At 49.4% G+C, this 68,744-nt stretch overlaps 5 protein-coding genes across 5 annotated transcripts in view; 2 read left to right on the top strand and 3 right to left on the bottom strand.

Annotated features, from left to right (window-relative positions):
- The window catches only part of Hmgcl (3-hydroxy-3-methylglutaryl-CoA lyase), a 15,941-nt gene extending 6,621 nt beyond the window's left edge, over positions 1-9,320 (top strand). The window contains exons 4-9 of the mRNA XM_032896203.1: positions 526-621; positions 2,377-2,525; positions 5,547-5,610; positions 6,642-6,830; positions 7,385-7,510; positions 8,762-9,320. Of these exons, the coding sequence (XP_032752094.1) occupies positions 526-621; positions 2,377-2,525; positions 5,547-5,610; positions 6,642-6,830; positions 7,385-7,510; positions 8,762-8,863 (726 nt within the window). The 3' untranslated portion in view covers positions 8,864-9,320. The remainder of the gene's footprint in view (positions 1-525; positions 622-2,376; positions 2,526-5,546; positions 5,611-6,641; positions 6,831-7,384; positions 7,511-8,761) is intronic.
- Positions 9,321-12,641: 3,321 nt separating this feature from the next.
- Gale (UDP-galactose-4-epimerase) lies at positions 12,642-15,903 on the top strand. Its single transcript, XM_032896192.1, has 11 exons — positions 12,642-12,711; positions 12,953-13,078; positions 13,179-13,294; positions 13,753-13,866; positions 14,119-14,295; positions 14,539-14,652; positions 14,740-14,806; positions 14,894-14,979; positions 15,073-15,150; positions 15,292-15,406; positions 15,508-15,903. Exons 2-11 carry the CDS (start codon positions 12,958-12,960, stop codon positions 15,564-15,566), a joined length of 1,047 nt encoding a protein of 348 aa, XP_032752083.1. The 5' UTR covers positions 12,642-12,711; positions 12,953-12,957; the 3' UTR covers positions 15,567-15,903.
- A 32-nt stretch (positions 15,904-15,935) lies between these two features.
- On the bottom strand, positions 15,936-20,283 carry Lypla2 (lysophospholipase 2). The gene is made up of 10 exons (XM_032896183.1): positions 20,175-20,283; positions 18,579-18,684; positions 18,328-18,359; positions 18,174-18,239; positions 17,688-17,735; positions 17,534-17,604; positions 17,336-17,409; positions 17,125-17,226; positions 16,843-17,016; positions 15,936-16,766 (listed from the first exon to the last, which is right to left on the bottom strand). Exons 2-10 carry the CDS (start codon positions 18,654-18,656, stop codon positions 16,716-16,718), a joined length of 696 nt encoding a protein of 231 aa, XP_032752074.1. The 5' UTR covers positions 18,657-18,684; positions 20,175-20,283; the 3' UTR covers positions 15,936-16,715.
- A 2,910-nt stretch (positions 20,284-23,193) lies between these two features.
- Pithd1 (PITH domain containing 1) lies at positions 23,194-33,622 on the bottom strand. Its single transcript, XM_032896173.1, has 6 exons — positions 33,324-33,622; positions 32,771-32,814; positions 32,341-32,418; positions 26,078-26,182; positions 25,049-25,157; positions 23,194-24,092 (listed from the first exon to the last, which is right to left on the bottom strand). The coding sequence occupies exons 1-6, from the start codon at positions 33,519-33,521 to the stop codon at positions 23,991-23,993; spliced, it is 636 nt and encodes a 211-aa protein (XP_032752064.1). The 5' UTR covers positions 33,522-33,622; the 3' UTR covers positions 23,194-23,990.
- A 13,219-nt stretch (positions 33,623-46,841) lies between these two features.
- On the bottom strand, positions 46,842-63,653 carry Eloa (elongin A). Its single transcript, XM_032896162.1, has 11 exons — positions 63,494-63,653; positions 57,265-57,321; positions 55,737-55,843; positions 53,231-54,410; positions 52,659-52,773; positions 52,042-52,197; positions 51,842-51,939; positions 51,156-51,336; positions 50,427-50,538; positions 49,628-49,806; positions 46,842-49,099 (listed from the first exon to the last, which is right to left on the bottom strand). Exons 1-11 carry the CDS (start codon positions 63,566-63,568, stop codon positions 49,038-49,040), a joined length of 2,322 nt encoding a protein of 773 aa, XP_032752053.1. The 5' UTR covers positions 63,569-63,653; the 3' UTR covers positions 46,842-49,037.
- Between the last annotated feature and the right edge of the window lie 5,091 nt (positions 63,654-68,744).

The raw sequence follows: 68,744 nt of genomic DNA, 5'->3' as shown, positions 1-68,744 counted from the left end.
GGCTTGAGGGGTCTCAGGTGAATCTCAGCACTGTGTAGCGTGAGAAGAACTCCACCTGGGAGCCAGGGGCTCTGATCCAGTCTGGGCTCTACCCTGGCTTACTGGAGCCCTTGCTAAGTAAGGCCTCTGCCCTCTCCAGTCAGAGGTGGCCTCTGCGGTCTCCCCTAGCTCCAAGACTATAGGACCCCCATCATCTGCAGCCTCTGTGTTTGTAAAGGGAGAGGGAGAATTGCTGCTTCATAGTTAGGGGCAAGCATCCCAGGATAGCACCAGACAATGCAGAGGGAGTGTTGCCCAGGGCCCCGCACGAGAAGGTTCTTGATAAGTGGCTGCTGCCGCTTGTGACTGCAGGAATCTCAGAGTCAGTACTTGGCAGTACTCGCACAGGAGCTGCCAAGATCACGCTGTCCAGGGTGCCTCCCGACCTCTCCCTGGTCAGGCAGAGAAGGAAAGTATTGGTGACAACAGATTAAGTGGTGAGGAGGTTTTCTCTACCACTGAGCCCTTGACTTCTTTGGCTCCCAGATGGCTGACCACTCTGACGTCTTGAAGGGCATTCAGAAGTTTCCCGGCATCAACTACCCGGTCCTGACACCAAACATGAAAGGCTTTGAGGAAGCGGTAAGAGGTTGACTTGTAAGTCCCCTTGAGGGAGACTGATGGTTATCAGTCCTTGCCTTGCCCTGCAATGTCCCTCTGAATAGCTCGCCTCGGGTGCAGAGGAGTAGCATCAGACTGGGGCTGGGGGGGTGGGGAAAGGACGGGAAATCCAGCCCTGTCACTCATTGCTCTGTTGTCTGGATGAATTCCTTAACCTCACTCACTCTGCCTATGAACCAGGAATGACAATATCACATACCACTGAGTCGATGCTCCCATAATCAGTGCTTAGTAAGAGTTAAGAGACATGGGCCTGCTAAAACCACTAAGGCCTGGGATCGCCCACCCCCCCTTTTTTTTTTTTTTAGTTTTTACTATAAGTATACTATGTAGTGTTTTACGCCACGTGTGCATGCAGTATCTGCAGAGACCACAAGAGGGCGACAGCCTTGGAACTGGAATTGCACACAGTAGTTAGCAGCCATGTGTATGCTGGAGAGCAAACCCAGATCCTGTGCCAGAGCAGAGAGCGCCCCTAACTGCTGAGCCGTCTCTACCGCCCATGCCGCCCTCTTCTTTAGGGAGAGATCACAGCCCTCCGCATGGGCGCTTCTGCAGAGGTGGCTAAACTCTTGTGATTTCCGAAATAGCGTCTGGCGAGGCCGATGGTGTGATTTATCATAAATTTATTTCAAGTGTGACTCCTGCCCTGCCCCCCTCCGCCCCACCAGGTTGACAGTGGCAGTGGTGGATTTCCCTCGAGGACATGAGATGGATGGGTTTTCTGGTATCTGCAGGAGCTAGGGATCAAATGGAGATCCTCACGCACGAGGGAAATGCTCCCGCCCTGAGCTGCTCTCCAGCCCTGTTTTTGTTTTGTTTTCTTTTTGGTGGTGTTTTCCAGACAGGGTTTCTCTGTGTAGCCCTGGCTGTCCTAGAACTCCCTCTGTAAACCAGGCTGGTCTGGAACTCACAGAGATCCTCCTGCCTGTGCCTCCTGAGTGTGGGGATTAGAGGCGTGCGTCACCACCAGCCCGGCAATTTTGTTTTCTGATTGAGGCGTAAGCATTTCCTGGGCTGCTTGAGAAAGAACCGCAAACTATCTCAGATTTGCTCTGCTGCCTCACGTTCTGGAGATGAGGAGTGTTGGCTGTGTCTGAGGCCTCCCCAGAGCCCATCTCACATATCCTGTAGTAGCTCAGGATGAACGGTTGGTCTTGATATTGCTGGGTTTTTACATGCCTCACCCCAGGGCCTGCCTACACCCGCACGCGGCCTTCCACAGCTCAGCGCTTCAGGCAGCCATCTTTGAAGGACACCAGTCATTCTGGGTTAGGGTTACCCTGCTCCAGTGTGGTCTCACTTTATCCAGTTACGTTTGCAGTGACCCTGCCCCACAAGTATATAACATGTTCTGGGGTTGAGACATCCATGTATTTGCTCATTGTTATTTATTTACTTGTGTGACTTGATTCTCTCCTACCACGTGGGTCCTAGGGAATTGAACTCATGTCATCAGGCTTGTCAGCATATAACTTTTACCTGCTGAGCCATCTTGCCTGCCCCAACATATTTCCTAAAGTGTGTGTGTATGTGTGAGTGTATGTGTGTGTGTGTGTGAATGTGTGTGTGTATGTGTGTGTGTATGTGTGCGTGCGTGTGTATGTTCACCCTATAACAGTCACATACCATAAAACTTGCCGCAAAGAAAGTTTTTTGCCACTGTCCAGTTTCTCCAGGAGCAAAGTGCTAAAGGTATTCGCTGGGTCTTGGCAGGTAGCTGCGGGTGCCAAGGAAGTGAGCATCTTTGGGGCTGCGTCCGAGCTTTTCACCCGGAAGAATGTGAACTGCTCTATAGAGGAGAGTTTCCAGCGCTTTGATGGGATCATGCAGGCCGCGAGGGCTGCCAGCATCTCCGTGAGAGGGTGAGTCAGGCCTCGTGCGACTCCTTTCTCAGCGCCCTTGGAGAGTGGGGCCGATCCTCCCCCTCAGGATCCTGCCGGGTGCCCCCAGTTCTGCTCCTGGGAACCTTTCTCCAAGCGCACGTGGTCAGGTTAGCCAGGGTTTCTCTCAGACGTGAATTGTTGACTGACATCCAACTGTTTTGCTGTAATATTATAAAAAAATATAATGCTATTTTTATCCCCACTAGGCCCAGCACTGCGATGCCCCAAGATATCTGCTAGATATCTTGCCTGAAACACACATCCCAACTCCGTGGCAACCCCTCTGTCACCACACACTCTCCCAAACTCAGTTCTCCACACGAAAGACCACACAACACAATAACCTCAGATCCAATTGATAAGATATAATTGTGGGGTTGGGGATTTGGCTCAGTGGTAGAGCACTTGCCTAGGAAGCGCAAGGTCCTGGGTTCGATCCCCAGCCCCGAAAAAAAGAAAAGAAAAAAGAAAAAAAGATATAATTGCCCCAGAACATTCATAACAACCTGTAAAGGTTCAGAGAGAATTTTTCGGAGCTGGGGACCGAACCCAGGGCCTTGCGCTTGCTAGGCAAGCGCTCTCCTACTGAGCTAAATCCCCAACCCCTCAGAGAGAAATCTTTTTTTTTTTTTTTTTTTATATTAACTTGAATATTTCATATATATATTTCGAGTGTTATTCCCTTTCCCGGTTTCCGGGCAAACATCCCTTCCCTCCCCTTCCTTATGGGTGTTCCTCCCCACCCTCTCCCCATTGCCGCCCTCCCCGACAGTCTAGTTCACTGGGGTTCAGTCTTAGCAGGACCCAGGGCTTCCCCTTCCACTGGTGCTCTTGCTAGGCTATTCATTGCTACCTATGAGGTTGGAGCCCAGGGTCAGTCCATGTATAGTCTTTAGGTAGTGGCTTAGTCCCTGGAAGCTCTGGTTGCTTGGCACAGAGAGAAATCTTAACGTCAGCTTCCATGTTGTCCCGCAGCTACCCTGCTAGTCATCTCCTGTCTCCTCCTCTTCCCTCAAACTTTTCTCCCGCCCATCCTTCCTTCTCGTCCAATGACAGGCCTCGTTCTATCCTGTACCGGCCCTCACCTGTGTTTTACAAATTAAATAGGGAGAAGGTTCTGGTGAAGTCACCTGAGTCCTGAGTACCTGACTAGGCAGCTGTCCTTGAGGCAGTGGAATTAGCATCAACATACAGATAACTCCAGGGCAAAGTACCGCACCGCTGACCCTGCCTTCAGTGCTGGAATGGTGTTTGCCACCGTGCCCAGCCCTGCAATTTGATTCTTACAGTGCAGGGAGGCCAGGCCTGGTGGCACAGGAATTGGTCGCTCATGGCTTTACACATGTCCCAAAACAACCATACGGACAGATAAACAACCGAATACAGTGCTGGGATGGAACTTTGTAACATGTGAGTCCCCTACCATCAAGCTATGTCCACGCTGAGGGACCGCTTTTACTGTGAGTTTCAGGGCCCTCTGTGCAGCACCCCAGCCCTCTGCAGCGCTCTCTCCCGCTGCCTCGTGCCCCAGGGCCTTGGTACTCACTCTCCACAGACACAAGGCTTCCTCTCTGCTCTGCTTCTCTTCTCAGCTCCCACAGGGTCCTCCTTGGACATCAGCAGGAGACAGCGCCCTCCTTGGGGGCCAAAGTCTTCTGATGCCCGGAAGCCCTTAGCTGTCTAACTCCTCAGCCGCCCTCACTGGCTGTGCTCTGGCCTCGGGAAGGCCCATTTCCCACAGTCCCTGGGTGCAGTGCTCTCCCTTCACAGGATGACACAGAGACCTCATGAGCAGGTGGAAGATGGGGAAGCTTCTTCTCCTAGAACTCACAGAGATCCACCTGCCTCTGCATTTCCCTCCCAGGTGCTGGCACTAAAGGCTTGCACCACCACACCTGGCTCCATTTTTTTTTTTTTTTTTTTTTTCTTTTTTTTTGAGCTGGGGACCCAACCCAGGGCCTTGCGCTTCCTAGGCAAGCGCTCTACCACTGAGCTAAATCCCCAACCCCTAGTCGGGTGCTCTAACCTCTGAGCCATCTCTCCAGCCCAGGAACTCATTTTTTAACTGAGGCTGGCAATCCTCCTGCCTCCACCTCTCAAGTGCTAGGATTACAAGCTTGAGCTGCCACCCTCAGTGTGACAAAAGATGTCCCCAGTGCCAGCAGGTTGTGAGAGCCCACTCTGCATCCCAGAGTCCTCAGCACAGCCCACAAAACTGTCACAGTCAGCCCTGGGCTCCCCTCCTGTCTCATGTCATACTTCCTTGCCCCCTACTGTCCCCATGCCTCAGATCGTCTGTCCTTTTGCTCTGGCCTTGACTAAACACGCCTTCCTAACATCTTCCCCTCTGAACTCCAACGCGCGTGCCCTCAGGGAGGTCTGCCTGGGCGCTAACCCTTGCCCCTCGCTGCCTCTGCCTCCTCTGCTTCCTCCACAGCTCATCTCTTTCTGGAATCTTCTCCCCTCTAATGTGGCTGTGGTGGTATTTACCATCTTCCTGACTTGAACGAGCCCCTGGAGGCTGGGGCCCGTTCACGGGTCCTCTCACTGCTCCGTGCCCAGTGCCTGGCCCATCCTCCTCATGTCAGTGAATGTCAGCTGAGTAAATGAGTGGGCGAGGCACCAGGCCCTCGAGCCCATCCGCTCTTGTACTACCCTGTGTGTTCACGCTGGCCCACCTCCCCCAGCACACGAGGCTACGGGTCCAGACACTCAGGTCTAATGGAGTTCCTTGTTCCTCTTGTGAATTCTCAGCCACCTTCAACCCTGCTCGGGAACTGTGGCCTCTTAGCCCGCCGTTCCCTGCAGGTTCTCTCTGCTTCTGCCCAGAAGTAGGGCAAAGAGCTTTCCCCCACTCGGAGCTGACCTTTCACCGGCATGGGCCTCCTGCTAAGCCTCTTGTTTACTGCGGGCTCACCAGGGATGTGTGTCAGACGGTCACCAGCCGTGCTCTTGGCAGAGGAGCTGGGGCACTGACCCGTTCCTCCCCCTTTTCCACAGGTATGTCTCCTGTGCCCTCGGATGTCCCTACGAGGGGAAGGTCTCCCCGGCTAAAGTTGCTGAGGTGTGTGTGGTGGGGCCAGGGCTCGTGAGGGTTGACTTCCTTGCCCACCTGCACGCGCAGGTGCAGCTCACCCCTTTCCAGAAGAACACACACACACTCGTAGTCTGAGCGCACAGCCCACCCGCCCCACACGCCACCTCCTTGGCAGGTCTCTCTACCCCACCTGAAAGCCCCAGTCCAGCTTCCAGTCTCATCAGCTAAGGCATGATCTCCAGTGTGGTGTTCCCCAGGAACCCCCCAGCTTCCTTGGAGTAGGTAAGAGAGCACACACATCCTCATGACGAGTAACCATGGGAACTGAGTGTGAGTTTCTGTTTCTCCCCAATACCATGTGGCATTCAGTCAGAGGAATGGCCCCAGGCTGCTGTGTGCTCAGAGGCTGCTGTGCCCTGGTCTGTGCACCCCACCCTCATGGCCCATCACCACTTTCGAGAAGCAGAAATTGAAGCTCACAGAAGTTGTCCCCTCCCAACCCCCGCCAAACAGGTAGCCAGTGAGCCAGCAAAGTGCAGACTTGAACGTGGTCCCAGGGGCCTGACATCGCTGTCACCTGATAGGGACATGGGCAGGTTGAGGGTGGTACACCACTGTGTCATTTATCGGTATGGTCATCACTTCCGTTCACAGGGAGCCGTCAGCAGTTTAGGCTTTGCAAGTGACTCAGCCAATTGCCAGTGAGCTTCCAAAAGGTTTCATGGTTCCTGTGCTTCCCTAAGTATCAACCTGGCATCTTAGACCCACAGGCCAAGGTCCTCCAGAGGAAGGGCTTCTCCTGGTTCCAGTCAGCACAGTGGACCAAGGAATGGGGTGTGGGTGGGGCTGCTGGAGCGGCTCTCTGGTTCTGGGGCGCAGTCTCCCAGCCGCTGGGTAACGCTGGTCCTTTCCACTGGAATTGTTGGGAGCTAGAGCCCAGCAGGAACACCACACCTCTGATGGGGAGGTGAACCGCCTGGGCCCAGTCCCTGCTTCTGAGCCCCAGTGCCACATGCTGGTGGCTCTGGGGTCCTCTAAGTATCTGTTCACTTTTCCAGGTCGCCAAGAAGTTGTACTCAATGGGCTGCTATGAGATCTCCCTTGGGGACACCATTGGCGTAGGCACGCCAGGACTCATGAAAGACATGCTGACTGCCGTCCTGCATGAAGTGCCTGTGGCCGCATTGGCTGTCCACTGCCATGACACCTATGGTCAAGCTCTGGCCAACACGTTGGTGGCCCTGCAGGTAATGAAAGCCGTGTGCCCCATTCTCCCAGAGGGTACGAGGCGGTGCAGTTTCACTGTATTTGTTGATAAAGTCCTGAGGCGGATGTCTGTGAGGCCACAGATGGCTTCCCACAGAATGTAACTGAGACTTGGGCCTGGTTCTTTCCTTCATACCACGTGAGGCCTGGGGATTAAACTCAGGTTGTCGGGTTTGGGGGCAAGCACACCTTTACCCACCCTCAGATCCATCTTGCTGGCCCATTACAAATCCTTCTGAGAATTCTCCACCCTCCCAAAACACCTAGTGTCTACCACTCTGGATCTGAGGAGCTAGACTGGTGGCCTGGAGGGGCCTCTCTGAGGAGAGCCCCAAAGGGTGAAATGGAGCCAGGAACCAACCATGCAGGGATAGGGGGAAGGTCCTCTAGCAGAGGGAGCAGTGTGACAGAGGAGAGAAGCTCCATCATGGCCTCAGTGGATTCCTCCTGTCATCAGGCAGGAGGTTCGTGAGGAGCAGCTCCATGGGCTCCAGGCCCTGGTAGGAGCCACGGTTCACTGTCTTTATGTTTCCAGATGGGAGTGAGCGTTGTGGACTCCTCTGTGGCAGGACTCGGAGGCTGTCCCTATGCAAAGGGGGCATCGGGAAACTTGGCTACCGAGGACCTGGTCTACATGCTGACTGGCTTAGGGATTCACACGGTAAGCCAGCCTGCCGCCTGGTGGTGACATCCCGAACTAACCAGGCTTGCCTGGAGCCCGAGGACAGATGGAACGGGCCTGCTTAGGGTTGGCAGAGTTAAGCAGGGATTGTGGAAGCTTTCTATTTCTGAGAGTTTATCTAGGAGAGTTGAAAGCGGGTGACCGAGGGGTTGGGGATTTAGCTCAGTGGTAGAGCACTTGCCTAGGAAGCGCAAGGCCCTGGGTTCGGTCCCCAGCTCCGAAAAAAAAAAACAAAAAAAAAAAAAAAAAAAAAAAAGAAAGCGGGTGACTGGGACTACGAGCCCTTGTGGGGTTTGAGGTCCTGACAGAGCAGCCTGAAGTGTGTGTGTGTTAATAACCAGTAGACAAGGGGCTGAGGAAGCAACGTGGCAGAAGAGATGTTGGTCTGGTTGAATAAGATCATGAGCACAGGAAACCAAGAACCCAGAGTGACAGCCACACTTCAGTTCTAGGAGGCCGCCCAGAAAGTGTCTATGGAAGGGGCCCTAAGAGGGGCAGCTTTGTGACCTGCAGTGAGTCACTTCATGGACAGTTTTCTCTAGGAAATGAGGACACACTGTGAAGTTAGCCATACAGGGCTCCACCGGACTCTGTGGGACTTTGGTGGTGGCACAGAGGTCACACTGAATCTCTGCTTTGAGATCTGATGCTTGAAAACCCAGATCTCTTCCTCACAGGCAGCTCGGCCTCCAAGTATTTCATCTCTCTAAACCCGGGCAAAACCAGTGAGTTTGCCCACCACTGTTACAGGATTAAGAAAATGCATGGCCAGAAGCGTAGGCCAGTAGTGAGACCCTGGGCCAATCTATGGCATCAGAGGAAGCCATGTAGCGTGCTTGATCCTCGTTACCAGCAGATGGGAGTCACTGTTACAGACAGTGGAGTTGGGGTGAGGGAGTGGTCTAGTAGGAGAGCCCTTGTCTAGTCCTAGCCATTGTCTGGGGACAGTCTCAGCACAGGGAAAAAGAGACCTAAAAGCAAACAAATGATCCTCACAGTTCCTGCAGGGCAAGCCCTGTGCTGAACCCTGAACATGGAGATGGGACAACACCAATAAGGTCCCACGAATGGCCTGCTGGTGCCAGCTGGAGACAGCCTCAGACAGTGGTCACCACTGTTGCAGGAGGAGCCTGCTTACTTCCCTTTTCGATGTCACAGCTGTCTAGTCTGTTCGCCTGGGTGCTGAGGGCATGCCCTGACTTACTTTATCCTCTAACTTACTTCTTCAAGGGTGTGAACTTCCAGAAGCTCCTGGAAGCCGGGGACTTCATCTGTCAAGCCCTGAACAGAAAAACCAGTTCCAAAGTGGCACAGGCCACCTGCAAACTCTGAGCCCCTTGTTCACCTGAACCGGAACTGTGGGAGTTGGGTGTACACAATGATTCCTGGATGGGGAAATGGAATGAAGGCAAATGAACCGGCCTCACAGAGGTCCCTCTCCTACATAGAAGGGCTAGAGCTGCCAGCACAGCCGGACCAGCTCCCCAGAGCTGCGTGCCTAAGCTCTTGCTTGGGCTGGCCCTGGGTGAGTCCGCTAGCCAACAGAGCTGACGTCCATGTGCCACGACCGCGGGTCCCGTGTTCTACCTCTGAGGACAGCAGCGCCTTTGCTGAAATGGTAGGATCGATCTGCTGCGGTGGCCAACTGCCAACTCCAGCATCTCTGGGAAATCTCTGTACGTGATTCTTGAAAACAGCTTATGTAATTAAAGGTTTAATTTTCTAATATCCAACCATGCAAACGTGTGTTTGTTTATGAGTGGAAGAATAAAATCAATCTGAGGGAAGAGTGAAGGCTTTGGCTGGTTCATCTCTGGATTTCTTCCATCTCCACACCTGAGCCCCCAGACCAGTGACTGGAGATCAGAGCTGTGCGTCTGTTCCTGAGACCAGCATGGTGGCTGGCCAGGACACCCAAGGAGCTGCTTCTGAGACTGTGTCTGTCCCCAGAGCAGTAAGACAGCTCTTATTGGTCTGTTACTATCTAAGGAAGCTAGACTGGCTGGCCAGTGAGCCATCGTCTCTGCTTCCAGAGTGCTAAGATAACAAACTTAGACAATGGTCAGCTTGAAATCATTTTTATTTTTTGAGGGTTTCTCTGGGTAGCCCTGGCTGTCCTGGAACTCTGAAATCCAGGCTGCCCTCGAACTCAGAGATCTGCCTGCCTCCGGCTCCTGAGTGCTGGGATTAAAGGCGTGTGCCAAGCTGGCTTTAAAAATTAAGACATTTCAGGTTGGGGATTTAGCTCAGTGGTAGAGCGCTTGCCTAGCAAGCGCAAGGCCCTGGGTTCGGTCCTCAGCTCCGAGAGAAAAAAAAAACTCCCTTTGCAGGGAGACATTTAAAAATTAAGACATTTTTAATTATGTATACGCATGGATATGTATACATGTCTGTGTGTGCATATGCAAATACAGGGGATGAGGGGTCCAGAAGAGGGTGTGGGACCACCTGGTGCTGTCCACAGCTGAGAGTCATGCAGGCTCGGTGCTGAGAACAGTGCTCAGGTCCTTAGCAAAAGGAGCACCAGCACCAGATCTTAACTGTTCAGCCTTCTCCCCCACTTAAAACAAATTATATGCTGGAGGTGGGGAAGGTGGGGAGTGGGGAGGACATCACTCGCCTTTAATCCCAGCACTCAGGAAGCAGAAGGCAGGTGGATTCCTGAGTTCAAGGACAGACTGGTCTACAGGAGTTCCAGAACAGCCAGGGCTATACAGACAGACAGACACACACACACACATACACATACCACCCCCATCCCTACACCACCCCCCCACCCCCCCCCCCCCCCACCCCCGTCTCAAAAAATCAAAGCTCAGGGGTTGGGGATTTAGCTCAGCGGTAGAGCGCTTGCCTAGCGAGCGCAAGGCCCTGGGTTCGGTCCCCAGCTCCGAAAAAACAAACAAACAAACAAACAAACAAAAAATCAAAGCTCAACCAAACCAAAGTGTGTGGATGTGGGAGAAAATCCCCTGGAGCCACATTTACAGGGGGTTGTGAAGAGCAATAGTAAGTGACCTTAACTGATGGGCTAGCTGTCTTCCAGCCTCATCTTTCATTATTTATCTGTGGCTGGTCTCGAACCCACTATGTAGAGCAGATTGACCTTGCAACTCACTGAAATCCGTCTGCTTCTGCTTCTCAAGTGCTGGGATTGAAGGCCTGTGCTACCAGGAAAGATTACTTTTTATTTACATATTTGTGAGAGAATGGCAGGTATGTAAGGTATGTACCTTGAAGGTCAGAAGCGGGCATAGAGTCCCATGAAATGATAGGCAGTATGTGGGTGCTGGAAACAAGACTCGGGTCCTCTGCAGGAGAAAGGGCTCTGGGCCATCTTTCAGCCCCGCTTTGCATTTTAAACCGAGACCAAACTGTCTTGACAGTGGCGGGTGCGCACACACACCTTTGGGGGAGGGAGGTGGCGGCTCAGCGATGGGCATAGCAATCGCTACCGTGAATTTAAAGATTCCTTCCCCATCCTGGTTTGTTCCCAGGTGGACTTGGATCCAGGTCGCAGCCCGGGCCAGCTATGCCTTCCAATTAGAGCAGCCCGACAAAGGGTTTGACACGTATGGGGAAACAGTGGCCCAAAGTGGAGAGACGCAGCTGTCAGGGCTGGGGACTAGAAAGACCCCAGTCTTGACCGGGTTTCTCCTCCGCAGCCCGCCGGTCACCGGATGGGGTCCGTCCCCCTCATTTCCGCCCTCAATGGAAACGCACTCTGCAATCGCCTAAAGCCTGTGCAAGCCATTTGTCCCTCCAGGGCCGCCGTACAGTGGGCAACCGAGTACACACGTTTCCTGGAGGGCGTGAAGGGGGCGGGGTCAGGCTGGGCTGTCAGGTCTTAAAGGGGCCGCTGCGCTGGTCGCGGGAGGCGGTGCCTGGAGTCTGCGCTGGATCCTCTGCAGGTTCGACTGGTAGAATGAAGGGCTTAGTGAGATCGGAAGGGCCAGTGGTTGGTGGGGAGCGAGGGAGTTCCAAGAGGGTCGGTTCGTGTTCGGAACAGGGCCAGACTCACCCCTTCTGCTCGTGTTTTCCGTAGCCATAGTGGGGGCCACCCAACCCATTCATTCGGGGCCCCGCTTCCCGAGTCCCAGCTCAGAACCGAAGTCCAGAGCTAAGCTCCGCCTCGCCCGTGCTGTTGAAAGTCAGCACCCGCTCTCCTCCCTTGTACAGACCACGAAAACTGTGGAGGGGACTGCTGACCAAGGTCACCCCCTAGTCGGGAGCGGAGCGACCTCAGAGCAGCCTTTCTGCCTCCAGGGCCCCCTCAGCGACCGCTTCACCGCGTCCTCGAGCAATGCGGGAACTGTAGAGACCGGGGATCTCACTCAGGCGGTTCTTACTGCTGTGTGACCCCAGACCAGTGACTGCATTCAGGCTCTGACCCTAGTACCTAGCTAGCTAGTACCTGCCTCATCCAGATGTTGGGAAAATAACGCACAAGTGCGGGGTAGTGATTCCTGGACGCACTGGATGCAGTGCCGTGAGTTGCAGCAGAATAACCCCAGCAGAAACTTGAGGCAGCTTGGAGAAAGACGGCAGCGAGCCAGGACGTGAGAATGAAAGGCCTCAGTGTGTGGATTTCCTTCCTGTCCGCCCAGCAGTTTGCTTAGGGTGGGGATGCACACCTGGCAGTGGAGTGCGAGGCCAAATCCACGTCGACACCGGCTCACTCCGTGCTGCCCTAGTTGGGCGGGATCTGTTGCTCCAAGCCAGGAGTGACCCAGCAGAGCCAAAGCTGAGCTATTGGCTGCCCCAGGATGGGGTGAAGCCCTACCCACTCCAGGGCTGTTGGTACTGCAGCCTCAGAACTAGGCACAGCCTTCTTGGCTAAGGACCCCACCCTTGAAGCAGTTTGGTGTTTTTTACTGCTTCCTCCCAACTGACCGTTCTCGGGACGGTTGTTGGAGACTAGGTATTAGTCATCAAACCCAGGGACCTTTTTCTCCTGGGAAAAGACCTCGGTTTACAGGGACAGGCCCCTTGGTTGAATCCTAGCCTCCCATCCTGAAGCCACGTTCTTCTGTCTGAGACTGCCCATTCTCCAGACTTGGAGGCAGGAAGTTCTTCAAAACTCCCTATGTCAACAGGAACTAGACAAGATGGTGTGTCTGACTCCTACGTATACAAGTGGCAGACCTTTAAATCGCTTAGTTGGGACTTCCTAATACATGGTGTGTGTATAATAATTAGTTCTAGAGATGAAAACTGTGGCCTGGAGAGGGTTCGAAACGTCGGCCCCTACGGCCAGAAACTGATAGTTATCTAGTTAGACCCAGGACTCATTCTGGAGCCTCTCCTTCAACTAGGGCCACCACTGAATCCTCGGAGATGAAGTGAAGGGTCCAGCATCTAGCTGGAGTGAGGCCCTGACCGACAGCCTCAGCCACCTCTGAAATTCTGTCTTCTACGCAGGCGCCATGGAGGAGAAGGTGCTCGTCACGGGCGGGGCTGGCTACATCGGCAGCCACACAGTGTTGGAGCTGCTGGAGGCGGGCTACTCGCCTGTGGTCATCGACAACTTCCACAATTCCATTCGTGGTGAGTGGAGCTGGATGGGGATGAGTGAGCGGTGGTTTCTGGAGGGGTTGGATACAGGACCCACTTTTCTAATGTTGAACGCTTCCGCGTGCCCCACCAGGAGAAGACTCCATGCCTGAGAGCCTGCGCCGGGTCCAAGAGCTGACAGGCCGCTCTGTGGAGTTTGAGGAAATGGACATCTTGGACCAGGCAGCCCTACAGCACCTCTTTAAGAAGGTAAGTGCTGGGCTGGAGCAGCGGTTAAGAGCACTGACCCCTTCCAGAGGTCCTGAGTTCAATTCCCAGCAGTCACGTGGTGGCTCACAACCATCTGGAATGGGATCTGCTGCCCTCTTCTGGTGTCTGAAGACAGCTAAAATGTACTCATGAACATTAAATAAATAAATAAATCTAAAAAAAAAAAAAAAAAAGGGGGTTGGGGATTTAGCTCAGTGGTAGAGCGCTTGCCTAGCAAACGCAAGGCCCTGGATTCCATCCCCATTAAAAAAAAAAAAAAAAAAAAAAAAAAAAAAAGGTAGATACTAGCTAGAAATTTAGAGCACACCTTTAAACCCAGCACTTGGGAAGCAGGGGTAGCAGATCTTTGTGAGTTTGGGGCAAATGCTGCTTAGCCGGTAGAAGCAGCATCGCCAAGTCCCGCACAGCATCCCCCGACCGTGGCTTTACCCCTGCAGCACAACTTTAAGGCTGTCATCCACTTTGCTGGGCTCAAGGCCGTGGGCGAGTCAGTGCAGAAGCCTCTAGATTACTACAGAGTTAACCTAACAGGGACCATCCAGCTCCTGGAGGTAAGGGGAAGGGGACACAGACCCCAGCTGGGCCCCAGGCTGTCTGGCATGCTGGCCACAGTAAGGGCCTGCGTGGGAGAGTCAGAGAGGACCCAAGCTGTACTATCTCGGACACATGCCTTTCTTTACCCGCCAGCCTGTTTCTCTCTCTGTAACTGATGCCCTTCGCCTCAGCTCCACCCTCCTCGGGTGGGGTAACAAGTGGGACTTCCCCGTGAGGCACAGGCCACTGACCCTCCCCTCCACGGCCAGATCATGAGGGCCCATGGGGTGAAGAGTCTGGTCTTCAGCAGCTCAGCCACCGTGTATGGGAACCCCCAGTACCTGCCTCTGGACGAGGCCCACCCCACCGGGGGTTGTACCAACCCCTACGGCAAGTCCAAGTTCTTCATTGAAGAGATGATCCAGGACCTGTGCCGGGCAGACACGGTGAGGACCCCTCGCCCCACTCTTCGCTCTGTTCACTGCCCCCCTTGAGGCCAGGATTGGGATCTCAGGCACTCTCGGGACAAGGACACAAAGGCTGCCCAAGGTCTCAGCAGCTGGCACGCAGGCGCCATCCCTTGCTCATTGGTAGAGAACACAGGCCAGACACAGGGAGGTAGACGGCCGTGGGTGGAGTTGGGACTCACTCTGTGAGCCCGGCTCCACCATCGGACCTGTACCACGCAGGCCTGGAACGCTGTGCTGCTTCGGTACTTCAACCCCATAGGCGCCCACGCCTCTGGCCGCATCGGCGAAGATCCTCAGGGTATCCCCAACAACCTCATGCCCTATGTCTCCCAGGTAGCGGGGCAACCCGGGGTGGGGGTGGGGGTGTCTCAGTTTACCATCGATGCCAGGCCTTGGAAGTTGACCTGACCTCTGCCCTAGGTGGCAATCGGGCGACGAGAGGCCCTGAATGTCTTTGGTGATGACTACGCTACGGAGGATGGGACAGGTGAGCCTAGGAGTCGGGGTAAGGAGGGAAATGGGAATGGGAGGGGGGTGGGGGGACAAACTTCCCATGTGAGCACTTCCTCTGCAGGTGTGAGGGATTACATTCATGTGGTGGATCTGGCCAAGGGCCATATAGCAGCCTTGAAGAAGCTGAAGGAGCAGTGTGGTTGCCGGGTAGGGAATCCAGGGAGGAAACGGTTGGAATCCAGGGTGAAGGGAGCGCACAGGGTGAAGGAGACTCCGTTCAACACCCGTTCTCTTGGGCAGATCTACAACCTGGGCACGGGCACAGGCTACTCAGTCCTGCAGATGGTCCAAGCCATGGAGAAGGCCTCAGGGAAGAAGGTAGGCCCCACCCACGCAGTAGGTACCCCAGTACAGCCGTCTCCTCCTGCCACCTTGCACGTCAGTGCCTAGGACACAGCTCGTCTGTAGTTCCTGGGGCCCAGGGCCTGGTCAGCTGAGTGTGCACTACCTCCCTTGCAGATCCCGTACAAGGTGGTGGCACGGCGGGAAGGCGATGTGGCGGCCTGCTATGCCAACCCCAGCCTGGCCCATGAGGAGCTGGGCTGGACAGCAGCCTTGGGGCTGGACAGGATGTGTGAGTGTCTGCCGAACCCAGCAGAGGGCGTGCGGGACTGGGTGTAAGGGCGACTGGTCAGGCTGTCCTCAGGCAAGCTCTGACCATCCATGTCTGCACAGGTGAAGATCTGTGGCGCTGGCAGAAGCAGAACCCTTCAGGCTTTGGGGCGCAGGCCTGAGGCTCTCCTTACCACGGACCAGAAAAGAGCAGCTACCTGCTTTGCAGCCGCCACAGGACCCTACACCCTCATGCGCTGAGGCCACCCTACCTCAAAGGCCAGCTGTCTCTCAGCCCTCCCGGCAGGAGACCTCTGGTTCTACTGACCAGAAAGGAGTCTGGGTCCTTCCAGCGTATTTTCCCCAGAGTCCAGCAGCTCATGTGATCCCCAGAGCCTTGTGGAGGCCAGGGGGTCTGGGACCAAAGCCTCCCTCAGGCACTAACTTATACAGCTAAGATTGAGCTTTCCAAAGTATTTAAAATAAAAATGTCTTCTTACCAAGAGGCGGATTCTCACAGATAGTTAACTCTGTACTACACAAGGCGGCCCTGAGAGTTGAAGCAATTTCTTTAATTTTATCGGAATCCAGGACAAAACAAGAAAAACACCCAAAACCACATGAAGACAGAAGACGAGACACAACTCCTCCCCCACCACCTCCCTGGCCCTAAGGGGGGACATAGTGGGGAGTGAGACAGCAGGGAGTTGGGGGCCCTTGAACCTCAATCCAGCCCTGCAGGCTCCAGGCCTGCAAGGAAGGGCCATGGGGAGGCAGGGCCCAGCCCCTCTGTGGGGAGGGGCTGAGGGGAGGCCCCTGAGGGACTCTACCTCCTCACTGACCAGCCTGCCCAGCAGCAGGCAGCCTACAGCAGCAAGGGCCCCGGGGCCGTGGACACATTCGTGACAGAAGCAGCTGCAGTGAGGCAGGAGAGACGATTATCCGGGCAGAATCACGGGGGAGGGGGCCCCTGAGGGCCCCATGGGCCAAACCCTGAGGTCACAGGAGGGGGCCCAAAGCGGGGCTAGTGGGTGAGGTCCTGAGTGAGCGGGTCAGCAGCTGGGCCCCTTTCTCCCGCTGCCTTCAGCCCCTCCAATACTGCTGCTGGGGCCCGCCTCTGGGGAAGTGGGGTAAGAGAGCAGCCCACCCCTGCTGCTGACTTCCAGATGACCGAGGCCAGCAGGAAGGCCTGGCCAGCCTCGGCGACCTGCCCCAGAGGCCTGTGGGAAGAGGATAGGGTAGGAAGAGAAGGGACAGGGGCTCGACCGGCTCAGATCCTTGCTTGCTGGGTCCCCTGTGAGCTGGGGACCACGACGGGAGCCAGCAGCTAGTTAGACCGGAGGCAGAAGTTTCTCCAGAAATTCCTTTACAGCTGCCATCTCCTGGGATGGGGGGAGATTGTGAGGTTCCATGATGGAAGGAGGAGGGGGTGCACAGGAGTAGGCTATCTCCACTGACCTGAGGACAGGAGCTGTGCATGACACCTGGGTATGTCTTAAACTGGACCCTGGCAGGTGTGACAACTGTCCGGAGCTTCTCAGCTGTCAGGGCCCCAAACCGAACAGGTACCATGGGGTCCAGCTCGCCGTGGCATTGAAGGATGGCCAGGTCCTTGGCACTGCCATTGGCTGCCTGTGGGCCAGACAGAATTGCCAGGACAGGGTCGGTGCCACATGCAGCATGGTGCCCAAGCCACAGGGACCCTCGGGAGAGAGAGGAGGGCCCTGGGAGGATACTCACTTGGGGGAAGTTCCGGTGCAGAGGCAGCCAGCAGCTCAAAGCCACGATGCCGGCCAGAGGGTGGGGGCAGGTAAGTGCTGTATAGAGGGACAGGGCCCCACCCTGGGAGAAGAGACTGACAGGTCAGGAAAGACAGACACACACACACACACACACACACACACACACACACACACACACACACACCCCCCTCCCCTCACCGGCTCCTCACCTGCGAAAAGCCACCCAGGACGATTCGGTTGGCAGGAATCCCGTTCTTCATCTCGTGTTCAATCAAAGCCTTGACTGGGGGGGAGGGTATGACCGGGTGAAGGAGACTGCTGGAGGCTTGAAGGGGGCAGGTGGGCACTGCCCGGTGCTTTGGGAAGGGGGAAGGGGAGGGAACGCAGTGGGAGAGCTGGGGCCTTACTGTTCTCTGCGGCCTTCTTGATGCCGGCTTCATCCTCTGGGGCATCTGGACTCAGCCCCATCAGGTCAAACCTGGGCAAGCAGAGGCAGTAGCTGTTGGAAGCTCTCGGTAGCCTCTGCAGTTGCCCAAGTTTCCATCTCATCCCCAAACTCACCAGGAGGGCATTACCATCTTCATGTTGAGTGTCACAGGAATCCTGGGCCTGGGGAGGGAAGGTGGAAAGGTCAGGAGAGATAAGGCAGCATCAGTAGAGCCAGGGAATGGGCAGATCTGCCCTTGGGAGCCCCTCCCAGCAGGCAGGCCCTGTGTTTCAAGTGTTGCCAGGCAACCTGCCACGTGGGGCTGGAGGCTGTGTTTGGGGCATCAGCGGTAAGGATGGAGAAGCAGAGACCAAGGCCCAGCTCCGGGGTCCAGCTCCGGGTGAGTACTTGGGGAAGCAAGGCTCCTTTTAGGCCATCTTGGGTCTAGGAAGCCTTAGGGGTAAAAAGCGGAACTGGAGCCCATTCCTAGGGCTCCTAGAGCTAAGACTGACATGGCCCGACTGCTCTAAGCCCAAGCCCCAGGAGGCAGATGATGAAGAGAACAGGCCTAGGACTAGAGGACACCCCCGACACTCCTCTCCAGCTGGGGTGACACTCACGCATGGGGACAGATGTACTTGACATGAGGAAGCCGGATGGTGGAGAGGGCGTCAGCCCAGCTGTGCCTGTGGGAAGGAAGAAGAGTCGATGGTGTAGGACAATGGCCCTCCAGCCCTACCCGATGGAGGAACACCCGCCCCTCATCTCACTCACCCTGTGTCTCCAAGTCCATGTAAAAAAATAACCTGGGGGAAAAAGTCAGAAGTGGGACGGGAAGGTCCCCCTTTAGACCTCCAACTCCAGCTCACCCACCCCCCATCCCCTCAGACTTGGGGGAAGCCGGGGAGTAGGGGGAGGGAGCGCCAAGAGATTATTAACCCCTCCTAGCTTCAGGCTATGCCGTTCTCAGACAGCCACCTCCATGTTTCCCACACTGCCCACAGCACCACTTGCGGGGCCCTTACCGCGGCCGTTTCCCGCTCAGCTCCGGACACGGTGGCTGCGTCGGTGAGCAGGGGCACAGACATGTTGTTACCACACATACACTGCAGGGCTTCCTGCAGGCTGGGCCTGCACAAGAGAAGGTGGGAGGTCAAAAGCAAAGTCAGACGAGTGACGCCTCCTGGACTAAGAAGCCCGCCCAGGCCATCGGCCTCACGAAATACCAGGGGTTCGATTCTGAGCAGGGGGGAAACAAAGGCAGAAAGGAATCTCAGGCAGAGGGGTAGAAAGTTAGCCCCAGGGAACTGGAGATGGCTCAGCAGTTAAGAGCACTGGCTGCTCTTCCGGACGACCTAGGTTCAATTCCCTGTCAATGGCAGCTCACAACTGTCTGTAACTCCTGTTCCAGGGGATCTGACACCCTCATAAAGACATAAATGCAGACACAATGTGCATAAAACATAAATTTTAAGAAAAAAAGAAAGAAAGAAAGTAAGTAAGTTGACTCCATCCCAAGACTGAGAAGCAGGGCAGTCATCCTCTGGGTCTAGAACCGACCCAACCTCAAAGCCAAAGGCTGGCACAGGGTTTAGGGGTTGGAAATGTAAAGGGTGAGGGTTAAGGGAAGGCAGGACGTTTCCTTCAGCCTGCCCCCTGTAAGTCTAACTGAATCCTTCCAAGGTCCCAGAAATCCCTTTCCTGGACCCCCTCTTTCCTAAGTCCTGCCCCTAAAGAGAGATGGAGGAAAACCGCTAAAAACAGGCTTTCAGTCCCACTCACATTCCATCTTCTCCTTCCTTCTCTCCTCCCTCCTATCCAACCCCTATCCGGTCTTCACAGCAGCCTGGTTCAGTAAGAAATTCCCAGGGCCTCTGGAAGCCACCCATGTCCCACGAGAGCCTAATAACTCCTTTCTGCCATCCTCCACCACAGCCTGGTGCTCCAGGCTTTCCCACCTCCACAGGGCTACCTGCTGTTGCTGCTGTCACTGACTCCAAATGGGTCCCCAAATGAACAGGTGTTGGGACTCCCAACACAAAAGAATATCAAGCTGCCTGGCCCCTCCCCATCCTTAGCAGCCTCCAAACTCCGGAAGCTTCCGCTACCTGCCTCTGAAGTGTCTTAAGGGCGCCCCGCCCTCCCTCAGCTCTGACCCCGACTGCCCCTCCTCACCGTAGGATGATCACACAGCCTCTTTCCACACCTCTGACTCTGGGGTTCCCCTCCCCACAGGGAATGCTCCTGACACCCTAAGCTAGGATACCCTTCCTGCTAGGCTCTGGGGACTCCCACCTCCACCCGGATCCCACTCTCCAAAGGATGATGACCCGTCGTCTCCCTTTCTCCACAGTGGGAACTTGGGTTCTGATCCAGGGTCATTACATCCCTACAGTGGCATTTGCTGCCCTGCCCCACGGCTCGCACCTGCCCACAAAGGGGCACTGACCCTGGGAAGCCTCCGCCCCACAATGGGGTCTCCCACAGCCCAGCGCGCGGCCGCTCTCCCGCCACGCGCGCAGCCCCTGGCCCGGCCGTCCCAGGACTGGACAGCGCCCTCCAGCCACTCCCCGCGGCCGCCCCCGGACCCTCACAGCCTCGCTGCGCGATCGCCTGGGTACCTCACTCCCAGGAGCTTCCGAGACCGTTCGGGCGATTCTCCCCTTTCTCCCGCACAGACACACACTCTTCCCCCTCGGCCGCCCCCGCCGGAACTTCCGTTCGAGTCCCGGGAACCCAGCCATCCTGCTGCCGGAAGTAGCCCGGCCAACAGTACGGAACCCGGAAGCGAGTCCAGCTTTCCAGGGTAGAAGCTGCCATGTTGCCCACAGTGGGACCACTCCCTGTGATGCGACGCTGCCACCTACAGCGTCTGGACATGGCACGGGATTTCCCATATGTCCTACCAGCCAAGTCCTCCTGGTGGACCTCCGTCCTGGAGGAGAGGCATTGCTCAGTATTCTTAAGCATAAAGTTGGCCGTCTTCCCACACCCATGGGGCAGGGCACACTTCCAGGTGTGGTCTTGGATGGTCACCACTGTCTTGTTTTATTACATTTTACTGCTTATGTCTCCAGTCCGCAGTATCTATCGTGTGCATATGTAGAAAAATGGTTACTTTAGTGGAACACTGTGTCTTCAGAGTTTGGCTTCCCTCACAAAACTGGTGAATGCTTTTAGCTTCACGCCTCCTGTTGTACTTTAGCTCTTTCTCCTTGTTCATCTTTCTCCTTGTTCGCCCTCCATAATGTTTTTCAATTTGATCTCAGTTTCACGGGATCTTGGATGGCATTATACACCCTGACCTGAAGACCTGAGATCACCCCGTCTTCCACTCTTATCTTTAAAGATGAGGAAACTAAGGCTTGGGGAAAGGAAGTAAATAAATAGCAACCTCAAGATTACACTGTAATCTGCCTTTCCTGACCGGCTTCCTCAGCTATAAAATGATAATAACCACCTGCTATTTCATAACTTTGCAGTTAGGCTCCAGTGAGGCCACGTAAACTTGCTTTGAACACTGTAAAATCACAGTGTGAGGCATTAACCACTTGAAGAAGGACCCTGGGAAAGTATGTAGGCCGTATCAGGATACTGGTACACTGGCAGGGTTGGCTTGACACTGTCCTTGACAAGTGATGCCTTGCAGGTTGCACAAAATGCCACCAGCTGGAGCTAAGAACAAAAGGGCTTCATCTGGTCACCACTGAGTCACACTGGTAAAGTGGAAATTGGGCTTGGAGTCCAGGCTGAGAGACTAGCTGAACTGAAGGATTGAATTGGAGAGAACCTTTAGGGATCCGAAAACAGGAAATGAGTCACAGGGGTCCCTCAGCTGCGGAGGACTCATTCTTCCAGCTTAACCTACACTAATTTTTTGTTTTGCTTTTCCCCTGAGAACTCAAAGCAACATAAGCTTAGACCATCAACAGAAACACTTCCCTCCAGACAGAGAAGCAGCTTATTCTTGTATTCAGGTCATGGGGATGATGCTTAAAATATGGGGATCAAGGGACCACGGCAAGCCAAAGACCCAGAAGCGGTGTCACAAAAGAAGGGATAAAACGAGAAGAAAGCAACACGGCAAACCCGTTTCCCGCAGGATCCTGCTGGATTGGTCTGCGGATGAAACAACAGCTACTCCTGTATTCCCTTCATGAGCCACAGTGGCACTTTGGCAAGAGAAGTGTCAAGTCTCCAGGCTCGGTTCCAGGAGCTACCTGTGAGCATCTATTAGTGGAACAAACAGGCTAATTTCTTGATGTATTGGGTGCTTCCTATGAATGCTATGCGTTCCTGTGCTGATCACGTCAGAGAGCAAACCCAAGACACCAGTCCTCAGACCTTGCTCTGTAGACCAGCCTGGCCTTCAGCTTACAGAGATGTTGTACCTGCCTCTGCCTCTCAAGGTCTGGGAACACAGGCATGAACCACCATGCCCCACACTTTGTTACTGAGGCAGTCTCTGGTTTGCTGTGGCATTGTGTACTCCAGCCAAGCTGGCCCAAGTGCTTCGAGAGGAATGCCCTGTCTCTGCCTAGCTCACTGGGATTATAGACATGGCCTGTGGCTTTTCAACTGGACTCTGGGAATCCCAACTCCGACTGTCAGGTTTGAGCAGCAAACACTTTTACCCACAGAGCCATCTCCACAGCTATTTGGAGGCTAACTTTACTTTTCCTCTTAATCCAAAAACCTTAAATGGCCTTTATCTTGATGCTAGGAACCCACCCCAGGCCATGAACATGCTAGACAGGTACTGTCCCAGGGAGCTACACCCTGACACTAGCCTTTCTAGAATTTTCCTGAAAACAGGTTGGAGAGAGTCTGAGTGCACGTTCTATTTATTTCAGAACTTTGATTCCCAACAAGGCTTAAAAGCCAAAGACCATTTTTCAAGATCGGGAGAAAGTGGGCAACATCCTCCTGACAAGGATGAGTGTTCTTCAGAGAATTCTCCAGATTCAGCATTCGCTCCCTTATCAACTCTTCCTACTTTCTGAAAAAAGTGGGGTCCCGGATGCTTTCAGCCACTGGAAGTCTTGCCAAGTGCACTCTGTTCACCATGAAGCAACTGCTCTCAGTATGTCTTCGCCCGCCCTTACTTCTCGTGGTGCCTCCAGAACCTCTCCCGTGTTTAAGATTATTGTTATGTGTATGGTTGTTTCACCTGCAAGTGAGGTCCGGGTACCATGTGAGTGAAATGTCGACGGAGGCCAGGAGAGAGCATCTGATCCCCTGGAGCTAGAGTTAACAGTAGGTACTGAGCCGCCATGCAGGTTGAGAGGCCAACTCGGGTCCTCTGGAAGAGCAGTGAACGCTCTTAACTAACAAGCCATCCGTCCAGCCCACAGCCTCCTTTGTTTCTACATGGCATTCCCTAAGTTACTCCCCCTCATGAGAAATGAACTTCGATCTCTAACCCCAGCATCCTTTTCACACAATGCAGAGGTAGTGATGTTTCTACCACATTGTCCAGAATTAGGCCGGATCCTTCCCGGAGGAACTGGTATATAGTGTTTATTGAATTGTAACGTTCCTGATCTACCCAAGAAAATAAGATTCAAGCCCAATTCAGTTCCTGGTGAGACGGAAGTCTCACAGTACTACCGAGAGCACCGAAGGCAAGACAAACAGACGTTAGTCTCTAAGGATTTATTAGGAAGCTCATTAGTCACACAGTGAATGAAAGCCATGAACAGAAGAAGCAGGGTCTTCAGACTCCAGCACTGGGTTTACAACACGAGTAGAAGCAGGGAAACGCCAAGGAGGTCCCCAGGGGAATCTTTACCAGGTCTCAATCTTACCCCACACAGGTCGCCCACACAGAGAAAGGACTCCATGTGCTCCCAACTATTTGGCTAGACAGTGTGAAAGGCCTTCCCCAAGTGTCACCTACAGGAGATTCCTTCCTTTCCAACCAGGCCTGGGACACTTGTGTGTGATATGACACCAGCTGGGCACCCGGACACAAATGCTAAGCAATGACAGGAGGAGCAGCAAGCAGGGACGTGTGTTTCTCGTTGGAGACCCTCCTGATGGCTAATTCAAACACAAAACTCGGGTTTCGGAAGGTTTCCTACAGCTGAGGAAGCTTCCTTTTTTAAAAAGGACAAACCACACAAGAAATCTGCCACAAGTGAGAAGACACCTGGGATCCGTGGCCAGACTAGGAAAGTGAGCATTATTCATGACTGTCAGATGCCACCCAGCCTAAGACCCAGATCTACAGTGCCTTAGAGAGGCTGTCCCTTGGCACCCGCACCGCTCCCAGTGGTGAGGCGGTTCCACAGGCCAGGTTCCTGCAGCAGCCCCGAGACAAAGCCTGACCACGGCTGCGGCAGGCAAATCCAACTCTCGCTGGAGCAGCCTCTGTCCTCCCCAGCAGGTGGCCGCACATCTTCACTAACGCGCATCTGAGGGAGCCCCGGTGGCCCTTAAGAAATGAAATGTGTCTGTGGGGTGACCTGATGCACCCGGTGGTCTGCTGGGTTGGCCGACGCTTCATAGTTGCAGATGGTCACCTCATGCCGGCGAAGCTACAAGGAAAGGTAGAGCTGAGGTCAGTGACCACTGAAGAACACACACACCGCAGCAGTCCTTCGTCAGGTCCTCTCGTGTCCTGTCTGAAGCTCCCTCTGCCTTTAGTCCTGAGAAGCCAGCAAAGACCACCATCCACTCTCAAGGATTCCCAGCAGCTGAGAAATCCAGGTGAGAACAGGAACTTGTCTAAGAGCATCTGCTGGTGCCCAGAACCAGAGGCTGTCAGGAACGTGTGACGGGTGCAACCCATGGCCTCCTGTGTGCTAAGCAAGAGAGCCCTGTAGCAAAATACACACACATACACACATATAACCGTCCACACACACATACACACATATAACCGTCTACACACAGAACACACATAAACCGTCTACACACACAACACACATATAACCGTCTACACACACATACACACATATAACCGTCCACACACACATATACACATATAACCGTCTACACACACATATACATATATAACCGTCCACACACACATATACACATATATCCATCTATACACATATACACATATATCCATCTACACACATATACACATATATCCGTCTACACACACAACACACATATAACCGTCTACACACACATATACACATATAATTGTCTACACACACAACACACATATAACCGTCTATACACACATATACAGGAAACACATGAATAATAAAGAGAAGAAGACTTATAGCCTATCCACTGAAGAACGCTTTGATGACATCTAAAGAAGCCAGGCACTGAGGAAGCAGAGGCCGTGGACCGAGAGACCCGGGCAAGACTGGTCTACAGAATGAGTGCTAGGCCACCTGCGGCCATAAAATGACAGCCTGTCATAAAACAAACAAAACCAAAGGGACAAGAACAGACAGAGCAGCCAGTCCCTCACTTGTTCCTGCCCTTGGCCTGTCTGCGCCATGGTAGAGACACACGTTTACCAATCTCTTACCTCAGTCCACTCTCCCCTCAGGCCAATATAAAAGATCTTCGTGGTGTCCGCTCCAAAGTTTTTTGAAATATGAATGGAAAGATGATAGACATTGGAAAACCGAGAAATTCTAGAGGATGGAAGAGAAGACACAGGTTACCACATGGGATGCATCTCGCAATCAGCGAGGACAACAGTTCAGTCCCAACTCCCAGGCAAGTATACACCTGACCCTTCCTTGCCCGTTTCCTTCAGAGCGGCAACTAACCAGGTAAACATGTACTAAGCACCTGTCGGACCTTGTCTGAGGCAGGAAGGACAGAGAGACGAATAAGCCACATGCCTGGAATGTGGCATATGCCATCACTATAACAGAAGGCAGAGGCAGGGGAATTACAAGTTTAATGTCAGTCTGGTCTACAAGTGAATTCTAGCCCAGCCAGGAATACAGAGCAAGACTGTCTGGGAAAAAAAGAAAGAAAGAAGGCAGACAGACAAGCAGGCTGGAGATGGCTCACTGGCTGCTCTCCCAGAGGTCCGGAGTTCAATTCCAGCAACCACATGGTGGCTCGCAACCATCTGCAAAGGGATCCAGTGTCCTCACATACATAAATAAATCTTAAAAAAAAAAAAAAGAAGGGACTGGGTGGACGCAGGTGACGGAGTCTGTCATAAGCCTACTTTGCAGAGGAATTCTGCAAACACCTTTCTCAATGGCTGGCTGCTCACCCAGGACAGCCCAATACTTCCAAGTCAACGAGTTTATGATGTGCATTGATCTCTGCCAAGAGCAGCCACGCCAAGGATCAAGCTTTCTCTGCCGTTTTAACTCGTTTCCAGTGCTCAGAGAGCAGGACACTGGCCAAAACACAGAGGCAAGCTCCCACGCTGTGCGCTCCCTGCAAGTGAAGAAAAGCCACGTGCAGGCAGCGTGCACTCTGGGGAGCCAGATGCGGGAGGACCAAGCTCAAGACTGGCTGGGCTATAGACCAAGGCCCTGTCTCCAGAATGAATGAAGGAAAGGCACACGGAGGACATGTCCATGCTTACTTTGTAGCATACTCTAATTCTCCTGTGATATCTCGGTTCAGACTAAAGGTCTGGTCTGGCTCCCTTTCTGTATCATCAAATGACATCTGTGGAATGTTCTTGTACCTGAGGGGAGAAAAAAGAAGAAGAAATGTCAAGGAATATGCATTATTAGATTTTTCAGGGTTTTAAAACTCCCCGCTGATGGTTCAACTAGTCTAAGTTCCATCAAAAGATCAAAGTTAGGGCAGAATGGCACTCTGCTGGCATTTACATATAATCATCCTTAGGCCAACTACAAAGCAGAATTCGGCCTCTCGAGGGACGAGGGAGACCAAAGCAGGAGGAACCCTTGGGCAGAGTTCATTCGGGGTACCAGGAAACAGAGCAAGATCCCAAATCCCACCTTGAAAAAAGGGAGAGAAGATTGGGAGGGAGAATCAAGAAAAAAGCTAGGAACTGCAGCCCAATCCAGCAAATCTTCAAGTGGTTTGGGATCCTGGGTCACGAGCAGGGACTGGGCAGAGAAGAATGAACTCAGCGCATTCAGCCCACACCGAGACGTGCAGCACTAAAGCAGCTTTACTGGTGGAAAATGCGTACCTCGGCAAAACGCCTCAGACAGTTAAGAGAAAGATCAGGCAGCTCACGCTCAAGCGGGCTCTGTATCCTATTTTATTTCTTTCCCTTTTTTCTTCTCTTTTCTTTTCTTTTTTGGACACAGGGTCTCTCCATTATGTAGCCTTGGTTGTCCTAGAACTTGCTAGGTAGACCAGGCTGGCCCTGAACGCAGAGATCCATCTGCCTCTGCCTTCAAAGGCTGGAAGCACAGGCCTGTGCCACCGTGCCCAGCAGTATTTCTTAAAATACTACAGTTGGGGGTTTCCATTTCAAAAGGGCACACAGAAGACCACAAACTCATAAAAGGCTCTGGAAAGTTAAGATAAAACTGCGAGTAAAGAAAATATTTTTGGGGTTGGGGATTTAGCTCAGTGGTAGAGCGCTTGCCTAGGAAGCGCAAGGCCCGGGGTTCGGTCCCCAGCTCCAAAAAAAAGAACCAAAAAAAAAAAAAAAAAAAAAAAGAAAATATTTTTTAAAAACCCATCGACAGCACCAACAGCTAACACGGTCTGCAGCACCTGGCGCCACGTCACTCCGGGGTTTTAGTAACACACCCACAAAGGAAGGGAGATGTGTGTCATCTGAGGAGAGTGTTTGCTTCAAAGTGTGTCTGCAGACTATCCACCCGCAGCAGGTAATGACGGAGAGCACTCACGCGGCGTTATGAGTTATGAGGCAGGGCAGCGCTGTAGTTAAAGCCCATGCTCGATTTACAGACGGACAGGAAGTGCACGCAAGCCACTCCCACAGGGGTAAACAATGTCCAAAGCATGTAGGGACCTCAGCTGAAGCACAAAGGAGCACACAGACTGATTAGAGGATCTGGAAACTTCTCAGAAGACAGGCTAGCTGACTGTGACAACACATTCCTGCAATCCTAGCACAGAGGCAGGGCCAGGAAGAGCCGAGGCCAAGGTCGGTGTGGGTGATGCCTGTCTCAGAACCCCGTAAGGAAACTACGAGAAGCCAACAGGAATATGAAAAACGTTCAGTCACTAACCAAGAAGATGCAGACCTAAACTATGGCCACCTTTCATCTTACCCTCTCAGAATAGTTACTGCCAAAAAGACAACAGCAAACAAACAAAAACCAACCAAACAGGAAATAGAACTACCATACGAGCGAACAATTCCCTTACTGGGTAAATACCCCAAGGAAGGAAACCAATCTGGGAGAGACATCTGCACGCCTACTGCCATCTGCTGCTGACCATGGCGCTAGTCACCATGTCCAACAGACTCAACCTCAGTCCTATCAACAGATGAATGGATAGAGACCGTGACCTGAGCACGCTATGGGACCTATTCAGTACAAAAGGATAAAACCCGTCCCTGATGCAATGTAGACAAGCTTAGAGGACACGGCCTTAAGTGAAATACGCTAAACAGAGCGCACTGCTGCACACTCTCACACACTAAACACAGCGCACTGCTGCACACGCTCTCACACACCAAACACAGCGCACTGCTGCACACTCTCACACACTAAACACAGCGCACTGCTGCACGCTCTCACACACCAAACACAGCGCACTGCTGCACACGCTCTCACACACCAAACACAGCACAGCGCACTGCTGCACACTCACACTAAACACAGCACACTGCTGCACACTCACACTAAACACAGCACACTGCTGCACACTCACATTAAACACAGCGCACTGCTGCACACTCACACTAAACACAGCACTGCTGCACACTCACACTAAACACAGCGCACTGCTGCACACTCACACTAAACACAGCACACTGCTGCACACTCACACTAAACACAGCGCACTGCTGCACACTCACACTAAACACAGCGCACTGCTGCACGCTCACACTAAACACAGCGCACTGCTGCACACTCACACTAAACACAGCACACTGCTGCACACTCACACTAAACACAGCGCACTGCTGCACGCTCTCTCACACTAAACACAGCGCACTGCTGCACGCTCTCTCACACTAAACACAGCACAGCGCACTGCTGCACACTCACACTAAACACAGCGCACTGCTGCACACTCACACTAAACACAGCGCACTGCTGCACGCTCTCTCACACTAAACACAGCACAGCGCACTGCCGCATGCTCTCACACACCAAACACAGCGCACTGCTGCACACCCTCACACACTAAACACAGCGCACTGCCACATGCTCTCACACACCCAGAAGCAAAACAAGCTGACGTCATGACACAAGAGCAGAGAAGCGACGACTGGAGCCAGAAAGGAGGTGTGAGCACAGAGGAAGACGCCAACTGGACAAGATGCAGCTAGGGAGAAGGAACACCCTCTAGCAAGCACCCGCAGGACAGGAGAGCAACTGTGGTTAACAACTGATCACCAGGCACAGCGAGCAATGTCCGCCTGCGGAAGACTGGCACAGGAAGACAGCCCTGTGTTTGAGGCCAGTGTGTGTGACAGAGTAAGATCCCCTCCGGAAAAAAAAAAAAAACAAAGCCTTAGGAAAAGCCTCTCAGGCACAGTAGTTCACCTGAGCAATGGAAACAGGAGGATCAGGAGCTCAAGGTCTGCTTCAGCTACACAGTGAGTTAGAGACTGTTGTGCAAGGCCCGGTCTCAAAACAACAAAACAAAACAAAAACAAAAAAAACAAAACAACCCTATCAGGCACGGCATGGTGGCACATACTTTCAATCCCAGCACTCAGGAGGCAGACGCAGGTGGATGGATCTCTGCGTTCACAGAGTGAATTCCACGACAGCCAGGGCTACACAGAGAAACCCGGGGGCTGGGGGGCATACACCAAGGGACTATGTCTCAGAGGTTAAGAGCAATCAGTTTGGGTTCCCAGTCCCACATGGTGGTTCACAACCACCTGTAACTCAGGTTCCAGGGGGTCCAGAACCCTCTTCTGACCGCTATAGGTCATTGCACATACATATTTACACGCATACACCCATATCCATAAGACAAATCAAAGCATAGAGATAAACGGTGTCTGCAAGTCATGGAGCAGCTCCTAAGGATGGAGCGTGAAAATGAACTCATTTTGAGCCACAGCTGGTACTCTTGACCGAGAGCTACAGGGAGACCGCAGCCACTCCAAGCCACTCCACCAGTAACTTAGTATCCAAAAAGTATCAAAATTATCAGGTAAACATCCACTTCCCTTCAAATGATTCAACACAGAGATAGCTTTTAAAGATTTATTTTTATTATTTTTACTTATGTGTGCTCCTATGTGGGTCAGCAGCACACAGCTGTGTGTACCCACGGAGGCCAGCAGAGGGAGTCTGATACCTTGGAGCTGGAGTTACAGATGATTGCGAGCCATCCAATGTGGGTATGGGGAATGAACTTTGGTCCTCTCCAAGAATGACAGGGACAGGACCTGGGAACTCACACATGCATGCTAAGCTTCCTACCACTGAGCTACACCTTAGTCCCAGATTGAAAATCTTATTATTTTAAAACTTTCACAGATGTTTTCTTATAGCAGGGTCATTCCGTATCCCAGACTGGCCTGGAGCTGACTGAGAGAGCCCCAACTAGCCTTAAATTCTCAGCAGTCCTCCTATCTTTGCCTTCCTAATGCTAGGGTTCTAGGCATGAAATACTGCTTCTATATTAAAGATCTGTCACGTGTCTAAGTGTGTGCCCATGCATGCAGGTGACCAAGGACACCAGAAAAGGATGTTGGATCCCCTGGAACTGCAGCTATGGGCAACTGTGAGCCACTTATGTGTGTGCTGGGAATCAACTCTCTGTCCTCTAAGTCTACTAAGTGCTCTCAATCCCTGAACCACTTCTCTCTGGTCCCTTCATTCCTTTCTTTTTTTTTTTTTTTAAACATTTATTTATTTATTATGTATACATCATACAGCTTTCTGCCTGCATGTATGCTTGCAGGCCAGAAGAGGGCACCAGACCTGATTATAGATGGTTGTGAGCCACCATGTGGTTGCTGGGAATTGAACTCAAGACCTCTGGAAGAGCAGTCAGTGCTCTTAACCTCTGAGCCATCTCTCCAGCCCCCTTCATTCCTTTCTATTGTTTTATGTATATGATTGCTGCATGTATATCTGTGCACCCCATCTTTGCATCCAGTGCCCTCAGAGGACAAGAGGGTGTCAGATCCCCTGGAACTGGAGTTAAGAGATGGTTGAGAGCCATCAGGTGGGTGCTGGGAATGGAAAAGCAGCCAGTATACTTAACCACTGAGCTATCCCTCCACTAAGAGTGTGTGTGTGTGTCTGTGTGTGTCTGTGTGTCTGTGTGCTTGTGTGGCAGCTAAAGGACAACCCTGGATTGAATGCCATCCACCTCTCTTGAACAGCATCTTATTGGCCTAGAGCTCACCAGTCTGTTGAGAGCCGTCTAACCAGTGAGCCCAAGGGGCTCCTGTCTCCTGTTTCCCAGGACTGGGATTATTACAAAGCACATTTCGTCACCATTTTCACCTGGAGGCCAGAGGTATAACTCAGGTCCTTGTGACTGCCAGGCAAGGACTGAGCTATGAGGCTCCTGGCCCTGTCCTGACAATTTTCAATGTTTTCTCAGAACTCACAAAGCAGATTCCTCTTCTTTCAGAAAGGCAAACTGTCCAGAAGGGAGGACTACCAATGGTGACAAGAACAGATCTGGAACTTAGCTGAGGCCACACGGAGGCAAATGGAGCAACCCCACGTTAGCAAAACAGGGCAAAGACGGTAACTGTATACAGTAAGAGCAGCCGTGAGGACCATTCAGGACCTGCAGCTAGGTTAAGGGAGCTGCAAAGTCATCGACAGCAACTGCAAAGTCGACTTCATCCGGTCAGCACGTGGAAGAGCTGAGGAGCGGACTCCAAGGATGTTTACGCTAAGACAGTAACGGGGCTGGGGACAAGGCTCATGGTAGAGCAGTTACCTAGCACTTACGAGGCCCAGTGTTCTATCCCCGGCACCATAAAACACAAAAGAAAACCAGCTGGGCAGGGAAGCACTCAGAATACAGAGAAAGGCAGATCTCTGTGACTTCCAGGACAGCCTGGTCTACATAACAAGTTCCAGGCCAGCCAGAGCTACACAAGGGGAACCTGTCTCAAAAGAAATAGTCATCTGGGCATGGTGGCACATATCTATAACTTGGAGGTAGGAGTTCAGAAGACATAAGGTCATGTCTCAAAAATAAAGATGTGTGTGTGTCTGACACACAGACACACACACACTTATATAATTAATTCAGGAAGCAATACATGCATTTCGATGTAACTAAGAACAAGGCCAAGCCATTGAACTCACAACAATTCTCCTGCCTTAGCTTCCTGAGTGCTAGGATTAAAGTGTGTACTGATACAGCCAGCTTGACCAATCTATTTGTGTGTGTGTGTTGGGGGGGTGTATATGCACAAAGAGGTCAAAGGTGGCTGTCAAGTATCCTCCTTTATCCCTCTTCACCTCATTCTCTGAGACAGGGTCTCTCTTTGAAGCTAGAGCTATGCTGACCTCTATTGAGCCCAAGGAATTCTGCTCTGTCCCCTGTCCACAGCATGGTGGCCATACCAGTTTTTAACTTGTGTTGGGGATTTGAACCCTGATCCTCACCCTTGATGCAGCAAGCCCTCTAATCCACTGAGCCATCCCCCTAGTCCCTGGAACAAAATATACCAAAAGAAAGCTGAGTAGGAGTTTCCCGAGGGCCTCAGCCCTTGCTACTACTCACAGTCTCATCTCCGAAGGGTGTGAGTCATCGTCTTCTCCCATTATGATGATGCCTTTGAGCTTGACATTGCCCGTAAATCTGCCAGAATTCAAAAAAGAAGGTTGTCTACCCGGGATGGAACCCCGAGCAGCCGTATGACCCCGACAAGACCCTTCCCTCTCTTAAGCTCATCTGACACCTGTGGTCCTTTCCAAGACCCTGTCATTCCACACCTCCAAGAAATTTACCTCAGTTATCAATTCAACAAATGCATGTTTCCAGTCACACACACAAAAAGCTACGATACTTTCTTTCTCAAACCCACCAAAGGAATCCATCCCACTGCTAGAAACAGATGTGCACTCTTAACATAGCCAATAAATGAACCCATCTGATGAGAAAACTGGCTACAGCCTAGTTTGCCTGAGGCAAGAGCCGAGGAGATACTCACGGAATATTAAACAGAAGCTCTTCATCCGCATCACTTTCAACAAACTGGGGTGCAGGGGGAGAAAGCAACAAATATCTGCTGAGAACCCACAATTTCGGGCATTTTGCCTCCTTTTTCTACGAGCTGGGTCGCAATGCAAATGGACCACCAACCCGCGCCCAGGTCCTAATGGCTTGGAGCTGCTGAGTCTCGGTGTTCTAATCACCACGACCCCTCAAGAGGGATTCTAATAGGGGTTTTCCGGGCTGCGAACTCAAAGACCAGTGCTTATGTGTATCTTTCTGGGGAACCTTCAAATGGATCTCAAAGGAGTCTGGGTTCCAGGTTAGAAATACGGATCCCGACCCCAGGCCAGGAGAGGCGATCGAACAGCCATTTGGACCAATGGTCAGAGGGAGAGGCAGCAGTCAGTTTTCTCTGCTCTCCTCTCTCACATGCCCTCGCCGCCTAGGAATGGAGGCGACGCACCCAACTGCTCCTCTGGGCCTCCTCTGCTCCCCTGTCTGGCTACCCTGCGAGGCCCTGCGGTTCCGGACCCGCCCGGGCCGCCCACCTTAGAGCGGTCGGTCCGCTCCTCCCACGGCTTGAAGACGCCGCGGCCGCTGCCCTCGCGGCTCTCATTGAGGCACTGCAGTCGCTCCAGGTCGATGCGCAGGTACAGCCCGTAGGCCAGGCCGCGCTGCTCGGGCGGCTCCTCGCGTTCGGCGGCGCAGCGACAGCCGCCCCCGCCGTGGCTGTGGCCGTGCGACATGGCGACGCGGCCCGCAGGGTCACCCGCGACTCTCTCGGCCCCGCCGCTCACCCGGAGCTCACTCGACTCCGCGCCGGCCGCCAAGCGCCGCGACCGAAGCGTCGTAAAAGGCGCCCCTGCGCGACGCATGCGCGCGCGGAGCAGAGGGCGGGGCCGGGAGGGATTGACGTGGGACCTGCGCCAGCAAAGCTTGACGCTGGCGGTGGGGATGAGTGGTACAGTTCAAGCGTGGAAGCTGACGGGCTGGGGACGCGTAGCAGGGACGCGAATCCTCCCCTCCGGAACAAAGCGTGCGCTTTCTTCCCTAAGCGGCCACCTCTCTCCAGAGTGGTGAATAAGGCGGGGTCGACAGCACAGCAAAGCTTGCCTCCTCTCTCCGGCTGACTCCCTCTTACCTCTATCCAGCCTCTGCTTTCTCCTTCTCTCTCTCTCCTCTCTCCCCCTTTCCTTCTATTTTTTTTAGAGATAAGTTCTCATGTACCCCAGGCTGACCTCAGATGATCTATGTACCTTCAACTCCTGATCCTCCTGCCTCCAAATTCCAAATTCAGGGAATAAAGGCATGCACCGAGCCTGGTGTTAGATTTACTTAGTTATTTCGTTATTTACATTTATCTATCTATCTATCTATCTATCTATCTATCTATCTATCTACCTACCTACCTACCTACCTACCTACCTACCTACCTACCTACCTACCTACCTACCTATCTACCTATCTATTGTGTGTTACTGGCTGAGGAAGAGGCCAGAGAGGACATTTGCATTTGCATTTGGTGTCTTCTATGGCGCTCTCGCGCCTCTCTCTCTCTCTCTCTCTCTCTCTCTCTCCTCTCTCCCTCCCTCCCTCCTCCCTCCCTCCCCCTCCCTCCCTCCTCCCTCAATAAATAGTACCTCACTATCTAGTTTTGGCTGGAACTCACTGCGTAGTTGGCTGGCATAAAACTCAACAGAAATTCAACTGCCTCTGCCTCCGGATTCTTGGGATAAAAGTGTGGGCCATCCAGCTCAGGGTCCTATTTTTTGATGCAGTCTCTCACTGGACCTGAGGCTCCCCATTTAGACTAGGCTAACTGGTCAGCAAACTCCTGGGTGCCACCTTCCAAAGGTGGGCTTGCTGCATACCTAGGGCTGTGCTTGGCTTTGATGTGACTGCTAGGGATTTAACTCTGCCCTTGTGCCTGCACAAGCGCTCTTAGCTTCTAAATCATCCCCACAGCCCACCGCTACTTTCTTGATCGAAGGCTATAATCACCACCAGACCTGGGTGCAAATGCTGGGTCTGCCCCAGAAAAGTTACTTTCTCCAATTCTGACACCTTTTCCTCTGCTCTGTGGGGAGGACAGTATCTGTTTATTAGTCACACTGAATAGTAGGTGAAAATGTGATTCAAGAACTCAGCAGGCGGGGTTGGGGATTTAGCTCAGTGGTAGAGCGCTTGCCTAGCAAGTACAAGGTCCTGAGTTCGGTCCCCAGCTCTGAAAAAAAGAAAAGAAAAAAAAAAAAAAAAGAACTCAGCAGGTGGGCTGGAGAGATGGCTCAGTGGTTAGGAGCACTGACTGCTCTTCCTAGAGGTTCTGAGTTCAATTCCCAGCAACCACATGGTGGCTCACAACCATCGGTAATGAGATCTGATTCCCTCTTCTGGTGTGCATGAAGACAGCTACAGTGTACTCATAAAATAAATAAAATCTTTAAAGAAAAAAAAAAAAAAGAACTCAACAAGTGGGCTGGAGAGATGGCTCAACAGTCAAGCTCACTGACTGCTCTTCCAAAGGTCCTGAGTTCAATTCCCAGCAACCACATGGTGGCTCACAACCATCTGTAATGGGATCTGATGCCCTCTTCTGGTGTTTCTGAAGACAGCTACAGTGTACTTATATATCATAAATAAATAAATCTTAAAAAAAAAAAAAAAACAACTGAAGTCACACTCTATGGCCGGAATGATTTTGCCTTCAAAGTAGACCACTTCCTCCCTCCTTCCTTTATCCAGGGGAGAGCCCCGAGGGTGCTGAGGAAGTTACTGACATTTCTGAAGATTCCTTTCCCTTCACAGTTGGCTTGGCGGTGCCCAAACTAGGTTGATGAAGAACAGGGTGCCCAAACATGTTCATTCAGGAATATTTTGAGGTGCTATTCCCATTAATGAGCAAACTCCATTCTGCTTCAGAACAGCTCAAGGTCATGAATTATTCTTGCTTTCCCATCACAGTCTCAGACATCGTACTAAAGGATATTATGCAGTTCTTCCTGCAGGCAGTGGGGTGTGTGTGTGTGTGTGTGTGTGTGTGTGTGTGTGTGTGTGTGTGTGTGTGTCATAGACACATGTCCTCAAGCCCAGCTTTTACATGGGTGTTGGGACCTGAATAAGGATCCTACTCGGGTGCAGCAAACACTTCACCCACAGAGCCAGTTCCCCTGAACTTTAAGGGAGAGACTCTAACTTAAGGTGATCTCCAATTTGAAGATGATGAAAACAGAGGCTGAAAGAGCTGAAAGCTATCGAGTCCAGACGAGGTTAGGAAGTGACCCAGTTTTGTGCTCATCCAATAGTAATCCTGAAACACATCCTCCCAGAACACCGTAGGGGAGAGAAAGGTGAGACACACAGAAGTCATTGTGTTGAGTCAATTAGCTACAGGCATGAACACTCATCCAGAATCGTAGCTTTAAACATCACTGACTTTCCCATCAGTCTGTGATTAGCTCGGTAGCTCTTTCCTGGGCCCCAGCCTCACTTGCTGAAAGTCTGGGATTGCCCGATAGTCTAGTCACTCTGGCTATCATCTGGGATGATTGGGACCTACGGCACTAGCAATGGGGGGAGGGGGATGTAAGTTTAGTTACAAGATGATGGTCACCAAATTTCCAGGATCACAGTTTTTACTTTTTTTTTTTTTTTTTTTTTTCTATTTTTCGGAGCTGAGGACCGAACCCAGGGCCTTGCGCTTGCTAGGCAAGCGCTCTACCACTGAGCTAAACCCCCAACCCCCCAGTTTTTACTTTTTAAAGAGTGTGTGTGTGTGCATGCACGTGCACGAGCATGCTTGTACAACTCACAGGAGTCTGTCCTCTCTTTCCACCGTGTAGGAATATAACCTAGTCATCAAACTTAGTGACAAGCATCTGTGCTCTTGAACCACGTTTTTGGCCTGATTTGAAGTCTGTTTGGTATTTGTTTTGTGTTTTGTATCTAATGAGTTTCATTAGATAGCCCAGACTGGCCCTCTTTGACTCAATCCTCTTACCTCCACCTTCTGTGTACTAGGGTTCCAGGGATAGCCTACTACACCTGGCTGAGCACAGCCGCTTTTTAACCCTCTGCTTTTGTGGTTAAAAACTAGTCAAAACCAGTTTCAGAAATGAGTCCAGGGGGCTGGAGAGATGGCTCAGTGGTTAAGAGCACTGACTGCTCTTCCAGAGGTCCTGAGTTCAATTCCCAGCAACCACATGGTGGCTCACAACCATCTGTAAAGAGACCTGATGCCTTCTTCTGGTGTGTCTGAAGACAGATACAGTGTACTCATATATAATAAATGAATAAATCTTTAAAAAAGAAAAAGAAAAAGAAATGAGTCCAAATTCAAAGATGGAGAGACAGACTTTATTTCTTAGGTTATAAAAATACCTGGGCTTGGCCCACTTCCCTTCTGTTAAAACTGAGTCTCTTTTGTTATATAATTCCCCGGTTTAATGGCTTCAACAACAATTAAGACATACTCTCTCTGAGCGAAGAATTTGGGTGTGGCTTCCTTGGGTGGCTTCTGACTTGGGGTCTCTCAGGAGCCTGAAGTGACCCAAAGGTCTGAAGTAGAAGACTCAGGTGAGAGCAAGTTTGTGCAGGCCTAGCTTCTTTTCCAAGTGGACCCATGATCTGACAGTAGCTGGCTGTCACCAGAGCAAGGTAGAAGCCACAGTGTCTTTTATGAGCTAGGCTTAGTCATCCCACGCTGTCAGGTCTAGTGTTCCATGGTTCTACAGGGTAGACATGTTCATTCTGTGTGTGAGGAGACTGCATCATAAAGGTGGCAGAACGTCGGGGTTGGGGATTTGGCTCAGTGATAGAGCGCTTGCCTAGCAAGCCCAAGGCCCTGGGTTCGGTCCCCAGCTCCGAAAAAAAAGAACCAAAAAAAAAAAAAAAAAAAAGGTGGCAGAACATCAGAGGCAACTCAGAGTCTGGCTGCCACACAGGCACACATAGCTCATGGTACTGAGGATATGGAGCTGGTTGTGGATAAATTCACTCAGAATATTGAAGAAATATGTCATTCAGTTTCCTGGTTTTATTTTCTTTTTTTAAGAAGGAGTTATTTATTATATATGAGTACACTGTCATTGTCTTCAGACATACCAGAAGAGGGCATCGGATCCCATTAAAGATGGTTGTGAGCCACCATGTGGTTGCTGGGAATTGAACTCAGGACCTCTGGAAGAGCAGTCAGTGCTCTTAACCACTGAGCCATCTCTCCTGCCCCAGTTTCCTGGTTTTCTGTGCAGAAATCTGGTTCATTTTTCTAATCCTGTGATAAAAACCACAAACAAAAACAAGTGAGGGAGAAGAGGTTTCATGTGGTGGTTTGCATGATTCCACTCCATAAGGCCCTATGGCCTCAAATAGTTTGGCCCCCAGTAGGTGGAACTGTTTGGGAAGGATTAGGAGGTGTGTCCTTGTTTGAGGAGATGTGTCATTGGGGGTGGGCTTGGAGGTTTAAAACATTCACGCTCATTCCTAGTTAGCTCTCTCTGCCTTGTGTCTGTGGATCAAGATGTAAGCCCCAGCTACTGTTCCAGCACCATGCCTACCTGATACCATTTTCCCTGCCATGGTGGTCCTGGACTGACCCCTCTGAAGCTGTGAGCTACAAATAAACTCTTCTGTAAGTTGTCTCAGTCATGGTATCTTCTCACAGCAACAGAAAAGCAACAAAGACCCCTGTCTTCGGTCTTGTCTTGTAGGAGTGTCTAGTACAAACATGTATTTATGGAAGAAATAGCACTGTGTGTATATATGTGGATTCAGAGGAAAACGGACAACTGGCTGAACTTGCTTCCTCCTACTACCTGGGTTTCAGGAATTAAACTCAAGTTATCAGCAAGTTATCAGCTGAGCCATGTCACCAGACCAAATGGGAATCTTTAAGGACCTTAGGGACGCCCTGGAGAGGATAGGAAATGTTTGCAAGCAAGCTTCTTTTTTCTCCCATTCCCAGGGTCCCCTGTGTAAGCATTTTCATCCCTAAGGAACAGCCAAGTGTGGGTCCATCTTTCTCTTTCTTGTTAGTGAAGCTAAAAAATAGGAACTGTTTTTAACTTTTTATCTTTATGTGTATGGTGGTGTGTGTGTGTGTGTGTGTGTGTGTGTGTGTGTGTGTGTGTATTTTGCTTGAATGCATATCTGTGCATATATCCTGGTGCTTATGGAGACCAGAAGAGGGCACTGGAACTGGAGTTTCAAGCAGTTGTTAGCAACCATGTGCGTGCTGGGAATTGAACCTCGGTTTTCTAGAAAAGCACACAGTGCGCCTCTGCAGCTTGAAGACAAGAACTGTTAAGGCAGAGGCAGGCAGATTTCTGAGTTCAAGGCCAGCCTGGTCTCCAGAGAGGGCTCCAGAACAGCCAGGGCTGCACAGAGAAAACCTGTCTCAAAAAACAAAAGACAAAAAACAAAGAGTTGGAGAGATGGCTCAGCGGTTAAGAGCACCGACTGCTCTTCCAGAGGTCCTGAGTTCAATTCCCAGCAACCACATGGGAATTGAACTCAGGATCACAACCATCTATAATGGGATCCAATGCCCTCTTCTGGTGCATCTGAAGACAGATTCAGTGTACTTATAAATAAATAAACAAATAAATCTTTAAAACAACAATAACAACAACAAAACCAAAAGCAAAAAAGGAGAGGAGGGGAAGGGCACTGTTAAGAGTGTGTTGTTTTGGGGTTGGGGATTTAGCTCAGCGGTAGAGCGCTTGCCTAATGAGCGCAAGGCCCTGGGTTCGGTCCCCAGCTCCGGAAAAAAAAAAAAAAAAAAAAAAAGAGTGTGTTGTTTTTATATGCGTTTAGTGGCATCTAAGGATATAGAAATAATTAACAGTCAACAAGAAGCTTGTAACTGCAGGTGTTCTGTGTTCTGCTAATTGGTTCCTTTTTTAGTTCTGTTTGTGTTTTTGAGGCAGGCGGGGCTTACTCTGCTACCCAGGCTGGCTTTGTCATCTTCCTGCAAGTTCCCCACTCTCAAGAGCTGGATGTCAGGCGCGGCCTCCACTCTGGCGCAGGGTGGTCCGACTTTTGTTCACAGTTTGAGTTGTGTCTGTGGAGGGCAGAGGGGACCCCGGTGTTCTACTCCGCTGTTCTCTACCTTATTCCTCCCACACAGTCTCTCTAGGTTTGGAAGCCAGGCTGTCTTGAACCCCCACAGTGCTGGGGTAAGAGGTGCAACTGTCCAGTCCTGGCTTTTTACGCGAGTTTTGGGGATCTGAACCCCAGTCCTCATGCTCATGTGTCAAGGACTTTCCTCACTTGAGCCATCTCCTCAGCCTGGAAAATTATAATTTACACAATTATTTATGTAGCTATTTGATTATTCTCCACTACATACTTTATTCTCCACGACATAGCTTTACTTATTTTGTATTTTAGATTTGGTTTTATGTGGATGAGTTTGCCTCATGGGTGCGTGTGCACAGTATTTGCGCCTGGTTGCCTTCAGAGGCCGGATCAGAGCCCCCCGGAAATGGAGTCACTAATGCTTGTGAACCACCACACCACATGGGTGCTGGGAACCAAACCCAGGCTCTCAACAAGAGCCGTTCTCTTTAACCACTGGAGTTCTTTTTTTTTTTTTTTTTTTTTTTTCTTTTGTTCGGAGCTGGGAACCGAACCCAGGGCCTTGCGCTTCCTAGGCAAGCGCTCTACCACTGAGCTAAATCCCCAGCCCCACCACTGGAGTTCTTATGTCTCCAGCCGGTACTGCATGGCTTCTGGGGGACAAGAACCATATCTCCTTAACCAGTAATGGAGGGACAGTCGCTCCCTCAGGCATGGGATGAGCAACTTCCCAGCCCTGACCGTTGGCCCTGCAGGCAAGAGCTACAGCACAGCACACTGCTGCAAACTCCCTACAGTAGTTCTCTAATTTTTTTTGATTTTTAAAAATCTTATGATGACTGTCACCCATGGCTGCCGCCCCGGAAGTCCTGCAAGCCGGAGAAAAAGCCCTGCAAACTCCTAGGTGCTTTAGATGCTGGGAACGTTTATGCGCTCGAGAATCTATACCCTACGGCTCGTTAGGATCTCTGGTGACTGTGACTGGACTTGGAAGGTTCTTGGTGACCAGTAGCATGAGAAGATCATGTGATGTTGGAGAAGGAGGATTTCTCCTAGTGACTTTAGGATGCCAGTTCCACTGTAGGTATCATTTTGCTAAGCAGAGGACCCAAGAAAGAATTGCCAGAGAAGGAACAAGACATAGGGTTTTTAAAGGAAAGCACCCACCTTGATCCTGAAAGAAAGACGAAAGGGCCTTAACAGCAGCCGAGCAGGAGTTGGGGATTTAGCTCAGTGGTAGAGCTTGCCTAGGAAGCGCAAGGCCCTGGGTTCGGTCCCCAGCAGCTGAGCAATTCTAAACCCAAACAGAACTGCTCCTTGTGAATCAACCATACATTTAAAACCTCAGGGAGGCTGGAGAGATGGCTCAGGGGTTAAGAGCACTGACTGCTCTTCCAGAGGTCATGAGTTCAATTCCCAGCAACCACATGGTGGCTCACAACCATCTGTAATGGGATCTGATGCCCTCTTCTGGTGTGTCTGAGGACAGCTATAGTGTACTTACATACATCAAATAAATAAATAAATAAATCTTAAAAAAAACCTCAGGGGTTGGGGATTTGGCTCAGTGGTAGAGCGCTTGCCTAGGAAGCGCAAGGTCCTGGGTTCGGTCCCCAGCCCCGAAAAAAAAAAAAAAAAAAAAAAAAAAAAAAAAAAAAAAAACCTCAGAAAAAAAAAATAATGATAACAACAACAACAATAACAACAACAATAATAATAATGTTAGATATGGTGTCATGTAGCCAGGCTGGCCTGAATTTCTGAGGGCTGGGATCACAAGCTCGAACCACCGCACCAGGCTTACACTTCTCTTCTGAGACAGTGAGTAGCCTCTCCACAAAGCAAAGCTGTCATGACCCACTTACCTCTGAATGCCCTGCCCCCTAACTCGGTCAAGCTGGGTTTTAGGATTTCAGCTTTAGAACTAGTGGGGGAGGGGAAGAGGACACATTCAGGCCAAAACCCTTGTATTGCTTTAAAAAAAAAATATATTCTCTCATGTATTACATCTGACTGCAGTTTCTCCTCCCCCCCTCCTCTATCCCTCGCCTCCTCTATCCCTCGCCTCCTCCCTCCCCCATCCTCTTCCCTGTTTCCCTTCAGAAAAGAGCAGGCCCCTCCCAGGGATATCACCAAACATGGCTATCAAATTACAATAAGATTAGGTACCTCCCCCATATTAAGGCAGGACAAGGCAACCCAGTAGGAAGACAAGGGTCCCAAAAGCCGAGTCAGAGACAATCCTGCCCCTGCTGTCTCTGTTAGGAGTCCCACAGAAACACACACACACATACATATATGTATATATATACATATATACACACACATATATATACACACATAGTGTATATATGTGTGTGTGTATATGTATATGTATATGTATATATGTGTGTGTGAATGAGAGAGGCCCAGTGTAGTTATCACAGAAAAGGAGCCTCAGTTGTGGAAATGCCTCTATGAGACCCAGCTATTTCTCAATTAGTGATCAAGGGGAGAGGACCCAGCCCCTTGTGGGTGATGCCATCCCTGGGCTGGTAGTCCTGGGTTCTATAAGAAAGCAAGCTGAGGGGTTGGGGATTTGGCTCAGTGGTAGAGTGCTTGCCTAGCAAGCACAAAGCCCTGGTTTCGGGTTCGGTTCCCAGCTCCAAAAAAAAAAAAAAAAAAAAAAAAAAAAAAAAAAAACCAAAGAAAGCAAGCTGAGCAAGCCAGGGGAAGCAAGTCAGTAAGAAACATCCCTCCATGGCCTCTGCATCAGCTCCTGCTTCCTGACCTGCTTGAGTTCCAGTCCTGACTTCCTTTGGTGATGAACTCAACGTGGAAGTGTAAGCTGAATAAACCCTTTCCTCCCCAACCTGCTTCTTGGTCATAATGTTTGTGCAGAAATAGAAACTCTGACTAAGACACCCAGGTTAGACCCAAACAGGCTCCCTGAGTGTTACTTCTGTCTCAGGCGTTGCTTACTGTTTAAAATGTGCACTCTGGATGCAGGGCGTGTGAGAGAAGTGTGGGATGCCTGAAGTCATTAGTTTTTGAAGAACACTTAGACCGTAGTTGTGACAGAAAGGGGAGTCCAGTGGATTTTGAAGATGAACTGTGATATTTCTCTACTTAAATAGTTAGGGAGACTCAAGGAAAGGAGAAACTCTGAGATGGCTGGAACCTAGAAGGTACCAAGCCACATAGAGGATTCTGTCAGGCATCATACAACAGAAATTAATTCTCAGATCTGTGCAGTACTGGTCTAGACTTGGCCATAGGAAAACATCTCACACTCTCCCCCAAACTTTAATGTTATATAATGGCTACTGGAGTTTCTGTCACTTGCCCTCAAGAGATGGCAGGAATGATCTCCGGTGGATTGACGTCCCAAAAAAATCATGGTGCAATCCAAGATTTATAGATGAAGATTTCAAAGGAGAAGTTAAAGTTATGGCCTATGTAAAAAGAGAGATGCAATTTAATGTGGGTGATAAGATTATTCAGTTGTGTGCTGGAGAGATGGCTCAGTGGTTAAGAGCACTGACTGCTCTTCCAGAGGTCCTGAGTTCAATTCCCAGTAACCACATGGTGGCTCACAACCAACTGTAATGAGGTCGATGCCCTCTTCTGATGTGTCTGAAGACAGATACAGTGTACTTATATAGAATAAATAAATCTTTAAAAAACAAAAAGATTATTCAGCTGCAACTGTTTCCCTCTATCAAAGGCAAAGTTGCTCCAGTAGTAAGAGCAGGAGGGTTTGGAAGGACTGGAAAATGTGAGTTATGGCAAACAGTAGTTAATGATCAGAGGCCAAAATTAAAATTTCAAGTAGATGGTATTGCAACGGGAAGTTTGGTGGAATCAGGAATTGACGTAGCTATCATTTAACAACAATGCTGGAATTCAAAATGGCCACTTCAAAAGGTTTATATAGTTTCTAAGAATTGGAAAGTTGTCTCAGACAAAACAAAGTGTGTGGTGGGTTAAATGTGTAGGACCAAAAGGCCGACTAGGAAAGGTAATACTTTATATGGCTGGCGTAGTCATGAATTTATGTGGACGGGGTCTTTTACGATAGTGGGGTGCTCGGGTTAGTACGTCTGAAATCCCACAGACAGCCAATGATGAGATAGGGAGTGAAATCATAGCTGCTCCTGGGGAAAGCACTGATAAATGTCATTAAAAACAATCCCAGGCTGTGCCAACTGTCCAAATACAGGACATCACTGGGATTGAGTTTTCAAATGTATGAGGAGCCGCTGCTGTAATATCAACAGCGCTACCCTTAAAACGGCTGACTGAGAAATCTGTGTGGGTGTAGCAACGGCCCTTAACTAAAGAAAAACTACAGGCATTTGAGCATCTGGTGCAAGAGCAGCTGGAGGCTCAACATACAGAAGAGATTACCAGCTTATAGAATGCCCCTGTATCTGTTATCAAAATGCAGTCAGGAAGATGGAGGATGCTGACAGATTTAAGAGTGTTGTGGAGGTTTGACTGGGTTTGGCCCCCATAGATTCATGTGTTTGAATGCTTGGCCGTAGGGCGTGGCACTTTTAGGAGGAAGTGTGTCACTATGTAGGTGGGCTTTGAGGTCTCCTGTGCTAAGGCTTCACTGTGGAAGACAGTTTCTTCCTGGCTGCCTTTAAATCAAGATGGAGAACTCTCGGCTCCTACAGCACCAAGTCTGTCTGTGTGCTGCCTGCTTCTCACTATGATGAGAATGGATGGGACTGCGCAAACTGTAAGCCGGCCCCAGTTAAATGTTGCTAAGTGTTGCCTCAACCATGGTGTGCCCTAACACAATGGTGAATAGAGTAATTCAACCAACGGGTCCTTCACAACCTAAAATGCCTTTACCTAAGCCATGTCCTAGGATAGCAATTGATTTAAGAAACTGCCTTTTTTTACTATCTCCTTGCAAGAGCAAGTTAGGGAAAGGTTTGCTTTCATAGTACCTACTTTTAAGAATGCTCAACCTGTTAAAAGATATCAGTGGAAAGTTCTTCCATAGGGAAGGTTAAATAGTCCACCTTTATGTCAACATTTTGTGCAACAACTGCTAGGAATGATTGACCCGACCCATTATAACTACATGGGTAATGCTTTGTTGGCTCATTCTGATGCAGACACTTTAGATAAAATATTTAGAATTCTGCCATGATGGGGTTTACGAATGGCTTCTGAAAAACTACGAGAGGATATTCTATTCACTATTTAGGTTATAAAAAGTCAACAACAACAACAAAAAATTCAGCCACAAAAGGTAGAGATCAGAGAACAGTTGCAAACTCTTATTTTTTTTCTTTTTTTCGGAGCTGGGGACCGAACCCAGGGCCTTGAGCTTGCTAGGCAAGCGCTCTACCACTGAGCTAAATCCTCAACCCCTGCAAACTCTTTTTAAGATTTATTTTATGTGTATGAGTGCTCTATCTGCATGGACACCTACCTACGTGCATGCTAGAAGAGGGCACCAGATCCCATTACAGATGGTCATGAGCCACCATGTGGTTGCTGGGATTTGAACTCAGGACCTCTGGAAGAGCAGTCAGTGCTCTTAACCTCTGAGCCATCTCTCCAGCCCCCCAGGAAAATGTTTTTAATCCCAGAGTGGGGTGGGGTTGCTTCAGATTGCTCGCAGTAGCTATGATTTGACTCATACTCTGGGGAGGTGGGGGGTAGGGGTGAATTTTCCAACTGCAGATAGTTTTTGCAATTGTGGGACATTTAGAATTCTGGGAACTTTTCAGAGGATATGGGTTGTTGGTTGCTGTTGGTCATAGTTTTTAAGTAGTTTTGTGCCAAGGAACAATAACAAGAATTTAGGCATCTTGATGGTGAAGATCTAACTTGCCCCAGGATTCATCGCCCCAGTCAGCAGGAAGTAGTCTAAAAATGACATCACCTATTTCTGACCCCTGCCATTATTCAGTTAGGGGGTTGAAAGGGTGGAAGGAAGACAGTGAAGGGTGAAAGAACCAACATAGTATCAAAAGACAAGCTACAGAGGTACATGGTTGTAATCACAGCCTTCATGAGGCTGAGGCAGGAGGATCACTCAAAGCTTAAGGCCAATCTGAACTATATAATTGTTTCATCCTCCACCAAATATGGCTGACTACCTAGGATGCATGTGAGAACCGAGTACTTCAAGACCAAGGTTGTTTTATGCGAAGTCTGCCCTGGCAGATATAAGCAGGGTTGCAGTTGAGCAAATGCTAAAAATTTGTGCAGCTCAGCCAGGGCCAATATGGCCGGTTCTGACCAAATTGTCATCTCAGGATGCCAAGGGAAAAGTGAGGCTATCACACCTGTGAGGAGAGACTAAGAGCCAGAGGGGCTCAAATCTTTGTAGTTCAAGAGCCTGAGTTTCAAATCTTTCCATTCTGCCCCTTGAAGCTATTCAACACGGCTATGCTACCTACGTCTGAGTCACAGTTGCTAACAGACGCGGTTACTAACCCAGGCCTTCCAAGAACCACAAGAGACAATGGAACAACACAGGCCCTCAACAACTGCTCCTTACACTCGAGTGCCCTTGTTTTTGTTTTGTTGTTTTTTGTGGGGGGAGGAGTGTTGTCTCTCAAATTCCTCTCTGGCTCCACTCTGCTCTAGGTAGAAACGTCAACCTTTTAAGGCTCGGCCTATTAGAAGCAAGTACAGTCCTGAGTGAATGTGTATTGTTTAACGTGAACAAGACAATGTCAGAAACATGAATGCATCAGAATCAGGGAATCTTCCTTTGGTCCCAGTGTGAATATTGACCATATATAGAAAATGTCCACCTTGTCCCCCTGAAGATGTTTGCTACCTTAAGACTGAACTTGTCTCCTGGTTCAGATGCTTGCCACAAAGCTCGCCTCCACATTCAGCGGTACACCAAGAAGATGCTGAACTTCCAGGGCGCGTCGGCAGCTCCGTCAGTGTGAACACAGCCCCGAGACTAAAGAGCAGGCATCTAGTGCTTGGTATCTCTTCCCTTACAAGATGAGGAAGAAAGGCTCAGCAGGTAGAAGTTTTTTGCTTTTTATTTAGACATGGGATTTTTGTTTTTGTATAACTTATCTAATTAAAATATTCATCTTGTAGTTACCACAAAAAAGTAACATAGAAAATTGTATTTACATTTTGGGACCAAAATACAAACGCAGAGCGGGATGGCGCTCACTCCTGCCCTCCTGCCTCAAAGCAGAGAAAGCAAGCCCCCGAGAGCCCTGTGACACCAAGGACCGCAAAGGGCTAGTCCATCACGTGTGATCTGTATGTAGTGTAGCACAGAAAAAATTGCACGAGTCTTCACAAATGTGACCAATATTTGAACATGACTGTGTCTGCTTTGTGGCCATTGTGCATGGGGTGAGGGGCTGTGGGGACAGCTGCCTCCTGGGCCCCTCACTGTTTTCACCAGTCATATCCCTGACGCAGACACTCTTGAAAGGGTAGAAAATCTGGCTCTAAGTAAACTGGGTGCCTCAGAAATCTTTGTGCCAAACCGGATGCTGACACTGGGTAAATGTGTGTCCTTTCTTCCCCTAGGCCTACAAACTCCTAAGGGGAATTAAATCATCCACAACCAAATCCACAACAGGAGAATCGGCAAAGGGAAATCTGGGAAACACAGCTAAGGCATAAATCTGAGGTGGTCAACACCTAGAGAGGGGCTGTTCTAGACAGCGGGGCCTGGCTCCTAGTACAGATGTCCCTTTGAGTTCAGCTAAGAGACCTGATGTTAGACTTTGAGGTCAGGCTGAGAAAGCTGGTATGGTGAAACAAGCAACCAAGAGAAATTTGTTTTACTTAGCAGTACCTGTGTCCCAAGGCAACTGGGACCCAGCATAGCAAAGCACAGTAAGGCTGTGGGGGTTGGGAGGGGTGGGGCGGGGCAGGGCGTTAGCTTTAGTTGTGCAGGTTCGTGTGCTGCCTTGGAGGCTTCGTTAGCCTGAGGTCTCGAGGGTAGGTGCACTGGCCCAGTTTAGCAGGCTGGCCCCTCAAGTTCATAGTGTATTTCACCCGGTTCATAACCAAGTGAGTCCTGCTCTGTTTTCTGACAGCAAGGAAGGAGCTGGCACTGTCCTCCTAGCTCTGACCTTGCCCGCATGTCATCTAGAAACTGACTGGCTGGGACCAGGGCGACCATCTACCCTTCGGCAGGTGGCCCATCCCTAACTCTGGCCAACACTCAGAAGGCGGAGGCTTCACAGAGTTCTCTGCTGGCTGCAGTGCACTGCTGCTCCTCCGGCCACGTCAGCACCTTTCCTGTCCAACACGAGCAAGCTTCACAGCACTGCAATGCTCTAAACCACTCACTCCTGGTAGGAATTCATAGAGAACAAGGAAATAAAGTGCTGGCTTTTCAAACCCCCCAACCACATCAGAGCTACAAAAGCCCTGTCATGTGTGTTTCCCCACAGTGCAGGGAGAGACAAAATAAGGAAGGGTCTGTGTGTCTGTGTATCTGTCTGTGTGTAAAATACTGAACCAGAAACTAAAATTATAAAACTGCTGAGGTCCTACATCAGTTCATCTCTTAGGCTCTGTCCTCCAGTGAGCTGGAAAATGGGGGAGAGTAGTATGCTTTGAAGATGATGCAAACGGCCTTCCTTAACAAATCTACTGAAGAAAAGTGCCCGCCAAGGAACAGTGGGGGTTTCAGCAGGGAGGCTCCCCTGGAGGACAGGCATTCTGGCACTCACTCACTCCTGGCCCTGCATCTGGGTTTGGAGCGACACACTGGCTCTGAAGGACCAGTGTCTACTCAGAAGAGCTGACTAGGACAAGAATGGCTTTCGCTAGGCTCATCTAACTTTAATAAAGGACCTGGAAAGTAAAGGGCTAAATATAGTGGACCAAAGAGAAAATAAAATAAAATAAAAACCCCTGGGGGTATTATAAATACATCTGGGGGCAATATTTATTCATTAAAACTATGTCTTATAGTTTACAAAGATGCTAATTAGCAACAAAAGTATAACTGATCTTAAAGTCCTCAGTAAGACTGAGGCTCATACTGTCTTCAGAAATCTGAAGTGTGCTACAAGCAGGGTGCAGGGCTGAGGCACAGAGGGGGACACCTGGAACTGTGCAGGAGTCAGAGGCCAAAAGTTCCACAGAGCAAAAGATACGGGTCTTCTGTGGACATCCTCTTCTCCCGTCCCCATAGTCCCTGTAGTCCTGCTTCCAGACTCAACCTCCAAGGCAAGTCCTGTTTATCGTCGGGAAAATCTGTTCTTGAATGCTTTAATGGTCTTGGCCATCATCGGGGCAATTTCTGTGAAGAAAAAGGAGACAGTTGCTTCAGATTGGAGGCAGGACAGACATATGCCACTGTAGTTCATAGCAAAGCCAGGCTAAGTTTGTTTTCCCTGGCTGTGTATCTCACCTCCATGTACAAATAGACTAACTAGCAGGAACTGTCTGAAAAGTTGCCAGAGAAACCCCATCCTAAGGCAGACCCCGTAGGCCCAGAACCACCAGCATCTCTTACACCACAGCTTTTGAAGACTGGCTGCTGTGCTCATGGATGGCTCAAGAGACAAATCAGTCAGAAGTCTTTGCTGACTTTGGGGGCCATAATGCAGACAATTTAACTTTGTAACATACACACACACACACACACACACACACACAATAGTATCCAGAGCCTCCAGCCCCCCAGAGCAATGGGTCTCAGGATGAGCTAATAAGCATGAACACCTGAGGAGGGCCAGTCTGACTTGGCTGGTGTTCTTTGTCCAGATAACGTCTGTGTCAAGATTCCCCACCAGCCCACAGCCCTGCTCCCACCAAAGTTGCTTACTCTTCACAGCTGGTTTCCTGGGATCATAGGAAACAGAGCTGCTGGCCACAGGAGCTAAGTGGGCACTGCTGGTACTGGGCCCTTCGTAGGCCAGCTCCTCAGGACTTGAGTGGAAGCTGCTGCTGCTGTTGCTGGCAGGAACATGGCTGCTTCCTGTTGTATATGGTGCTGGCTTAATCCTGAAACACGGAACAAAGCTGATAATTAGCTGGAACACAGCACACAATCTAACAGAGCTGTTGCTGGGTGACTGGGTGACTGGGTGACTCCGCTGTGGCTCTGTGCGGTGGCCTGGTACACTGAGTCCTGGTGAAGATTCAGATACAGCTGTCAGCCCTTTACTGAGAGTGACAATCACACTAAGCTTTTCCTGTTAAAATGTCAGTCTATTATTTGGAAATGCTCACATGCCCTAAAAAAAAATGTAGTCACCCTGGAAATTTGTTTTGCTTTGGTATGTATGTGTATGCAGATGTGGGGACCGTGGGCAGAGATGTTCATGTGGAGGCCAAGCCGACCTTGTGTGTCATTTCTCAGGAGCCACCTAATTACGAGATAGAGTCTCTTGCTGAGACGGAGCCCGCCCTGCAGGGTCAGGTCCTGTTCTCTACAGGAGCACACATGTAAGAAAGGGAAATGCTCCACCTAAGCAATGAGCCGGGACACGAAGGCAGAGGGAAAGTGCACATCCAGGAATCATTCAGGAACGCACTCTCCAATGCCTGACGCCACCACAAAGTCAGGCACTTCCTGCCCCCAGCTCCCTTTCAGGGTAACGACCACGCAGCAGAGATCTTGCCTGACTTTCTCAGGGACAGCTGCTCCCCCGGTTCCAAACTTCTCCTGCCTCCGTCGAACATCTCTCGGTGGCTTGGCCACAGAGTTCACAAAGGCCATCTTTGCTTGTCGTCCTGAGTAGAAATACAAAACATCAATGTTTACCTTCATGTCAAAGGCACTGCTCCCAATCTGAGAGTCTAGAGCAGTGGTTCTCAACTTTCCTAATGCTATGACATTTAATACAGTTCCTCATGTTGTGGTGACCCAACCATAAAATTATTATTATTTTTTTAAAGATTTATTTATTTTATGTGAGTACACTGTAGCTGTCTTCAGACACACCAGAACGGGACATCGGATCCCATTACAGATGGTTGTGAGCCACCATGTGGCTTCTGGGAATTGAACTCAGGACCTCTGGAAGAGCAGTCAGTGCTCTTAACCTCTGAGCCATCTCTCCAGATCACCCATAAAGTTATTTTTTATGGCTACTTCCTAACTGTAATTTTGCTACTGTTGTGAATGGTAATGTAAATTTGTGTGTTTTCCTCAAACTAGGGTTCTAGGCAACCAGTGAAATGTTTTTTGAACGCCTCAAAGGAGTCACAACCCAGAGACCACTGGTCTAGAGTCTTCTAGAGCTCCAAACTAGGGCTCCTCAGGTCCTGTGAACCCAATCTCTGAGCAGCCAGAGGCAGGGGACACAGCCCCACCTGGATGCCCTTGCCCAACCCCACACTTCCTGTACCTTTTGGCTTATTGGCGTGTGCAGACCGGATGTTGTTTGTGAGCAGGCGCAGCCGCTGCTCTCGGGCGTCCTGAAGCCTCAGGTACATCTCCCTCCAAGACTCATACTCCTCTGGTCTTTCTTCCTTAAAGTCTCGGTGACAGTGAACTTTCCACAACTGATCTGTTTCCTCAATTAATACCTGGAACCAGGACCAAGACTTCTATACAACTTTCCCACACATCTCTCCATTACCTACCCATGACCCAATGCCTAAGGTGTGGGAGAGGGAGGGGGATGTGGTAGCAGTAGTTACAGAACCACACTACTGGGAAGAAGGCAATCACTAGACAGATAGCAGGAAGCAGGCGTAGTTGCTCACGCCTTTACTCCCAGCACCCGAGAGGGAGAGATAGGTGGGTTTCTAAGTATGAAGGGTAGCCTGGTCTACACAGTGACTTCCAGGAGAACCAAACTCTGTCTTGAAAAAAACCAAAACCAAAAAAATAGCCAAACAATCAAAACAAAAAGGCTCCCAGGAGCAGACACAAAAAGTATGCTTGTGTAAAGGTCGAGACGTGCAAACCAAACATGCCCAGAACAGTGATTTGCCCTCTGACCTGCCCTTCGGCCAAGGCAATCCAGAGACAAAGCTACCTTTGGAAAAAGAGCCAGGAAGGTACGCCATTCCCATTTAGGGCACTCACATGATTGCATTCCTCTATTCGGTAGAGCTGATCGGGTGTGCACCTCTCCAAGACAGGTTCAAGAACAGAATAGGGGACTCCTCCCACTTCAAAGATGGCTGCAGAGAAACCAGAGGTGAGAAGGTGAGTGCTGAATGGCAGCCAAGCTCCCAGTGACAAAGTCCCAGGACAGTAGCATAATCGAGAGATCGGTGACTCACAGTCAATATTATTCTTAAGCACCCGGATACACTGCTGGTGCAAGGTCATCATTTTGGGGAGATAGGCACACTTGGAACCTGAATACACCTGCATCTTAGAATTCATTCTGCGTCCTGTGAACCCAGCTTCTTCTTCTTCCTGGGGTGAAGAGAAAGCTGTAGAAAGAAGAAAACCAGCAAATCACAAAAGATCTCCAGCCCATGGTGAAGAGCCCCCACACGGCAGCCCACCACTTTCTTTTTTTTTTTTTTTTTTTTTTTTTTCGAGCTGGGGACTGAACCCAGGGCCTTGTGCTTGCTAGGCAAGGGCTCTACCACTGAGCTAAATCCCCAACCCCGGCCCACCACTTTCTAACTCCGGCAGCAAGGGCTCCAACAGCCTCCTCTAGGGACCTCCTTGGGCGCACACACTCTTGGTGAACAGACATAGATGCCTGCGAGACACAATGCAGGCAAACTAAAAATATAATCTTTAAACCTAGCACTTGGGAGGCAGAGACAGGTGAATCTGACTTCAAAGCCAGCCTGTTCTACAAAGTGAGTTCTAAGGCTACACAATTTTGAAACAGACCCTGTTTCAAAAAAATGAAAATAAATGAAAAGATGTCCAAAATTACCTTTTCGCTTTGGCTGAAAGGAGGAGATCAACTCGAGGGAGGGAAGGGGACGATAGTTGGTTTGTATGGCGGGCAAGGGGATGTCTGGCAATGCTGGCAGCACATCAGTAGGGACCTGCAAGAGAGAGTGCAGAGCCCACCCTGTGAACCCAGCTTTCTTCCCTGCAGTCGGCTAACCAAGCATACCATACAGGCAAGCAGGTCAAGGAGAGGGAGCTACAAGTCACCCATGACACCACTTAGGGTCACTGAAATTAAATGCTGATAGGGCAAAAAAAGTCTTAGAAAATTGTGAGGCGCTAAGAAGTAAATGTAGGGTCTCATACATTCTCAGTGAGTACTGTACTACTGAGCTTCCTCCCTAGCCCGGAATAAAGCTTATCCTGGCACTGTCCACCTTAATTGCTAGCACAGCTGAGAATATTAATAACGATCAAAACTCAACCAGTTGAATGGCAGCAGGACAGTGGCCTGGCGGGTTGTACGGTAAAGAAATTATATGGCAGCAGCGACCTGGCAGGCGGGCTTTCCACACTTGGCAGGCAGGCAGGAGAGACAGAGCAGTCAGTTACCTTTCTAGGCCTCGTGGGTTCGGCTCCAGCTGGCTGCAACTTGTCTGACTTGTTTTCATTCGCCTTGGGTAATTTCTGAGCCGAGTTCAAGTTTTTACTAGTGCTTTTAGAGTCCTTCTTTTTAAGTCCTTTTTCTCCAAGTGCTGTACCGGAAGTTTTCACAACCTTCTTCTTTTTCTTGCGGGGCTGGTCATAGCTGAGGTATGACTCAAACGACATGGTGGGCTGCTCAAACTCATCATCCATGTCCGTCTCTTCTACTTTAGGGAGTGAGCCTGGTGACTTTCGATCCGAGTTAGTTCTTACTTTCCCCTCCTGAGCCTTCAGGTTGTTGGGAACTTTATCCTTGGCTCTGGGTAATGGGTCTCCTGTCCCTCGTCCTGAGTCCACGCTATCTACACTCTGCTTGTTTTTGTCAGACTTGATTTTCTCGGAGTCCTTGTGTTTGGGCTTTTTAAAGTGGTTGTCTGAAGCAACATCTAAGGCAGGTGACAACTTCTTCTTGAGGCTGTTGCCTTCTCTGTCCTTCTCTTTCTTGACAACACTGGAGGGCAGCTTCTCCTTGGCACTGTCCTCTGAGAGTAGCCTTCGGCTCTCCTCTTTGGAAGAGGCTTTGTGTGACTTCTCTCTGCCCATGACAGAGCTCTTCTCATCCCCCCTGGCATCCACAGGGCGTTTCTCCTTGTGGGAAGATTTGTGTGGCTTGTTTTGGCTAACAGCCCCTTTCCCTTGGTGCTCACCCAGGTGACTAACCCCTAGTCTGTCCTGAAAGGTATTACTGTGGACTTTCCCAGGCTTCGGGTGTGAGACGATGGGCTCCTGGTCCATCTCTGGGGACCTAGAGAGGTCTGTATACATTTGATGGGGACTTGAAGGTGGAGGAGATTGAACATGACCATAGTCAGACGACTCGGGGTCTGAAGAATATGGTGGTGACACTTTGTGACACCTCTTCCTTTCATCTCTCCTCTCGTGACCGTGAGCCACTTTGTGAGGCCTTTCAAGCTCAGGAAGTTTTCTGTGCTTTTTCTGTCTGTGCTCAGGGCTGTAGGACTGGCTGCCTGAGGCTTGCCAGCTTTCCTGGTAGTTCCCCTCCGCCTCCTCCTCCTGCTGGGGAACATCTCGGGGACGCTTGCGGGAATTGCTCTTCTCAAACTCCTGATCCTCAGCCTCATTGTTTCTAGAACAAAAGCCAGAGCAGAAGCAGGTCTCAGCATTAGCCTCTTCCAAGTCTCAGACCTGACCTCAGCCATGGAGGCACAGGCTCCATCCCAACACTTGGGTGGTGGGTCAGGAACTCAGATGCTCAAGGCAGTTCATCCTCTGCTACAAAGCAAGTTCAAGGCCAATGGGCTACAGAAGACCCTGCCTCACCACGAAACAAAACAAGGACCAGGCCACAAGTGCCGGCTCACACCTATAATCCCAGTACCAAGGAGGCTGATAGGACTGTTGAGGAATCAGATGTTCAAGGTCACCACGTTACAGAGCATGTTCAAGGCTGGATTAGATTGAGTCACAGAATGAGACCATGTTTTAAAAGAAGATGTTAAGGCCAGTCTGACAGCTCAAAAGATAATACTTGTCATGCAAGCCTCAAGATCTGAGTCCAGGGGATTTAGCTCAGTGGTAGAGTGCTTGCCTAGCAAGGGCAAGGCCCTGGGTTCAGTCCCCAGCTCCGAAAAAAAGAAAAAGAAAAAAAAAGATCTGAGTCCAATCCATGGTGGCAGAAGAAAACCATTTCTTAAAAACTATCCTCTGATCTCTGAGCACAGGTCCAGCCACTTCCACCCTTAGTATGCTTGCTAAGTGAGAGAATCTGTGCTCAGTCCTCAACATACCTGTGCTCAAAAAACACCCAACAAAATGTTAATGTTTCTCATTAAAAAAAAAAAAAAAAAAAAAAAATTGTACCCTGGCATGTTGGCCCATTTCTTTAATTCCAGCACTCACAGGCATAGGCAGGCAGATCTCTGAGTTCAAGGCCAGCCTGGTCTTGAGTTCCAATGTGGCTATAGTAAGAGACCTTGTCCCAAAAACCAAAACCAACCAGCCAAAAAAATTTAAGAAAAAAATATGTTTGCATTTTTACATATTTATTTCAATGAGAAGCCTGCACTATACACACATGGAGGCCAGAGGACAACCTTTAGGAGCCAGAGCTCTCCTTTCACCACATATGTTGCAAGATCAGTAGTTAATAGCATTGACTGCTCTTCCAGAGGTCCTGAGTTCAAATCCCAGCAACCACATGGTGGCTCACAACCATCTGTAATGAGATATGATGCCCTCTTCTGGTGTGTCGGAAGACAGCTGCAGTGTACTCATATATAATAAAATAAATAATAAATAAATAAATAAATCTATCTTTAAAAAAAGAGAAAATTTATTCTTGATACTTTATCATATATTCTACAATAACCTACAATATAGTGGGTTGTTTTTAAAATTGAGGTAACACAGTTTGACATGTGAAGCAGAATAAGCAGAGAAGAAATGTTCTCACCGTTCCACTGGAACCAGCTTCTTCCACTGGGCAACCAGGTCTCTGGCAAAGTTTCCCACTTGCTCATGTTTCCGAAAGCTGTTCACTGTTTTCCCCACCCCAGTCTCCTACAAATGTAACACAGGAATTTATTGAGGATTCTGAGCCTAAAGGCATGATTTTCTACAGAAGTAAAACTTCCTGTTGGAGAAAAGCAACAAATACATACTCCTCTAATAAAACACCCAAGCTTTATGCTAAGTTACTTTGTAGTCTATGTTCAGATGTCTGACACAAAGTAACGAAGCCCACAGGTTTAGAGAAGGTCATCAGAACAGGCCAGAACCACAGACCGTAACAAGGAGGGATAGGGTTTGATGCAGCATGCTTTCCCTGAGTCAGTGAAGTTCTCATCATAACCCTTAAGGAAGGAAGGAATCAGCCTAAAGCCATGGAAATTTGGGTTTGTTTGTTTGTTTGTTTGTTTGTTTGTTTGTTTTTGAAAAGACTGGGTTCAGTATGTATACCAGGCTGGCCTTGGACTCAGACTCACCTACAAAGGCATACACAACCATGCCAGCCTAGAAGTTTCCTAGAATTAGAATCTATGACTAGTAGATACAAAGCCAATATTCTTTTCATGTATTAAACTTTGTAAAAGATTTATGCTTCTGTGCGTGTGTGTGTGTGTGTGTGTGTGTGTGTGTGTGTGTGTGTGTGTGTGCCCACGCATACGTACATACATAGGTACATAATTAAGTATAGGCCATGTGTGAGCAGCTGTCTCAGAGGTCAACTGGAGTTAACTAAAGGCAGCTATAAGCTGCCTGACAATGCTGAAACTGAATTGGAATTCTTTGGAAGATTAGTAAGCACTCAAACACTCGCCTATCTCTCATGCACCTCACGTATTTACATTTTGAATTGAGGGATAGAGTGACAACTTTGCAGCACCCACATCAGGTAGCTCCCAATTGCCTACAACTGCAATTTGAGAGAATCTGAGGTCCTAATGTTCTCTTTGGGCATTTAAATACTCAAAGTCGCACTGGTACACACATGTAAGTAAAAGAATAAATCTTTATATTCTGAACTAAAATTTTTGAACCAAAATTCAAGTAACAGGAACTAGTCACACAGCTTAGCTGAGGGTACTTGTCTGTCATGCATAACGCCCTGAGCTTCTTCCACAGCATGCCTGCCTACCTTGTCACATGACATAAAATCCACCATTTTAAAGTACAGTGATTCCTGTACTTTACCTTCATACTTACCTCCTCATAATTCCTCATACTTCCCACCACCTAACTCTAGAACATAAAATAAACCCTGTTCCTTCCAATCCCCAAGCCCTAACAACCACACATCCCTTTTCTGCCCATGGATTAGCCCATTCTGGACATTCCATATAACAGAATCATACACTATGCAGTGTTTTGTATCTGCCTTCTTTCACTTGTAAAGCCTATCCTCGAAGTCTCCCTCTATCCTCTCTCAGTGAGAAACATTTGCATCAGTACAGTCACATAATACAGCTAAAAATTCTTACCACAAGAATGTCTACTGTAATAGGTAAGACGGAAAGTTTCTTCAAATATTTCAATAGCTGCAGAGAGAATGAAACAAGTATTAATTTCCATAGTCGTACGGACCTTCTCTGAGGCAGATGATACCATGTGCTTGATGGTGAGACATTTGGAGTGATGCTCTTCATAGTAACAACTATGGGTGCTATTTGTTATCTTAGGTATGAAGAAAGGCCTTGTTACTAGCCCAAGACATTCACTTTAGTCTATATGGTTTTAGAGTCTCGGCTTTCTTTAGTGACTTTTTAAAACTGTGTGTGTTGTATACTCGTGTGTGTCTGTGGAGCACAGGACAACTACCACCATGTTGGGCATGGCACTGCACGCCATTAATCCAAGCACTGTTTAGGTGAGGGGAGGTGGCCGGCCTCATCTAAACTGGGACCCAGTCTCAAAAAACCCAACAATCAGTACCACAATCACTGGCCTGGAACTCACCAGTTAGGCTAAGTTCACTGATCAGTGAGTTCCGGGGCAGCTCTGTCTCTGCCTCTCCAACACTGGAATTACAAAAGGGTGACACCAGCACAGCATTTCTACACAGGTACAGGGGATCAAACTTAGGTCCTAACTCTTCTGAAACAAGCATGTTACCAAATGAGCTACATCTCCCAAGCCCTCTTTTGCAGCTTTTGGGGTTTCCTGTTTATAGTACTAGACATTGAACCTAGAGCTTAACTATGCTAACAAGTGCTCTATTGCCAAGCCAGAACCTAGCCTTCTTATGTTTAGAGACAGCCTCACTAGCTTACTCAGGCTTGGCCTCGACTTTTAAACTTCCTGCCTTAGCCTCTGGAACAGCAGGGTTACAGGACTATGTCACCAAGCCTGTCTAGATTACGGTTTTTTTTCTTTTTAGAAATTTATTTATTTTATGTATGTGAGTACAGTTGCTGTCTTCACACACACCAGAAGAGGGCATCGGATCCCCACTAGAGACAGTTGTGAGCCACCACGTGGTTGCTGGGAATTGAACTCAGGACCTCTGGAAGAGCAGTCAGTGCTCTTACCCACTGGGTCATTTCTCAAGCCCAGATTATGTGTCTTTAACTACTTTCTTCTCCAAGGGTAAAGAAGAAACAGAGAAGTGAATTAAAACTCACTAAATGGGACTGAGGAAATGGCTCATTGGCTGCTCTTCCAGAGGACCTGTATTTGTTTGACTTCCAACCCTCACACGGAGGCTCAAATCATCTGTAACTCTAGTTCCAGGGGATCCAATGCTCTCTTCTAGCCTCCAAGGGCACCAGGTATGCATGAAGTGCAGACATTCATGCAAACAAAACATCCATACGCAAAGTAAATAAATAATGTTAAAAACCCTTACTAACTTGCCTGGCATGGTGACTAATGTCTATAATCCCAGCATTTAGGAAACTGAGGTAGAAGGATCACCCTGAGTTCAAAGGTCCTCTGGGTTTTAAAAAGGGAGATCCCACCCCCTGCCCACAAAAACAAAACAAAAACCAATCAAACACTGCCATCAGCAACTATCAGTTTGCAGAGGACTGTGAAAGGTAACAAGTTTAGAGAAATTATCTACAGACTTGATACATCTAAAGTAGAACAAGGATTCCACAGGAGAAAAGGACCTACAAACCTCCTGAAAGGCTAGTGTTTAAGGAAGTCTTCAACACAAAAGGGAAGTCAAGACCAATCTGAGTTCCTGAAGTCAGAGCTTTGCTGTTAATAATGATCAAACATTTCTGGGTAGATCACAAAGATTTGGGTTTGTCCATTTCCTTTCTAAAGTCTTTAAAACTAGGTCAAAACTGGTGGAGCAGAGCTCAAGATGGAGTGACAGACAGGTCGTCTCAGCTTCTTGCCTGATCATGTGAAAGTCAGTAACCTCCCTGAACCTTAGTTACTTCATCTGCAAATCAAAACCAGTGTCTCCATTTGCTGCCAGCTGTAGGATTCATTGGGACAAACCGGGTGCAGTGCTTAGTCATGGTGTCTGCAACACCATAAAAGTTAAACATGTTCATCCCTAATCGTTTCATTCAGCCAATACCTCCTTCCATGCCCTACCCTGGATCCTGGACCAGACACTGCTCAGGCAACTCCTACTTAATTTCCAATGTATGTCAGGATTGGCTAAGCCTTTTTCTAAGAATGGGTATGTGATACAAACACTTTCCACACGTGGGAGTGTGGTAAAGTACAGCGGTGTAAAACAGACAACGGAGCCAGCTGTGGTACTATGCCCTCGTAAACCCAGCCCTCAAAGTCTGATGCCAGCCTGGGCTACACATTGTAGGCCACAGTACATGGCAATTCCTCACTCGAAAGCAAAAACATGGAGCTGGAGAGATGGGTCAGTGGTTAAGAACACTTGTTGCTCTTCCAGAGAATCCAAGTTCAGTTCCCAGACCATCTGGCAGTCACAGCCATCTGTTACACCAGCTTTAGAGTACCTGATGCCCTCTACTGGCTTCTAGGGGCACCCACATACATGTGTACAAACTATCAGGAGATTGGAGCTATTTGGTTATATGCATATACAACATATATGCATAACTATTTCAATTTTTAAATTCAAAACAGGGCTCAAGAGATGGCCCAGTGGCTAAGAGCACTGGTTACTCTTGCAGAGGACCTGGGTTCAGTTCCCAGAACCCTTATGGTGGCTCACAGCTGTCTGTAACCCCAGTTCTACCTGACCTAATGCCCTCTTCTGACCTCCATGGGCATCAGGCATGCATCTGGTAAACATACGTACATGCAGGTAAAACTCATAAAAAATGGGGGCTGGAGAGATGGCTCAGTGGTTAAGAGCACCGACTGCTCTTCCTGAGGTCCTGAGTTCAAATCCCAGCAACCACATGGTGGCTCACAACCATCTGTAATGAGATCTGATGCCTTCTTCTGGTGTGTCTGAAGGCAGCTACAGTGTACTCATACAATAAAATAAAATCTTAAAAAATATATTTAAAAAAAAACTCATAAAAAATAAAACAACTTTTTTAAAAAACCAACATAAAACAAAATAGGTAACTGTTGCCCTCACATTTAAATATTAGACAGTAAGACTCGTTCTATGTAGCCCAGGCTGTAATCGTCATATTACTACAAGGTGGAGCAACAAGTATGTTTTTCTGGTCATTCTACTTCTATAATTACTTAACATGGTCTCTAGGCAGAGCAACTGGATCACAGGTGACAATCTTGTTTGACTGGGAATAAGAGGCCCAGTGGTGTATCTGGGGAATATGAAACTTAATGGAGTAAAAATGATACTTAAACTCTCCATTTCCTCTATGATCCAACCCAGGAACATATGCAAAGGCTAATGCTAACAACATTTTCTCAAAGGGAAATCTGGAGTTGCTGGAAAGAGTTAAAATGGGTGGTTCTCCTCTCCCCGAGAAGGGGACATTTATATACCATCCACTCTGCTTGTCTCATTTGACCCTGTGTAGTGTGTACTGTTCTCCTATTTTACTGATACTGAACCTGGGTCCAGGGAGGTTCCATACTTGCCAAAAAAGCCAAGAAACAGCTAACACCACTGTCCTTAGAAGGAAAGCAAGGAACACCTAACTCATGCACCTCGGAGGAAAGAAGAAAGCAGGAACTCTTCCTCAGCACCATGCTACCTAACAGCTTACAGTTAATGTGACAAAGGAGCTCACAAGGACAGTTACAGGACCAACGACACAGCCAACATAGAGGAATGGAGTCAGAAGTCAAAGAGGATGTGCTTTGCACTAACTGGCAAAGTGAGTGCTGCCTGTTGCTTACCTTTGCAGACACAATGAAAACTCTTGAAATTTTCAAGAGTTCAGTTCGTAATTCAGCTCAATATAAGAAAAAGACTTCACCATCCCCTGTTTTCAGTAAATTCCAAGAATGAACGAAGCAATAAGAAGCAGAAAGTACTATGGAAGTACTTTCAAGTAGATGGAAACTTGTATTGTTACCCCAAAGTTTCATCCATAAAGCCAGCAAACACTAACAGATGACAGAAATAACAAAAGTTTGCACAGTCCCATGCATAGGAATCTCAGGTTCTCCTGCCCACTGCTTCCAGCCTTGGAGCTAACCAGTTCCTAACAGTGACTGCCTCATTCTCCATCTACAACCAATCTGTGTGCTTCAGTTTTCACACTCAAAACCTAATAAATTGGACTGCTAACTTTATCCATCACGAAAATTGTTTCCAATCCAATGATAGGACCAAAAACTAAGTCATCTCCCAGTACTTTCTCTAACAAGTAAGCCTAGCTAGAGCTTGGAATGAATGTAGAGTGAATACACAGCTAATTTACACTTAAAACACCAAAATCCAATAGCAGGGGTCCCAAAAAACACAGGTGTGGAATCAGCCTTTTGGCTAATAATGGTCTGGAAGCAAGATTTGGTTGCAAATTCAATACTGCTCTATAATCATCTTGCCACTTCAAGAACCTGTGAGAGCTTGCTGTGTTAAAAGGAGGTTAGAAAGTCAGTGTGCCGGCTTGCAATTTTCTCTCTGCAGTCAGCGTGTTTCTGAATATCAACGTTTCAGGTCCTTTGCACAGGGGTCTCTCAACATTTTCCTCACCTCCATATTGCTCTCTTCACAACACATTCAGTTCTCTCTCCCTAGTGGGTACAGAAGCCAGGAGCTCACTAAGCTGCTACTGAACTATATCCCTTGCCCCAAGGTAATTTTCTATCTGGGAAATGAAAAGCCAAATAGGGCTGTCAGTGGCAGAGGGCTTGCCTACTAGTGTTAGCCTACTAGTGTTAGCCTACGAGTCCCCGCCAACACCACAAGAACTACAATCAAATACAACAACAAACTAAATTCCCTTTGAAAAACTTATTAGGAGTTTAAGAAAATTTACTTAAACCTTTTCTACCCTGAAATTTCATGCACAAATAGACCATTCCAAAATTTAAATTCTGAGAAAAAAAAAAAACCTACAGATATTACACGGAGGATTTTTATTTTTTTAATCTGCTGGGGGAAACGACCAAATGAGGGTGGTTACTTTAAGGTCAGTCACAAGTCTTATAGTGTTCAGGAAGGCAATCTGGTACTTAGAAATAATGACCATTTATTAAATGCCCACAAAGGGTTATTGTAAAAAGAAACTTGTAAATATGTCTGACTGAAGGTCCCCCAAGGCCTCCATAGAAAGGAAAACACAAGACAATTGAAACATTTACGTTTTTGGTGATTTATAACACAGCTTCAGAAGAAGTGTATCTCTGAGCTGAATGGGGGTGGCCTGGAGGTGAGAGGTAGTGTGAAACCTTCAAAACCAGAGAACCCTCTCCGTGACCACTACGAACAAGAGTGAATGGGGTCCTGGACTGGAAATTCTGAAAGATGGCGATTAACACAGAGAGCACCTGGGGCCAGCTGGTATTTCAGGAAGAAACTAGAGAAGAGACAGGCTGAGCAGAGAACTCCCCCAAAGTCCAGAGCTGGTGCTGGATAGGAACCTAGATTGCATGTGTAAGTCTGCTTGCTGCCTCCCTCCATTACTTCCTCTTTTACTCAGCTCGCTGGACACTTCACCTTTTAGGAACTTCAGGCCCAAGCTAGAATGCTGACAAGCAATGTCACACCCGTCGGTGTTTTCGGCCAGAGACTTCAGTGAAAATGATCCTAACTCCCACCATACCCTCTCCTAGAGCAGGGAGAAGCCTGGTCACCTGGGGACCAGGAGGAGATACAATGTATTTAAGATAACAGTTTCTAAAAAGAAGCAACAAAGTAGTGAAGTGCAATTAAACATGGTTCCTCATCACACCCTGCTCCCACCTTCCAGTATGTCAGAGTGGTGTAACACGCTCACGCCCTCACCAGGCACCCGAGTTCCAGGCGCAGAGCTCAAAAACCCAAGGCGTTCCCCGTTTTCTCGTTAAAGGACAGGGGAAAGAACAGGGGTCCTGGAGCCGGCGAGCGGCACAGTCGCAGGACCCCCAACCAGCGGACAGAGTCGCTCGGCTGGGACGGGCAAACAGCTGGCGCGACTGCCCGAACCCCGGAGAGCGCCGAAAGGGCCGGCCGCCCCTCGAGTGCTCAGCACACAGTCGGGGGGCGCCCGCCGGCGGCGAACTCCTCGCTGCCCCGCGCCGCTCCGTGGGGCCTGGCTTCGGGTCTGAGGAGAACCCCATCTCACCCAGCCCGCGACCGTTACAGGGCCCGCGCCGCGCCCAACGCCCGCCCGCGCCGCCCACCCGCCCGCTGCTTACCTTCTTGGGGTCCGGGTTCGCAGCCAGGCGCGCCTGCAGCTTCTCCACAACTTGGAGCGCCGACTCCGCCGCCATCGCTGTCACTGGCGCGGCCTCCTCGCCGGAACTGGGCTCGCGTAGCGTCCTCGGGCCGCAACTCCGCCCTCCGTGAGGCCCCGGCGGAGACGGAAGCGCGAATGGTCCCTTCCGGGCCTCCGCTGGGGGGCGTGTGGGGACGGCCCCAGGACCGGCCCCCGCGCCGGACCACGCCCCCAACATACGGCGACCAAGTCACAGCACAGCTCAGGTCACGCCCCCGACACGCCCAGCCCAGAACCACGCAACCAGCCACGCCCCCAAGGCCTTCTGCGTCCCGCGAAGGTTCTGTAATCTGAAAGACAAAACTCTGGCTTTACACTTCGCTCACTGCCCTCCCAGTCATACTGTCATTTACACCTGAGGGTGGTGTCAGTGCTCAGGGTTTGAAGTGGCCCCAGTGACTATCCTGAGATCCTTGGAATGGAAGGAAAGAACTGACTCAGGTAAATTATCTGACTTCCACCTGCAAGCTGTGACACACCCACACAACAAAGAAACATGTAATTTTAAAGTAACTTAACGGTATTGTAATTTTGGGAGAGCAACCCAGGCTGTCTGGCTTCAAGGCAATTTGAAACACTGGAAATAAAAATAATAACACATTACCAACTATCTTGTCCTCAACAGCAGAGAACAACCTTTTTTTTTTTTTTGATTGTTCCAGTGACATTACTTTCTTTTCTTTCTTCCTTCCTTTCTTTCTTTCTTTCTCTCTCTCTCTCTCTCTCTCTCTCTCTCTCTCTCTCTTCTCTCTCTCTCTCTCTCTTTCTTTCTTTCTTTCTTTTCGAAAAGGGTTTCTCTGTGTAGCTAGCCTTGGCGGTCCTGGAAGGCACTCTGTAGTCCAATCTGGCTTTAAACTCAAGAGATCCACCTGCCTCTACCTCCTAAGGGCCGGTCATGATTAAAGCTATGCGCCACCACCATCTGGCTCCATTTAATAATAAATTAAATCCTAGTAAATTAAAAGCCAACCTGAACTACATGTCCAAAAAAAGGAAAAAAGAAGAAGAAAGAAAAGGGGCTGTAGAAATGGGTCCACAATTAATCTTGCAGAGGACCTGAGTTCACATCTGTCTGTCAGCTCCAATCCAAAGGGACCTACGCCTCCTGCATCTGAGAGCACCTGCACTCACATGAGTGTACCCACCCACAGACACATATAATTGAAGAATAAATCTTGTAAAAAAAGAAAGAATAAATGTTGAGGCAGTGTCTCAGTAAGGTAGCCTTAGCTTTCCTGAACTAGCTATATAGCCTTGACATGCCTCTGCCTCCTGAGTACTGGGATTAAACCAATTGACATCCAGCCCCAAATCAGTCCCCTCCCCCAAAATAAGACTTAAACACCCTGGGTTCGGTCCCCAGCTCCGAAAAAAAGAACCAAAAAAAAAAAAAAAAAAAAAAAAAGACTTAAACAGGGTCCAGGGCGATGGCTCAGTGGCTAAACTGGCTAAGAGATAATCAGTTGATGAACTGAATTTTATTCTTGGGGACCATCATGAAGGTGGAAGGAGAGCGTAAGCGTTGGCTGTCCTCTGACCCCTGCACACGCATAGTGGCATATGATCTCTCTCATACACACACACACTAAATGAAATATAAGAAAAGGGGCTGGAGGGGGCTGGAGAGATGGCTCAGCGGTTAAGAGCACTGACTGCTCTTCCAGAGGTCCTGAGTTCGATTCCCAGCAACCACGTGGTGGCTCACAACCATCTGTAATGAGATCTGATGCCCTCTTCTGGTGTGTCTGAAGCTACAGTGTACTCACTAATAAAATAAAATAAATAAATATATCTAAAAAAAGAAATAAAAGAAGAGAAACAAGGAAGGAATGAAGAAAGGAGACAAACTGTCTAGTTAAGGAGGAATACTGAATTCTTCTGGAAAACAGCATACAGATTCCTCTACTTGAGCAGGTTTGTTTTGCTTAACTGTGGCCACAGCTCTCCTCAGAGGTTCAAATTTCTAAACTGATTACATCCCTGATTGTTTCACAGGTAAATATATATACTTAGGGATGGCACCTTCCCCTAACCTGACTCCCAAAGCTACTCTGAAGCCTTGGTGGCACAAGCATTTAATCCCAGCATTCAGGAGGCAGAGATAGGCAGAGCTCTGAGTTTGAGAGAGACCAGTCTGGTCGACATAGGGACAGCCAGGACTACAGAAGAGAGACCCTGTCTCAAAAAAAGTACTATGAACATTTAACAAAAAAAAAAAAAAAAAAAAAAAAAAAAAAAAAAAAAAAGTAAAGACAAGCGCTTTAGCTCACTGATACAATGTTTGCTATGCTAAGCTTGTAGGAGGTCCTGGCTTCTGTCTCCTGCTTTCCTTACACAAAGAATAACAAAAATAATTCAGTACTTTCAAATGGCCTCCATGTATATACATTGTATCCAGCAGTAGCCTAAAGCTTCCCTTAGCTGTTTATCTTGCTTACTTTGGTTGTCTTTCCATTATGAGAGCTCAGTGAGGGTCTCTGTGCTCTGTAGCTGCTAAATAGATGCTCGACGACTGAGTTGATGTCCACCCGACTGAGTTGATGGCCACCCGGATGGCTCAGCAGGTCAAGTGCTTTCAGGGAACGTCTGGCAGGAGCAGACTGAGACTGGCTGATGGCTTCCTGGTGGCACAGCTCTGTGCTATACCATACATCTTTCCCTCCCAGACCCATTCTTCTTCCACTGCTTGTATTTACTTGCCAGCACATCGGCTGGAACCTCCTTCTACAGACGACCATCTGAAATACCTAGCCTTGTGGACTGAGCAACTACTAGATTCTTGGACTTCCGGTTCACAGTTGACCACTGTTGGCATAGTTGGACTACAGACTGTACGTCATCACCATAAATTCTCTCAATATAGAGAAACATTCCATAAGTTTTGACTCTAGAGAACCCTGACTAATACAAATAGTTTGGCTTTTTTTTTTTTTTTTTTTGTTTGAATTTTGGTTCTTAAGATACTGTATCCTGGGGGTTGGGGATTTAGCTCAGTGGTAGAGCGCTTGCCTAGGAAGCGCAAGGCTCTGGGTTCGTCCCCAGCTCCAAAAAAAAAAAAAAAAAAAAAAAAAAAATACTGTATCCTGGGGTTGGGGATTTAGCTCAGTGGTAGAGCGCTTGCCTAGCAAGCGCAAGGCCCTGGGTTCGGTCCTCAGCTCCGGAAAAAAATAAAATAAAATAAAATAAAAAGATACTGTAGGGGCTGGGGATTTAGCTCAGTGGTAGAGCGCTTACCTAGGAAGCGCAAGGCCCTGGGTTCGGTCCCCAGCTCCGAAGATACTGTATCCTATGTAGCCCTGGCTATCCAGAAATTCATCATGTAGCATACACTGGCTTCTTATTTTCAGTTATCCTCCTGCCTCTGCCTCCTGAGATTACATGGTGTGTGGCCTAGGTAACTGTTAGCTATCTAGCCTGCCATTTTGTGCTGTTACTTGTGTCCTAAGAAAACTTTCTCACATGCTGTTACAGCTGCTGCTAGGACATTCTGGGTTTGGGTGTTCTTGGAAACCATTCTCAATAGACGTTAGTTAGAACTGCTTTGCATAGCTAGCCACAATAAGCGTGGACCTGAACCAACCACTCGGCAGCACTTCCTACCTCTATTATGATCTTTTATAGTTTACGCCTATGTAAGCTGCCCCTGTGATGGACTTCAACTGAAGACAGACACCCACACCAATATAAAAAGCCATTTGGAGCCCTGACCGCTCTTCCAAAGGTCCTGAGTTCAATTCCCAGCAACCACACAGTAGCTTACAACCATCTGTAAACTTTGCTGTACACTTACCCTGTTCCCATCAGTTATGGTATTCAACAGTGGCAGGGGACTTGTCTTGTCTAACATTCATGTCTTAACTTGCCAACCAGGATGTCCGTCACACAAGTATGTCTCTCTCTCTCTCTCTCTCTCTCTCTCTCTCTCTCTCTCTCTCTCTCTGCCAAGTAAGATGTTAAGTTCCAGAGAAGTGTTGGGAACTTAAACTTTACTTGACCCCTGATCAAAATTATCAATTTCTCATGGTGATGTGTTTACAAAAAAATAAAGATAAAGGGGGAATATTTTTTGTTCCATGTGGGTGAGGTGTGGGGGAAGGGAGTGCTTGGCAGGCCCATGTTGAGGCATCCCTTCTCGGAGGGGCCAGCCACACCAGGGTATAGTATAGAATAGTTTATTCAGGGTATGGGGAGGAGAGTTGAGGGAGTAGTAGAGCCAGAGAAAGGAAGAGTGGGAGGGGGGAGAGGAGTAGAGGAGTAGAGTCCAGTCATGAGCACATGGAGAGAGAGGGGAGAAAGGAATGGGGAGAGAGCAGGAGAAAGAAGGGAGGAGCAAGAACAAGAGAGGAGGGGCAAGCAGCCTTTTATAGTGAGTCAGGCATACCTGGCAGTTGCCATGTAACTATGGGGCGGAGCTTAGACACCCCCCCATCCCCCCCAACACCTGGTTACTCTGAAGAGAGTGACAGAGTACTCAAGTGCATTAAATAAACAAATTAAATAAATAAATAAATAAATCTTCTTAAAAGGGGGGGGGGGCTGGAGAAATGGCCCAATGGTTAAGAGCACTGACTGCTCTTCCAGAGGTCCTGAGTTCAATTCCCAGCAACTACATGGTGGCTCACAACCATCTGTAATGGGACCTGATACCCTCTTCTGGTGTGTCTGAAGACAGCAATAGTGTACTCATAACAAAAAAAAAAGACTTCCACTTTGAGTAGGGGTCAAGTCCCCTGTCACTGTCGAATATTCCAACCAATAGGAACAGGGTAAGTGTACAGCAAAGACATGTTCCTAAGGGAGTCCCCTATCTCTAAATCCTGATTGGTGGAATAACTCAGAACAGATGTTTGTAGATTTGAGCTTAAAAGCCCTGTAGGATTTTAACTCAATGTCATATCCAGCTTGCGAGTCCAGACTGTGGCCTTGATTGATCCCTCTTGGGGTGTGGTGGTCAATAAATCATCCCTATTTGCCTGAGCTCAGTGTCTGAGTGGTTTCTGGGATGATTCCAAGACTCCAACACACGATGTACTAAACTCGGGCTCTTTTTGCATAAGCTATTTTCCTTCCTGTTGCCTGAGGCGATACTTGGGATGAAGAACAGGTTCAAGCTATAGACTTCATCTCCTCTGCTGATCTAGGAGCTGTGAGAGGGCTGGGGCTGTAGGTCA

Source organism: Rattus rattus, chromosome 1, assembly GCF_011064425.1.
Source record: "Rattus rattus isolate New Zealand chromosome 1, Rrattus_CSIRO_v1, whole genome shotgun sequence".
In the NCBI taxonomy this organism is placed as follows: Eukaryota; Metazoa; Chordata; class Mammalia; order Rodentia; family Muridae; genus Rattus; species Rattus rattus.
Note: the sequence above shows the minus strand (reverse complement) of the source record. Positions and strands in the feature narration are given on the sequence as shown.

Coding starts and splice junctions, on each gene's coding strand:
- Gale (XM_032896192.1), top strand. CDS start 12,958: ATGGAGGAGAAGGTGCTCGTCACGGGCGGGGCTGGCTACATCGGCAGC. Junction 13,295..13,752: donor TACAGCACCTCTTTAAGAAG/GTAAGTGCTGGG, acceptor TTACCCCTGCAG/CACAACTTTAAGGCTGTCAT. Junction 13,867..14,118: donor GGACCATCCAGCTCCTGGAG/GTAAGGGGAAGG, acceptor CTCCACGGCCAG/ATCATGAGGGCCCATGGGGT.
- Lypla2 (XM_032896183.1), bottom strand. CDS start 18,656: ATGTGTGGTAACAACATGTCTGTGCCCCTGCTCACCGACGCAGCCACC. Junction 17,605..17,687: donor AAGATGGTAATGCCCTCCTG/GTGAGTTTGGGG, acceptor CTGCTTGCCCAG/GTTTGACCTGATGGGGCTGA. Junction 17,410..17,533: donor CAAGAAGGCCGCAGAGAACA/GTAAGGCCCCAG, acceptor CCTCCCCCCCAG/TCAAGGCTTTGATTGAACAC.
- Pithd1 (XM_032896173.1), bottom strand. CDS start 33,521: ATGTCGCACGGCCACAGCCACGGCGGGGGCGGCTGTCGCTGCGCCGCC. Junction 32,815..33,323: donor AGCGGACCGACCGCTCTAAG/GTGGGCGGCCCG, acceptor CCTGCACCCCAG/TTTGTTGAAAGTGATGCGGA. Junction 24,093..25,048: donor TGAGGGGAGAGTGGACTGAG/GTAAGAGATTGG, acceptor CTTTCCTTGTAG/CTTCGCCGGCATGAGGTGAC.
- Eloa (XM_032896162.1), bottom strand. CDS start 63,568: ATGGCGGCGGAGTCGGCGCTCCAAGTTGTGGAGAAGCTGCAGGCGCGC. Junction 54,411..55,736: donor AAGCTGGTTCCAGTGGAACG/GTGAGAACATTT, acceptor CTTTTGTTCTAG/AAACAATGAGGCTGAGGATC. Junction 49,100..49,627: donor CAGGAAACCAGCTGTGAAGA/GTAAGCAACTTT, acceptor TTTTCTTCACAG/AAATTGCCCCGATGATGGCC.